This window comes from Arvicola amphibius, chromosome 11, assembly GCF_903992535.2.
Source record: "Arvicola amphibius chromosome 11, mArvAmp1.2, whole genome shotgun sequence".
In the NCBI taxonomy this organism is placed as follows: Eukaryota; Metazoa; Chordata; class Mammalia; order Rodentia; family Cricetidae; genus Arvicola; species Arvicola amphibius.
This window is the reverse complement of record NC_052057.2, coordinates 105,163,751-105,235,839: the sequence shown is the minus strand read 5'-3', so window position 1 is coordinate 105,235,839 and position 72,089 is coordinate 105,163,751.

Sequence of the window (72,089 nt, the reverse complement as noted above, 5' to 3'; positions counted from 1 at the left end):
TCTTCTAATAACACCACTCCCATTGTGGGGCATGTTCTTTCAAACCACCAAAATATGTGTTTCATTTGGAATACTCATAGATACCAGGAAATTAATAAAAAGTGGGGATGAGCTCCTAAAGGAAGAAAGATAGAACATTGTGGTATAATGGGTTTAAGGAAATAATCAAGCAAGGATGGTGAAATGAGGTAGTGAAATGGAGAGAGGAGTAGAGGAAGAAGCAATATGAGGAGGAATAACTAACAGTAGAGACTATTCAAAAAGTCACAGGGAAAACCATTACTGTAGAAGCTTCCAAAATACATACACGCATGTGTCTAAAATATTTAAATGAGTTCTTTTCTTTTTCCACATATATGTAATATGTATGTGTATTTGTGTATGTGTACATGTGTGGGTGAGAATGCAGGAGTGCCATACTTCACAGTAGAGGTCAGATGGCAACTTCAGGTGTCCGTTCTTAACTTCTAGTTTATTTGATGCAGGGTCTCTTGCTGTTCAGCATTGTGTACATCAGGCTATCTGGCCTATTAGTTTCCAGAGATTCTCCAGTTTCTATTTCCCATATTATTTTAGGCATATGGAGATTATTGATAGTCTCTACTTCATCCAGCGTTAGGTAGGCTCTGGCGATACCATGCCCAGTTGGCACACATTCATAATGTCTTAGCTTCTTTTGCTGTTACTGTGATAAAACACTCTGACGAGAGCAACTTGAGGGAAAACGAGTTTATTTTAGCTCACAGTTTGGTATATAGTCCATCACAGCAGGCAAGTCAAGGCAGCAGGAGGTTGAAGTTGCTAGATGCACTAAGTCCACAGTCAGAAAAAGAGAGCAAATTACCCTATCACTCAGCTTGCTTTCTTCACTCTTAACCAGTCCAGCATCCTCTGCTTAGGGAATGGTACTACCCATAGTAGGCAGTCTCATCTCAACTAAGGCAGTCATGATGATCCCCTATAGGCACGGTCAGAGGCCCGTCTCCAAGGTGATCCTAGAGTTTGTCAAGTTGTTTATTAACACCAAACACCACACATGGCAAGCACTTTATCCATGGAACTATTTCCACAACACTCATTCTATTTTATTTTCAATTGATTTTAAATTGAAAGACTTCAGTATAGATTTCTTTTTCTCTCATTCAAAATTTTCTCAATGTTTCTCAAATGGCTGATTCAATTTATTTGAGCCATTTTGAAAAAAAAATATATTTGCATTATCTTTTCAAATTTTGCTTCTAATTCTTTTTTGCCTTTCTCCCTCCCTGAGAGCTAACTAAAATATATTACGTATTTTTATTATGTCTTTGATATTTCTTAGGCTGAATTATATTTTTTTCTAATATTTTGCTTTTCTAAGACAGGGTCATACTTATATAACCCAGGTGGCCTTAAACGGATCCTCTGGACTCAACTTTCTAGATTTTGGGACTATAAGTATCCATTGCCACATCCAGCTCTTGACAGTCTTTCTGAGTATTTTCTAGTCGCCCATTTTCTAACTTAGTAACCCTCTTTTTCTGTCAGGCTAACTTTAAAACTAATTTTTAGTTTTGATTGCTACACTATTTTCATCACCAGACTTACTATAGTATTTTTTTTTTAAATGTAGCTTCTATATATCTGGTGAAATCTTCTACTTTGGCATACATTTGCTTGAGTTAGTTATTATAGTTTTGTACTGGAAAGTCTTGTGATTTGATAAGCCATGGAAGCATTTGCTTGTTAGCTAGTTTCTGCTCTGTATTGTGGTCTATCTGACATTTAAAGAATCCGAATTCTGGATGGACAAGATGGCTCAGAGGGTAAAGTGCTTGCTGTCACAGACATAGGAGGATCTGAGTTCTAATTCCCAGCATATATGTAAAATTAAGTGAAATATCACACATTGGTAAATGCCAGTGTTTCCATAGGAAGACGGGAAGTGGAAAGGAGTGAACCCCTAAAATGCACCTTCCAGCCTGGTAAATGAGACAGTGAACAACAAAGAGAACAGGTCTTCAACATGATGGAAGACAGGACTGACAGTCAAGAATGTTTTCTAAGCTCCACCTCCTCATGGCAAGTCCCATGCCCACACTTATCCAAATGCACACACGCACACTCTCTGTCACTTTTTTTTCCTCATTTTTTTATTAAAAATTTCCATCTCCTTTCTTCCTCCTCCCCCTTCCCTCCCCTCCCTTCCACCCATACCCCCACTCCACCCCTCTCCAAAGACAAAGAGCCATCAGGGTTCCCTTCACTATGTTAAGTCCAAGGTCCTCCCAGCTCCTCCTAAGTCCAGGAAGGTGAGCAACCAAACTGACAAGGCTCACACACAGCCCGTCCATGCTGTAGAGTTCACGTTCATTGCCGTTGTCCTTGGTTTCTCAGGCCTCCTCCGCCGTCAGCCACACTCAGAGAGTCCGATTTGGTCGCATGTTCCATCAGTCCCATTCCAAGTGGACTTGGTGGTCTCCCATGAGTTCTGTCCTGCCGTCTCAGTGGGTGAACGCACCCCTCATGGTTCTGACTTTCTTTCTCATGATCTCTCTCCATCCGCTCCTCATCAGAACTTTGGGAGCTCAGTCCGGTGCTCCAATGTGGGGCTCTGTCTCTATTTCCATCCATCGCCAGGTGAAGGTTAAGGCTCACAGTGAGCCTGTCCATGCTGTAGAGTTCACGTTCATTGCCGTTGTCCTTGGTTTCTCAGTCCTCCTCCGCCGTCAGCCACATTCAGAGAGTCCGGTTTGGTCCCCTGTTCCATCAGTCCCATTCCAACTGGACTTGGTGGTCTCCCGTTAGATCTGCCCCACCGTCTCAATGGGTAAACGCACTCCTCACGGTCCTGACTTCTTTGCTCATGATCTCCCTCCTTTTGCTGGTGGGAATGCAAACTTGTGCAACCGCTTTGGAAAGCAGTGTGGAGGTTTCTCAGGAAATTTGGGATCCACCTACCCCAGGACCCAGCAATCCCACTCTTGGGAATTTACCCAAGAGATGCCCAATCATATTACAAAAGCATCTGTTCAACTATGTTTATAGCAGCATTATTTGTAATAGCCAGAACCTGGAAACAACCTAGATGCCCTTCAGTGGAAGAATGGATGAAGAAAGTGTGGAATATATACATATTAGAGTACTACTCGGCGGTAAAAAACAATGACATCTTGAATTTTGCATGCAAATGGAGGGAAATAGAAAACACCATCCTGAGTGAGGTAACCCAGGCCCAAAAAGATGAACATGGGATGTACTCACTCATAATTGGGTTCTAGCCATAAATAAAGGACATCGAGCCTACAATTCGTAAAAAAAATCCTAGAGAAGCTATATAAGAAGGTGAACCCAAAGAAAAACATATAGTTATCCTCCTGGATACTGGAAGTAGACAAGATTGCCGGACAAAAAATGGGAACATAGGGGTGGGGTGGGATGGGGGGAGGGAGGATGGGGCGAGAAAAGTGTGAAGTGGAGGATGGTAAGAGCTTGGGGGAATAGGATGGTTGGGATATAGGAAGGGTGGATATGGGAACAAGGAATTATATATCTTACTTAAGGGAGCCATTCTAGGGTTGGCAGAGACTTGACTCTAGAGGGGTTCCCAGGTGTCCAGGAAGACGCCCCCAGCTAGTTCCTTGGGCAGCTGAGGAGAGGGTGCCAGAAATGTCCAGATCTTATTGCCATTCTCTGTCACTTTCTAACACACACACATGCAGAGAGAGACCCTTGAAAAACTGAATTTTGGTTATTTTACATAAAAACAGTAGAGGCTTTGAATGACTTTATATTAAGCAGCAATTTTTCCCAATCGGGGCAGCTCTTACTGAGCATGATACCTTAAGTCCATCAGAAAGGGTGTTTTGTGAAACGGGGCCACAAATTCACAAGTTCCATTCTTTCTCTTGTTTGTCCCTATCCCAAGATGTACTTTTCCAGGGTTATCAATGCAAAGTCTAAAATATCTTGGAATGTCTGTCCTGAATTCATTTTTTCACTTACTATTTTTAAAACTTTGATTTTTTTAGGAAGAGATTTTCTACTTAGATTCTCCCAGGCTTAGTTTGGGGAATTAATAGCAGATATTTTGATGCAAAAATTGGCATCACTGTTCAATAGAGCCTTCTTTGATTAAATTGGAACATCCAAACTACATTTTTATATTTATCTTTCAGCCAAGACTCCTTTCTTGAGTTGTTGCCTATTTACTTTTAGAAAAATAATTTATTCTTACTATTACTCTTTTTTTTTTCGAGGAGGAAAGAGTTTATTTGACTTACACTTGCATATTGCTCTCCGTCACTGAAAGAAATCAGGACTCAGGACAGGAACTCAAACAGGGCAGGAGCTGATGTAGAAGCCATGGAGGGGTGCTGCTTCTCAGCTTGCTCCCCATGGCCTGCTCAGCCTGCTTTCTTTTAGAACCCAGGACCACAAGCTCAGGGATGGCAACACCCATCAATTACTAGTAAAGAAAATGCTTTACAGGTTTGCATACAACCCTCTTATAGAAGCATTTTCTTTTTTTTAACTTATTTTTATTCTATTAGCATTGGTGTTTTACCTGTATGTATGTCTGTGTGAGGGTGTCAGATTTTATAGTTACACACAGTTGCAAGTGCCATGTGGGTTCTGGGAGTTGAACCCAGATCCCCTGGAAGAACAGTCATCGCTCTTAACCACTGAGCCATCTCTCCAGCCCTTGGAAACATTTTCTTTTTACTTTTTTTCTTTTTTTTTGTTTTTCGAGATAGGGTTTCTCAGTAGCTATGAAGCCAGTCCTGAAACTAACTATATAAACCAGGCTGGCCTCGAACTCACAGAGATCTGCCTGCCCTGGCCTCTGGAGGGTTGGGATTAGAGGCTTGTGCCACCACCGCCCGGCTGCATTTTTTTGCTCATTTTTTTATTAAAAATTTCATCTCCTCCACTCCTCCTCCCCCTTCCCTCCCCTCCCTTCCACCCATACCCCTATTCCCTCCCTCTCCAGGCCAAAGAGCCATCAGGGTTCCCTTCACTATGTTAAGTCCAAGGTCTTCCCAACTCCCCCTAAGTCCAGGAAGGTGAGCAACCAAACTGACAAGACTCACAGTGAGCCCATCCATGCTGTAGAGTCCAAGCCCATCGCCGTTGTCCTTGGTTTCTCAGTCCTCCTCCACCGTCAGCCACATTCAAAGAGTCCGGTTTGGTCCCCTGTTCCATCAGTCCCATTCCAACTGGCTTGGTGATCTCCCGTTAGTTCTGTCCGACCGTCTCAATGGGTGAACGCACCCCTCACGGTCCTGACTTCCTTGCTCATGATCTCCCTCCTTTTGCTCCTCATCAGGACCTTGGAAGCTCAGTCCGGTGGTCCATTGTGGGGCTCTGTCATTTTCTCCATCCATCGCCAGGTGAAGGTTCTATGGTGATATACTCCTCTCAGTTCCTCTCTCCCTCCTTTTCCATCTGGCTCCACTCCCTTTCTATCTCTCATTAGAAAAGAGAATGCTTCTAAGAATTGACAACAAAGTAAAATGTAATAAGATAAAACAAAACCCATCATATCGAAAGTTGGATTAACCAAGAGAAAAATAAAAGGTCCCCAAGAGAAGGCACAAGAATCATAGAACCACTCGTTTGCGCATTCAGGAGTCCCATAGAAGCACTAAACTGAAAGCTATAGTAAATTTGCAGGGGACCTGGTGCAGACCCATGTGGGCCCATGTTTGCTGCTTTGATCTTTGTGAGTTCACATAAGCTTTGCTCTGTTGATTCAGAGGGTCTTTTTCTTATGGTGTCCTCTGCCCCCCTTGTGTCCCCAACTCCTCTACCTTCTCTTCCATAGGGTTTTCTGAGCTGTGAGGGGAGGGATTTGACGAAGACATCTCATTAAGTGTTGTGAATTTCAAGGTCTCTCTCTATGTGATGTCTGACTGTGGGTCCCTGTATTTGTTTCTATGTGCTTCAGGAAAAGCTTCTCTAATGATGGCTGAATGAAGCACCAATCTGTGAGTATTTTATTTTAGTGGGTTTTTTTGTCAATAGTATTTGTTGTTATCCTAGGACTCTGGGTTATCTAATCTCTGGTTCCTGGTCAACCAAGCACTGTCAGGTATGAGTTCCATCTCATGAAATGAGTCTTAAGTCAAATTAATACTACCTACTCCCACAAGGTTTGTGCCACTACCACCTTAGCATATTTTGAAAGCAGAATAGATGGTAGATCAAAGGTTTTATTGTTGGGTTGGGGTTTATGTTTCTCTTTGGTAGCCTGTAGAATACATTCCCATACCAGAGACACTAGAATGGAAGGGTAAAGGTTCTATGTAGGCACCAACTTGATCATTCCATGTGCAATGAGTTGTGTGGGTGTTGTCTTCAGCAACGGGGTCTTGCTGACAGTTTGTGAACAGAAACTTACTGTCTTCACAATAGCCTGGGCTGTTTGGAGATTTCCAGGGGACCCTTTCAGTCAACAATCCAATTGGATGAGATCCAATCCCTGTAGTAGAAGCTTCATGTGGTGACAAGAGATGACGAGTTGGGGCTACATCTCCCTCATTAATTGGAGACTTCATTAGGATTGCCTCCACATACTATAGGAAGCTTCCATTGCACTAGGATTCCATACCATTCCTCAAATGTTCTTCAATTCTAACTGTCTCTTCCCTTATTCCTTCATTCCCTCCCTCAATCTCTCCTCCCCTCCCCACCTGGTCCTTTCATTCTCTTCCCCTTCCAGTCCACCCCTAAAATCTATTCTATTTCTGCCTTCCCACAAGATACATATGTACCCCCCTCTGTTCCTAACCTTTCTGGATCTATGGACTGTAGCTTGGCTATCATTTGCTTAACATCTAACAGGCTAATATCGATACTCACCAACAGATAGATTATCTAGGCAAAAGTTAACATAGAAATGCTAGCACCAACAAACATTATAAACCAAATGGACCTAACAAATATTTACAGAACATTTCACCCAAATACAAAAGATTATAGTTTCTTTTCTTTACCTCATGGAACTTTCCCCCAAATTGACGTGTTTGTGTATATTTATACACAAAACAAGTCTTTGCAGATACAAGAGAAGAGAAATAACCCCCTGTCTTTTATCATACTACCACAGATTGAAACTGGATATCAACAATAGAAGTAAAAATTGCAACCATGGAAACTGAACAACTCTCTACTGAATGAAACACAGTCAAGATAGAAATTAAGAAAGAAATTGAAGACTATAGAATTCGAATGAAAATGGATACACATCATATTCAGACTTATGGGACACAATGAAAGTGGTTCAAAGAGGAAAGTTCATAGCACTAAGTACCTACCTGAAAAAAAGGAATGGAGAGATATCATACTAGCAACTTAATAGCACACCTAAGAGCTATAGAACAAAAAGAAGAAATTACATTTAAAAGGAGTAGATGACAAGAAATAATGAATGATAGGGAATACATCAATAAAAGAGAAACAAATACAAAAGTACAAAGAGTCAATGAAACAAAGAATTGGTTCTTAGAGAAAAACTAGTAAGATCAACAAGCGCTTATCCAAATTAACTAAAAGTCAGATCTTATCCAAATGACCAAAACTAGAAAGGTAAAGAGGGACATAACTGACACTGAGGAAATCCAGAGAGTCATAGGACTCCCTTTAAACCTGTATTCCAGCCAATTAGAAAATCTAAAAGACAGGGATAATTTTCTCAATTAATACTATTTTAGTTTTTTTTATGCCAGGTTCTGAGAGTTGTCTTCAGATGAAAGGAGACCAGAATGCTGGCCTCCCCTTTATCCATGGCCTTGGCCTTTCCAGTCTCAACTACAGAACTCAGTGGATGCTCTGAAGCCTTCAAACAGGCTCTAAACAGTGTAAAGCACATCTAATTACTCTTGTTGAGACATCTGCTCTCCGAAAAATTGCTTCCCAATACAGAAAAGCAGAAGCCCTACAACCTAAAACTGACGTCCATTTATTTTATTTGGGGTGTGTAGTGTACATCTGTTGACAGAATTTAAAATGTTGTGTTTGTGTGTGTGTGTGTGTGTGTGTGTGTGTGTTTGTGTGTGTGTGTGTTTTGCATTGATGTTAGAATCCTGTTCCTCTTATATAGTAAGTTAGAAAGTCTCACTATTTGTTTTCAAAGTCCTGTGGGTTTTTTTCAGTTACTTTTCCTTTCTCTCTTTCTTTTCTTTTTTCTTTTTTCTTTTTCTTTCTTTCTTTTTCTTTTTTTTTTAGCTGTGAGACTTATGTCTCATTTATTAGATAGTTTGGATTAGATAGTTGGGTTTTGTTATTCCTGTGAAGTCACTTTATTGATAGACTGTTTAAATAACATACTAATAAAATAAACGCAATTTTATTAGTAAGGCACTTTCATTTGCTGCATAAATTTTTTTCATATTTTTAATCATGACATATTCCTTATCTTGATTTTAATTTTTATTTTTTAATTATTCTTTATAAGAATTTTATTTTTTATATTTTATTCCGTAAAAAGGCAATTTTCAAATGTTATTGTTCATATAGTTTTTCATTTAAATTAGTTCCCTTTTCAATTCCTTATGATATGAACTTTCATTTTTTATATTATTGAGCTAAATAGTCAATGAATTTCTGTTGTTTTGTATGTGGTGACAAAAATCAAGACAGTCTTAAGCTTTTTTGGTGACCATTAGCCAGATCCTGTGAACTTTTATATGCAATGCTTTATTTTGGTTGTTTAAAAATCAGGTGTTTTTTTTTAAATCTTTAAAAGTTTTTCTCTTCCACTAAACATTTTTTTTACAAGAGTCTTCTTACCTTGCCATGTAATTGGTATTTTTAATGGTATTTCCTTCTTTGATTCTCAGTTTTATGGCACTCAGGATAGAATTGACTTGGAAATTCCTAAAATTTAATAAATTCTTCATGAAGAAACAAATGAACTTTAGCAAATGTTTCATAAGCCTGTAATATGAGTTAGAGTTTTATTTGTAGAATTTGGGCGTCAGCATGCAGCTATAAGGAAGACTTTAATCTTGTAAATTATGTATTTATTCTCCTATTGCTAAACATATCAATGTGAAAATATTTGTGCTTCATATATTCTCGTATGTTAATACTAATCAGATTCATAGTTTTTATTTATTTACCTTTACGTACTTAATTTATGTTTTTCATCTTTTTAGTTTGGGTTTGTGACTTCCTCATTATATGTTTAGTCATCTTGTTCTTGTGTTCTGGTACTGGATTTCTGGTCTTCTAATTTTGATTTGCAGAAACACATTTTTCTTTATGGATCTAGTTTTCTTGCCATGTCAAAAGTTTTATCACTTGAAAAATGATGTCTCCACAACTAATTTCTTTATTTTTGTCCTTCATTATTTTTATTTATATTTTATTTTTTTATAATTCATGTTCATATTCTATGCATATTTATAGAACATTTTAAATCTATTTTTTTCTCCAATAATTTTTACAATCCATCCCTAAGTGGTTAAGTGTTTTCAGAGATAAACAGAACTAATATGTCGTGTGTGTGTGTGTGTGTGTGTGTGTGTGTGTGTGTACAACTTAGTACCCATTAGTATTCATCCAATTACTAAAAGTGTCCCATAGCAACCAATGATTTATGTCATTATCTTTTCATTTCTTGTCTCTGATGTCATTTGGGGAAAGGAGTTTATTGTGTTAATAACTATTCGCTAGTGACTTAGCTCTTGGATGCTTTTCAGGATCTTTTCTTCAAGTTGCAATGTTTGTCTTATCTGACCGTTTGCTTGGAATCACTTAGAATATGGATCTTATTCACCCTGCAGATTCTGCTCTAAGCTCTCTCCTTGTCTATTCTATTTACCAGTTTCACAGGCAATAACGCAAAACTGACCCCGTGTCTAGCCAACTTACTTTCTTCAATGAAGTCTTATTTTTATTCTTTGAATATTTCTCTGTATACTCAATGAAGTCTTATTTTTATTCTTTGAATATTTATCTGTATACCTTTTACTGTCCATTTATATATTTGAACCATGTTCTCAGGCAGATAGCCTTTGCCTTGAATGTGGTGTATAGCTGAAGAAGACTTTGAACTCCAAACCCCATCTCAGGCTTCCTAGACAGCAGTCATGTTTCTCCATGCCCTGCCATCTGTCCAGTTTTAAGTTCTCTTGCATAGGCGTCCCTTCAACAGCAGATGGTGGAGTCTTCCAGGTCAGGAATTGTTTCTAGTTAACCTTGTGTCCCAACAAGACAAGTTGTTGTAACAGCAACAAGAGTCCTATTTTTAATTTTCTCATTCTGTGTTCTTAGAGAATTTTGCATGATGTTTTTAGTTCAGAGCATGTCTTAGTTACAGTTTCTATTGTTGTGAAGGAACACTGTGGCCATGGCAACTCTTAAAAAGAAAAAACATATGCTGGAGTGGCTTACAGTTTCAGAGGTCTAGTCCATTATCACTATGGTAGGACATGGCAGCATAGAGACAGACATGATTTTAGAGATGAGAGTCCTACATCCTGATCGACAGGCAACAGGAAGTGAACTGAAACACTGGGTGTAGCTTGAGCATATATGAGACCTCAAAGCCCACCTCCACAGTGACACACTTCCTCCAACAAGGCCGCACCTACTCCAACAAAGCTACACCTCCCAACAGTGCCATTTCCTATTATATATGTCAATTATGTTCAAACTACCACAGACCATGTTCACCCAAGTCTCCAATATTTTTCTTACGCATTTTTCTCACATGTACTTTTCTGTATCTAAACATTCATACATATTGTACAGTGCAAAATTTTAATAACATAATATGCTATATGTTATGTACTATACCTCCCATTTTAAGGCAAATAATACCAGCCTATTTCTAGTTGACCTAGCTTAGGTTCATTTAATTTATTTTGTCGTGATTCCTCCAGATTGATATAAGTATATATCTTTCTTTTGAAATATTTACTTGTCCATTATTTTTGTATGTTTGTGTGTGCACTCATGCTCATGCTTGTGGAATTTATGTACACTATGGACATGAAGTAGCTATGGAGGCCAAAGGGTGTTAGGATACCCTGGAATTTGAGTTTCAAGCAGTTGTGAGCTGATGTATAGGTGCTGAGAATTAGAAACACGTTCTCTGCATTTTTAACCACTGAACCCTCTCTGTAACTATCTATCTCCTTAGTTATACTTATAATGACAATAGCTTCTCATTGCTGAGGCATTTGTATTCTGTAAATTCACCAGGAAATCTGAATCAGCAAATAAAGGAATAGTTAGTTTCTTAAAATCCACTTGGCAGCTTCACCAGTCAGTAAAATCTTGTTTTACATGCGTCTCTGTTTAAATTACCTCTTTCTAACATACCCATATATTTATAAGAAGTACATATCTTGTTTATTTCATGACAATGAACCATACATACGCTTCTTTATATTTGAACTTGAGGCCAATAGCTCTGCCTCTGAAGTGTGAGTTCCCTTTATAAAGCTTGTCACAGCCTGCTGCTCTTAGGAACAATAAACAGCGCTTTAACCCTGTGTTTGATGTCATCCTAAACAGAAATTACACAGAAAAGAGCACAGCAAAGGTGAAAGGCAGCACAAAACATACTGTGGGAAGGACAGTGAGGGGTAGACCAAGAAGACAGAAAGGCAACATGGTGTGTGACCTCAGTCAGCAAGAGGTAGGCCATCAATCAAAGACTGACCATGCACCAGCAGACAACAGTGGGTGTGCCACTAAGAATTGATTTTCATGTGACAGACACATTTTGGAGCAGTGACATTTGTAAGGTGCCACTATATCAGAATCAACGAATAATGAGGATACACACATATACACATACACGCATACATACATACATAGTTTGTGCCTGCATGTGTTTTATATGTATGTGCATATGTGTGTGACTGCACATAGTGTGCATGTATATATAAAAGTAAGCTCATGTAAATATATGTATATATGTGCATATATTTGTGTATATGTATATATTTGTAAAGCTTATATATGTATGTGTACTATATATGTATATCTAAGTGCACATATAAATGTATATTTGTGCATGTTCACATACATCAGTGTCTATGTCTGCATATATGTATGTGTAACATGTGTGTACATATATACATATAAGTGTACATGTATGTTTGAATATATGTGTGTATACATATATAACATTAAATTAAGTCCTTCTATTGCATGGTGAATAAGATAAAAATGTATGCCTGTATGAAATTTTCAAAGAATAAGCAAAAACATGATTTAAAAAAGATAAACTTCCTGGCTGTTTTTGAAGACGGGTTGCAGAAGCCTATCTTATCTTATTGCTCTCAGCTCCTCATTCCCCAGTACTGCTTGCTGCTCTTCTCCGTCTTCATACGCTCTTCTTTCCACAATGCCTACTCTTGGGTTTGCGCCCCTTTCTTCCCTCCAGGCACATTTAGGTCTCTCTGCTGTCAGTTGTTCTCGACACAAATAGGTCTTGTTGGCTTGGGGAAAATCTCTTGACCTTGATTCTCTTCCTGCCTCTGCGCAGTATCCGTCCTACCTCAGATCTGCAGTTGGTTTTGCTGGCTGACGGGCATAACTCAGGCTGCTTTTGAGTTGTTGCCAGCTTTTGCCAGTTGTAAGTGCATGCAAATGCTGGGCTTTAAATCGATATACAATCCACTGTAAGTTGAGAAAAATATGCAGGCAATATAATAAAAATAAATTGATTGGGTTCAAAGGAAAGCTCATTTGAGATAAATCTTCCATGCTGTTAAATTCCCCTTATTTTATTTTATTAAATGTTTTTGTTTGTAAAATAAAACAAATGACCATCCAGTCTCAAGCCCCATGGTTTTATTTGAAATTCTACTGAAACATGGAATCTGACTTTAGGCGTCAGGCACTCTAAGTGTTCGTGTTTTTCTCCACTCAACCACCTTCTGCTTTTTTTAAAAAAATAGACCTATATGTCAGATTTTGCCTCAACAGAACTCATACAAACTACTACTTTAATCCTTAAAATGATTCTGCCACTTCAATAGACCCTAATGTTATTCTCATTTTGTAGGAGGAACAACAAAGGCCCGGAGACTCCTTCAAGGACACCCAGGTCTATAGACACAGGATCAGGATTCCACATGCGCAGTCCTACCCCTCAGCCACTCCCCATAAAAACGTGCTAAATGTCCTTCCTCTCTGTGACACCCCTGGACCTGCTGGTCACATCTTGTAGATTTTTCTCCTTCCCAGCCCAGCCTGTGAGCGCTTGGTCTATATGGACCAAATCTCCCAGGATACAACACTTCAACCCCGCCTCTTTGATTCTCCATCACTCTCCATTCTCGGTCTAGTGCACTCTCCCCTGAATGACTAGAAAAGAACAGGATGGGGAGATGAGTTAACACAGACGAAGTAATGGAGGGTGGCTTGACTTAAAACAAAAAAAAATCCAATTAGTCAACAATTAGTTATGCTTGTGTCTGTGTGTGTGGTGTATGTCCTGTGTGTATTTGGGTTGGGACACACAGGGGACAGAGAGGGGCATTATCTGTCTTGGTCTCCAACTCTCTATCTCATTTCCTTGATACACTGTCTCTAACTGAACCCAGAGTGAGGCCTGAGGGCTCTTCCTCCCTCTGCCTCCCATTAGTGGGCTTAGGCGCATGCTCCACCACGCTTGTCTTCTCACGTGAGTTCTCGGGATTTGGATTTGGGTCTTCGTACTCTTACCCACTGACATATCTCCCCGTCCTAAGGCTGTGTCTCCTGATTCTTGACACAGAACCAAGAGCTCTGTCCATCTTCTGTTTTAGGAAGTCCCGAGTCTCTTACTGCAAACAGGATACTGGAGAAGGGCAAAGGATCTTTCTTCTTGTCTCTCTCTCTCCTCTCTCTCTCTCTCTCATCTTCTCTTTCCCTCTCCCCTCCTTTTCCCTTTAAAAAGAAATGCTGGTCTGCAGCATAGGATTAAACTTGGATATCTTTTCCTCAGTTCCTCTGTACCTTTCGTATCTTGATATATTATTTCTCATTTTCAGCCCTTTTTAAATTATGTTGATAAAGCTTCTTTAGTCAACACTTAGCATTTCCCACCAGCCCCTCCCCCACACCTTTCTTTATAGTTTAAGTTCTAAAACTTATCTATCTCTTCTCTTGAGACATCAGTGATGTTCTCTTTGGTAACATCTTTCACTGACTTCATTTTGACTCAGTTCAGTCAAGTTGAAACAGGACACATTTCATATGAGACTGCCATTTGTTATTTACTGTTAAGAAGAACAGGGGGACCCTGAGATACGTTCCTCCCTGATTTCTTCATCACTGGGTCTGGGTCTGCTCAGTACTGCCACGGTTTCCCACTGCTCTGATTCAAGTGGTCCAACTCCCAGCAGTGTTGCCAACGAGTTTCCTGTTTTCTTCAAACCATCTAAGACCTGTTCCCAGTTTTCTGATCCTTTGGATATTCTGGTGGGAACCAAGAGAACATTTCAGAGTACTGTGTTCGAGTATCCGTCTTCCATCCGTCTCTAACATTGTCTTTTGGGCCCTGTACTAGCCACTTTCATTTATTTAATTAGGTATTATTTAAATCAACAAATAAACATTGAAGCTACTTTATAATCCCTGCTTTAAAGTTCAGTACATAGAATATATGAGAGTATATTAACGTGTCTGAGCTTTTATAACCAATTACAAGTGAGGCCTGAGAGCAGAACCCACTTTTGACAGTAAAGCATGCTTCCTTTCTGCTGCTGTGCTCTCTGGATGGTGATCAGGCTCACAGAAACAAGTCCAGCCTTCGGTGGCATGGGGTTTCGTTCCTTTCTTGTTATGTGACACAGGAGACTCAGTTTTTACTTTAGTAAAATGTCAACAGCAGCATAATTTAGTCTCAGAAGTCAACAAGAGAACACACTCAAATGTCTTTAGAGACACAACAGGGGAGTAAGTACTTAGGTGGCGGTGTGTCAGACTGTGAGACACAACCAGTTTTTTTTTTGATATGGGAAGGCTTATTCTGCAGATTTCAGATCTGACTTATTGAATCTTACTTGTATAACTGTATGACCATGATAAGGACTGCAAAATGAAAAAAACCAAAACAGAAATACACAGAAGAAAGGAGTGGGAAATGCCAGATGTTTTCTGTGGCAATATGACTGAAAGTCTCATGAACTGTTTGCTGGTGGCAATACGGGTTGATATAATCACCTTGGAGATAACTCTTTGGCTACTGAAGTCAGGCATACAGTGGCACTGGCGCTTTGGAGTGTGTGCTCAGATGAGCATCTTCATGACAATACTCCTCAGAGTAGCCCCATAGTAGAAGCTGCCAATGAATCCTAAGTTGCCATGGAGATTGCCACAGCATCATAATAAAATGAGAAAATGTATTACATGCTAAGCTAAGGGTTTACTCTGCTCTATAGTCTCATGTTTGCATGAAGAATGAGAAGATACTATGGTTCTACAAGTCTGTTAAGAAAATAGATTCTCAGAGAGTTAAATAATTTGCTCAGTTCCCAAACTACTACAACCATCCATTGGTGTGTAGAGGGGATTGACACCAAAATCTTCAGACGCTTAACAATCCTCATGAAAAGTGTAATAGTAGTTGCATATTATTTATAACTTGTACGCATCCTCCTGTGGACTTTAAATCAGCTCGAGATTGCCTACAAGTAACTGTCTAGGGAATAGTGGCAAGAAAAAAAGATCTGTACATGTTCAATACAGTCATGTTTTGTTTCTGATGAGTTTCAGTTCGTGTTCTACTAAATCCATGCACACAGCACCTACAGATATAGAAGGCTCTCTGTATATGATCCAAATCAGCTCAGCCTTCCAGGTCTTCCTCCAGTAGCAACGGCTGAACTGGAGTCCCTAGGACTCAGCCAGACTTTCAAGGACCTAGCTTGTCTTTGCTCATTATCTGGTACTGCAGCTGTGCATCGTCCCATCCCACGTCACCAATGGCCTCCTCTACTCTAACACTACAGTACCCTTAAAGTCAGCCTTCTCCTTGGTTTTCCGCCGAAAGCACTATGTCTGAAGTCTGTTTTTCGGACATTTATTTCAGTAGTGTTCAGGGCCCGGTATCCCATCACTCACGGCAAACTCTGAGCCAGGGCTAGCAAACAGCTTTCACCTCAAAATTTCTCTCCAATCAATTGATAGTGGCCGCCTGGAGCAGGTTAGAGAGATTGTGAGACCTGAGCACTCACAGGTGGAGCCTGAGGCACTTGTGAAAAGTCAGCTGGAGCAGAGGCTGGAGGAGGGGCGGCACCGGCTAAATCATGCTAAATCATAGCAAGCCGTTGAGGCTCTGTGCTCTGAGCACTGCTCACCTTTCTCCAGGGCCTCGGTTTCCCTTCCAGGAGGAAGAAAGGTGTTTTGATTTTGAGACTGCCTTCTGGTATACGCTCGCGAGGATATCCCATGGGAATGTGGGGTCGCATCTCTGAGAGGTTCACAAAACCAGGCCAGAGCAGAGACAGTCAAGGCTCCTGAAATTGTCTCTGTCCCTCCTTTGACCACTCTCAGTATCTCTCTATCAGCCTGCTTCAGATGATTGTGGTTTGTAAACCAAGAATTTACACACTGGATCTGACAGGAAGAGTTGTTCCCCCTTCAGCTGTGACTATTTTTATATAAGTAGCTTTAGCAAGCTTTTCAAAACAGAATCTCATTTAGTTACACAGTTAATGAGTTGCCATCTCTATTGAAAAGGAGAAAAGAATCAGGTTACTTACCTGAAGTCAAGATGATCTCTGAGCACCAAGAACACATTTTTTTGCCTTAAAAAAAGAAAAAAAAGTGGAAGAACATTGATTCATAAGCATTGACTTAACAGTGGTGGGGGCTCACTGAAACAAGCTTTTCTTTTTCTTGTGTCTCCTAATTGGTTTCTTATGAGTCTCTCTCTCTCTCTCTCTCTCTCTCTCTCTCTCTCTCTCTCTCTCTCTCTCTCTCCCTCCCTCTCTCTCTCTGCGCCATTAAGTCCCCCAATATATTCCTTCTATGTGTCTCTTGACTTCTCTAAAATTTCAATTTCTTTCTATTCTCACTGACGAGTTCTCAGTAAAATTTACAAGTCATACTCCGGAACTTCCGGAAGACTGCTTCATTGTCTCTGAACCGACTGATGCCATTGGACCATGAAGATGTCACTATCCAGTGACCACCACAAGCATCATGTGGTGTTTCATATGGCAACCCCAGGGAAATGAAGGTTTTGACTAATGGATGATGCTTACAGCAAATGGGCGGAAGAAAAGGCATGGGACACTAGACCTGGAAGGAAGCACAGAGATCATCTAATTCACCCTCCTGCTTCAAGTGAATGAGACCCAGAGAGCTGAACAGAATGCTGATGTCACCTCCCTAGTTAGAGAGTCAAACCTAAGTCCCAGAATTGCAGCTCAGGGTGCTTATCAGAGTCAACCAATCTGTTATAGTCTCTGGTTCTACTCACTATAGGACCTATACTCCACAGCTCCATTTCCTGGGAAGTTTATGGATCAAATACTGTTTTCTTGGCATTGGGTTGAGCTACAAAGAACATTAACCAATGATTGAAGGAGCATGGACGCTCATTTCACATGAATTTAAAGGAATCTGGAAGTGGCAGTTGAGCATTAGTTGAATGCCCCATCATCCTAAGGAACCAAGGCTTCCTTCAGCCTATTGCTTTTGTCTTCCACAAGGAGTGGTTCTCAGCCTCTGGTCAAAAACAGTGTTTTAGTTAGGGTTTTATTGTTGTGAGGGGACAACGCCATGACCACAGCAACTCTTATAAAGGAAAACATTTAGTTGGGACTGGCTTACAGTTCAAAGGTTTAATTCATTATAGTCGTGGCAGGAGGCATGGTGGCATGCTGGCAGACATGGTGTTGGAGAGGTGGCTAAGAGTTCTAGAACTGGTACTGCAGGCAGCAGGAAGGGAATGAGACACACTGGGCCTGGCTTGAGTATCCGAGACCTCAAAGCCCACTCCAAGTGACATACTTCCTCCAACAAGGCCTCATCTACTCTAACAAAGGCACATTCCAACAGTGCCACTGGCTATGAGCGTAAGGGGGCATTTTTATTCAAACTACCACAGGTGTGTATTTGGGTCTCTAGCCATCACATGCATATGCTGGGCCAAATACCTCTTAAGGTGATTCCCAGACACTTCTATATATTATTGGTACTTCTATTTATATACTATGGGTAAGAACTTAGTCACAGGACTACAAAAGGCTTCAAGTGAGTCCGGGAAGCAGTCTTGATTCCCTAGGTGACATGGTGCTATGTAACTTTCTTTGAAACTGAAACAGTCTTCCCAGAAAGAGAGGAAGAGCATTATGACCTCAGAAGTGAATGCTACTCACAAAGCCCAGGGGACCCAGAAAAATCCCAAGACTCACAAGCCCCTCCCTGTGGTTATATGAAAATTAAGTAAGTGCTGGAAGAGAGGCTTCTCTTGCATAGAGCTGACTTTAGATAGGATCTCCAAGGGTGCAGTTTTTGTGAGCTACCCATGCTGGGGGGATTTGCGCTGTTGTCAGCTGTCTTTGATTTGCTCATGCTCCTAGAAATAACCCCTCACCCATACTCTCTCAAGTAACCCCAGTAAAAATAGGAGTTCACCAAAATAGACTCAGTTAAATTATTTCTTTGTTCTGCTGTCAGTTCCTGCTCTGGGATAAATAGGTATTTGTTCATATACCTTCGAGAAAAGTCATGTGACACGTGGGATTAGCTGAGCATCAGAAGTTCAACGCAAAGGAAGAGAAGTGGGAGGCCAGTCAGTCAACTGTACCCCCACAGCAAATTGCATTGCTTAAAGGAGACATTTGAGTGTTTGATGCCTATAGGTCACCAACTTACTGAGTTTTTTTTAAAACTAATTATTGTATTTAATATGCAAATCAAGCTCATGACATGTGGGCTCTAATTTGTCTCACTTTATAAATGAAGAGTGTCATTTAGATATTTTTCTAAAGTTGTCTATCAAATAAGTGGGAAAACCTGAATACGATCCTTTTTCTAATTTCAAAGTCCAGTGCTCATTTTGATCGGCAAAGCACAGGCAAGGTACAATTCCACAGGTGAGTTTTCTGGCCACCAGACTGGGGAGTAATGGCAGAGAAGGAACCTGGCATGTCTCCAGTGGCCCTACTGCCTCTGTGGGGTTACTGACCCATTTCCTCAGTCAGATTGTATGCCCCTGTTGTTTATTAGTAATGTTTATTTAAGCACTTTTTAAAATTTATTTTTTATTTTTTGCCACCAAGAAATGAATGCCCTGTGCTCAACTTGAAGGGGCAAAAGAGGAAGAAATAAGAGGGGTCATAATTTTATTTTTTTATTTCAAGAACATAATACAAATAGAATCTTGCAATACCCCGTCTTTTGGAATTGGTTGTTTTCACTGCATATAAATCTCTAGAGATCCATCTAAATTGTTATGTATACTGATAGCTTTTTCCTTTTTATTGCTGAGGTAGTAGTATTCAACTACTACACTTAATCTATTTACTTATTGAAGGCTATCTAGGTTGCTTAGAGTTTGGGACTCTTCTAAATAAAACTACTATACACGGTCTTGAATAAACTTTACTATGAATGTGAGTTCTCTTTTCTTTAAAATAAGGTTCAGAAGCATTAGTTGTATGATAGTCACATTTATTTATCTATCTATTTATTTATCTATCTATCTATTTATTTATTTATTTACTTATTTATTTATTTTCATGATTGTTTGCTTCCTATTTCCTTTTCCAAGGCACGGTCTCAGGTAGTCCACGTTGACTTTGGACTCAGTAAGTGACTAGGGATGATGCTGAACTCCCACTCCCTAGTCTCTCCTTTCCAAGCGCTAGGATTAGGGTTGTGCACTATCATGCTTGGCATGCATGTTCAGTTTTGAAGACATTGAAACGTTCTTCCTCAGGGTTGCAATGCTATTTGTTTTTCTTTTTCTTTTTTTTATTTCTAATTCTTTAAATATGTATTTATTTTTATGTGCATTGGTGTTTTGCCTGTGTAAGGGTGCCAGGTCCCCTGGAACTGTAGTTATAGACAGTTATGAGCTGCCATGTGGGTGCTGGGTATTGAACCCTGGTCCTCTGGAAGAGCAGTCAGTGTTCTTAACTGTTGAGCCATTTCTCCAGCCCCTAGAATTTTTTTTTTTTTTATGGCGAAAGAGTGTATATTTAGAATTAGCCGGCTGGGCTCAGTTTAGATGATTCTAATTTTGTTGGCAACATCCAGAGCATCATAATCAGGAGCCAACCGAACATACAACGCCTTCTCTCCGTTGGGCCTTATGAGGGTGTTGACTTTGGCCACATTGATGTCGTAGAGTTTCTTCACAGCCTGTTTGATCTGGTGCTTGTTGGCCTTGACGTCCACAATGAACACAAGTGTGTTGTTGTCTTCTATCTTCTTCATGGCTGACTCGGTGGTCAGGGGAATTTGATGATGGCATAGTGGTCAAGCTTGTTCCTCCTGGGCGTGCTCTTTGGGGGTATTTAGGCTGCCTTAGTAGCCGCAGGGTCTTGGGCTGCCAAAAGGTGGGCCATGTGCGGATCTTCTTTTTGTGGCTGTGGACGCCTTTCAGCACTGCCTTCTTGGCTTTCAAGGCCTTCGCTTTAGCTTTGGCTTTGGGAGGGGCAGGAGCTTCCTTTTTTGCTTTCGGCGCCATCTTGACAAAAAAGCTTTTCTGCTTCTTCAAGAAACAAAGGCCTGAAGTCTCCAGGATGGCAGTTAACTGAACGCTTCTCTGTGGAGGTCCAAAGAGGCCAAAGGTCGGAGAGTTTGGAACTTGTTTCTAGTTCATTCAAAATTATTGTGCTCTGCCGCAAACCAAGGTCTCACCTAGTTGTAAATCAGAGCGTTCTGCTTAAGGCTGTTGTCAACAGGTGTAGCTAGTTGCTAGACCTCATGCTCCTGAAATAGGGAAGTAGTTGGTTCCTCTGCTATTTGTTTTTCATTGACATCAACAGGGTATGATTGGCTCAGTGTGTTTTTGTTTTTGACAGCATTTGACATTGGCCCTACTTTATATTTCAACTATGATTATCAGTATGTAATGTTACCTATTGTGATTTTAATTTGCATTTTAAAGTCAGATAACATTGGACATCCTCTCATGTACTTATTAACCATCGACATTCTCTTTTATAAGGTGTCTTTTCATATCTCTTGCTCAATTTGTGACTGCATTATTTGCTTTTTGACATTGGGCTGAGAGTTCTCCCTGTGTTCTGAGCAGCAGTCATTCCCTTTGATGGATATGTACTTTGCAAACATTTCCCCCCATTTTCCAGCTTTTTAAAAAAAAAATCACTTTGAGCAGAGCAGAAGTATGATTGTGATGACTGTGAAAGTCTACTCTTCCTTTTGAGGAGCGCACCTTTGATGTTAGAGAGCTCTCCCTCCCATACGTTCCAAATCTTTTATACACAAAATTTTGTAATTTTCTTTTACATGGAAACGCTTTGTTTGAGTTAGAGTTAATCTTATATAATACAGTATATAATTTCAAAGCTGAGGGTGTTTATTTATAAACTTTTATTAATTAATTTTTACCTTTAGAAATAAATTATCCTATCATTTTAGTAAGAAAACCAGGCTCTGGGAGATGGCTCAATAGTAAAATGCTTATTGCACAATTTAAGTACTTGAGTTCAGGTCCCTACCTCTCATGTAAACACTGCATGAAGAGCGCATGCCTATGAACCTAGAGCTGGGCTAACTCAGTAAGCTCCACATCCAATGAGGGACTCTGAAATAAAGTGGAGGGAGATGAAGGAAGATGTCCACTTTTGACTTCTGACTTCCACCTGCTTGTACATATATGAACATGTACACACAGATACACTACACATGAACTCACACACATCAACTCTACACATGCAAATACATATATACTATATATGCACATGTGCACGCACATTGTTATTCTTTTTGTGTTTACTTGCTTTATATCTTTGTGGAAAGAAATCGAGTATTCATTCATCTATCTCTGAGCTCTTTGTCATTCTGTTGACCTGTCTGTCTATCTCTCCTAAAACACCACCCAGTCTTGGTAACAATAGATATGAAATAAATTTTAAAATCAGGTAGATGGTTTCATTGGTTCATTTTTCTCTTATTATTACTGTTCAAAAGTATTTTTGTTTTTCTAGCTCCTTTGACTCTCCAAACACATTTGAGACTAATCTTTTCCATATCTAGCAAATAACTCACTTGGAGTTTGATCTGAGTTGCTCCCGACTGGGAAAACTGACATCTATTTACATTGATTCATTTCATTCAGAAACATGGTGTGTCTCTCCATTTATTTATATGTTCGTTAGTTTAAAAATTAGACATCTGTGTACATTTCTTCTTCTCATCAGGATGACATGGGCAGTGAGGGTGGTGGGACAGGGGCCGGGTCTCATCTCTCCCGGTCTTTGTGTAGCTTCTGACTGAATGGCTGGTTCTGGGGTTGACATCTCCCTCTGGGGGTTTCTTTCACTTTTCCAATCTCTTCTCATTCCAATATTTTGTGTGTGTGTGTGTGTGTGTGTGTGTGTGTGTGTGTGTGTTTGTGTGTGTATGCCACACAACTTTGTTAGGTTTCCTAAGACTCTGTCTCACTGAGCAATGCCATTTAGTTTCAGTGAGGGGCGGTGGCTGACGGAAATTCATTTTCTACTCTTCAAGCTTGATTCATTCAGAGTAACTAACACCCACTTAGACCTCTATTGTACAGTTCATTGCCAATTGGCAGCTCTTTAGTGAGGATGCCCTCTCTGCTGACCAGAGTATTTATTTAGTTCCAGGAAGAGAAGCCTTATCTGGATCACAGCAGTGTGCTCCAGAGGATGAAATCATCTTGTGGAACAGTGGAAAGTCTATTGGGGGATTTCAAAATACAGTATGAAGAAGGTTGAAAGAGCCTAACACAGTGGTTTATGAGTGCAGTTCCAGACACTCAGGAGCCCATGAATTAAAAACTAGTTTGAGCAAGCTAGCCTGACACTGTCACAGTCAACAAACCAAATGAGAATACAAATAGTTATACTGACTGATGGTCCAGAGGCCCCAAGTCTGGTCCAGACTATCTAACACATATCCTATGCAGTTTTTTACCCTCAATTTTTCTCACCTGTACAATGGGTAAATTTGCAATTTATCACTGCAGATACCCTCTGCGTTCAAACTATGTGTTGTGTGGTTATAGATTCCCTACTTTCATTACAAAGTGTGACATAGTTTCCCAACTAACAGTTAGAAAGCTAAAGCTCTGAAGATCATGAGGTTCGTCTAAAAGTATTCGGAGCATCATAATAGAATTTAAGCTTTTACACCTAAATAGTATAATCTTGCAGTCAGATACTTATTTGGAGTATCTCTAGTTCTGATCTAGGAACAGAGAATTCAGAGTGAAGGAGGAGACCTCTACTTTCATGGGCCAATGGTCTGCTGTGAGAAACCGTGACGTAAACAGATACCCTGCAGTGCTATGTGGAAGGATAGTGAGGTGCTTGGGATACAAACCTCCTGGGCAGGTGACAGATGGAGTCTGCATTCTAGAACTTTGTCGTGTTCTTCATTCACTCTTTCTGTTTTTATTAATTTTCTTCTTCTTCTTCTTCTTCTTCTTCTTCTTCTTCTTCTTCTTCTTCTTCTTCTTCTTCTTCTTCTTCTCCTTCTTCCTCTCTCATCTCTCTCTCTGTCTCTCTGTGTGTGTGTGTGTGTGTGTGTGTGTACATGCATGCACTCACATGTGGGCACATGTATAGCAGGCCAGAGGGCATCTCCCCTCAATACTCTCTGCCTGACTTTTTGGAGACAGGTTTTCTCACTGAACTTAACTGATATCCTGCTGGTTCAGTTAGACAGTCTGGTATCAGTACCCAGGATAACTCTTGTCTCTGCCTCCCCCGTGCTGGGACTAATGCTGTGTACTGTCAAATACTGCTGGCACCATCCCATGAGCTTGGGTACTGGACAAAATAAAAAGAGCAGCAGCATACCCTTGCTGTCTGCTTCCTGCGCTTCCCAGACGTGAAGCGTGCCAGCTTGATGCTCTTGTAGCAGTGGACTCTGCCATGCCTTCCCTGCTATGATGGACAACACCCTCCAAGACTGTGAGCCAAAATAATTCCTTCCTGAACGCTGCTTCTTTTCGGTAATTTGTCAGTAATGAGACAACTGGTACAATGGTGAATCTGATTTGTTCCAGAGTTGAGCTCTGACTTAACCTCTCTTTGTCTTCAGCTTTCAACACCCTTCCTTAAATCTGGAATCAGCAAACACAGGAAACATGTGACTTTGTCTGGAGCTGAAACCCTCTGACTGTTTGAACCAACACCTAGAGCCTACCATACATGAGAATAATTAGGAGACTTGATGACCACACTAGACACTTGATGACCACACTAGACACTTGATGACCAGTTTAGACGGGTCTGTTTAGGGGAGCACAACCAATATAATAAACATATATTGCAAAGGGGATTTATTATATTGACCTATATGATGTGGGCTAGAAGTCCAGCAATGGTCATCTGCCTGCTTAAGAGTCTGAGAATTCAGTAACTGATCCATCCACAAAACTAGAGGCCTCAGCAGCCCCTATCTGGCAGTGAAGGCCTATAGGATTCCTGGAGAGTCACAGGTTTCAGTTCACATTAGAAATCTGATGAAACTGGTTTCTACCATCAACAAAGAATAGCAGCAGTGGCAGAAGCAAAGTGGATGCACCCACCATCAGGGACTAAAGGCAGACCGGTCAAAAGCAGCGGCTTCCCCCTCAGAGCACCTTATATCTCAGCTGCTATAGGATAGCGATGTCCACCCTGAGGGAGAGCCATGCCCAATCAGCTAATCCTTCCAGGAAATACCACTCCAGGCTTGTTCAGAGACATATCTCTTAGTTGATCCCAGATACAACCATGTTGATACCAAAATGAAGCACCACAATGACTTAATGCCTGTTTCTGTTTCAGCATCTGTTAACTGAGCCTCAGCTGTGCACTGGGTCCTGTGCTGTGATACCTTATTGTGCTTGCTGGCTTCTCTGCCATCCCCTCAACTCCCCAGGGACCTACTTCCTGGAATGAGTCCTCCAAGGCCTCTGCAGCTGCTTCCTTATGACACCAACTGGAGGTTAGGTCCTATCTTCTCTAATTCGGGAGGGGCCAAGCTTCTGGAAAGATGGTCAACTTCTTCAGGAGCCTCACAAACTTCTTTCATAGTCTGCATTATTTTTTGGGTTAAACAAGGGCCCTCCAAGTATTTCAGGACATCTCTTGGGTTTAGTTCAATATATTTCACCCCACCCTGCCCTAGGTAAGACTGTAAAGATGGGGGGAGGAAGGAAGCTGCAGCTAAAAGAATTGGAGATTTTTTTCTCTCGTTATACTCTTTGTACTTAGTCTGACTTCCAGCATCTCAAATAAACCATACTTCACTCTAAAAGACGACTGTGAGAGGAACCGTGTTCAGATAGAACTTCCGAACCCAGGGCCAGGCAGCCTGGATTCCAGCTCTGCCACTGGAAAAAAAAAAAAAAAAAAAAAAAAAAAAAAAAAAAAAAAACTGGCTTTAAACTGCTCAAGCTTTTTCACCCTCGTTTTCTTCAGCCATCAGCAGTAGTGTTAATAAAGGGTGAAGCCCTAGTAACAGAAGGGGTGCTGAAGGCTACGTGAGTTACAATCTGGAAAACTGATACAGGAACTCCGTGACTTTCACCTACTGCTTCTGTCCTTGGGGTCGCAGCACTAGCAGAAGATCTAGAAGGAACAGTCAAGAGTGAAAGACACATTTACCCCTTAATAATACAACAAAAAAATGTAATTGAAGCAACCTACCTAAGAACAGCCTCTATCGCATGGTGATTTCTTAGTCTAAAAAATAAAAACCTTCTAAACTGCTCACTTTCATGCCCTACAGATAGTTTTCTGAGGACTAATTCAATTTGCTATTTGGAAATGCTGCAAAAGAGAGAAAAGAGGATGTCGCAAGCGATGAACGGGCATTGCCAAGCTACCTGCCCATGACAACAGCCCCAGCATGCCACCAAGTGTCTCTTCTCGTCACAGTTTTGCTAGATGACAGTGTGGACTCCAGACCCTGGAATCTAGAGTGTTATGGTTTTGCAATAACGATGCTTCCCTGGGGTTCAGTGCCAGCCTTGCCTTGGGACCATTGTTCCGTCATGTGCTGTGCCTCTCTATATGTTTGGTGACTATAAACTGCTGAGCTGGACCATCCACAATGACCCAATAGTCTTCTGCAGTAGGCACAACCCAGGGCCAGAGGTTGCAGAAAACCAGAGCTTGGTCTGTCTCCTACAATTTAGTGAAATCGCCAGGTATCAATTAATACACACACCATTCAAGAATTTTTACTCTCTTAAGAATCCTAACAAGACCTTCTGGGAAGAACAGCTTGTCTTCCTTTCATAAATAATACACCAAAAAGAATTAGACAAGCATACAGTTTATGCACGGCATAGCTTCTTTATTCTGGAAACCCTATTTAAATGCCCTCTAAGAAAAAAGTGACAAGACACCCCTGTGCACAGATCTTATGCCTGACACTCTCAAGCTGTTTTAATCTACTGCTAGAAGAGGAGACAGTCATGAAATTTCTCATTCCACAGAGGCAATTTAAAAGAAAGGGAACTAGACAGCACATTCAGAATGAGGGATATTCTGACATCTGCCTTGAGGAGAAGGTCAACTCAAAGTCAAAGACAAGGTAAGAAATTGCTAAAAAGTGGGAGACTATACCTCCTGGACCTAGGCATTATGGCAAAACTCTTGCCTTCCTGAGATGCCCTCAGAAGCATAAGGCTTCTTCAGTAAGCACGAGTAGTGTTCTATCAACAAAGGGCTTGTTTTCTTCACCAGACTCAGCTCCATTAGAGAGCCAGGCTCCATCTGAAAAGGCAGTGAGACCAACAGCCATTGGCGCTGGACTAATTCCTTAATTTCTACTTTTGTCTTTATTACTTATTTCTTAAATGTTTTAAAGCTATATTTTTAGATTTTATGGTTAACCGTGGGCTGTATTTATATTTAGATATCTGACTTTTGGTGGTTATTTTGGTGCTTTCTTTTCAAGTAATCCATCTTTAAGTTTGTGTGTGTGTGTGTGTGTGTGTGTGTGTGTGTGAGAGAGAGAGAGAGAGAGAGAGAGAGAGAGAGAGAGATCGGTTTGAGACAGGGTCTCACTCTATAGCCCAGGCTGTCCTGGAACTCACTCTGTAGTCCAGGTCTGGAACTCATGGTGCTCCTCCTGCCTCAGCCTCTGTCTGAGCTACCATGCCTGCTGTACTTTTAATCTTACCCACAGTGATGGAAATACTTTCTCTGTACCTTTCCCAACTGTTTCTAACCAAGTGTTTTTATCCTATTCTCACTAAAAACCTCGTTTTACTTGTCACTTGAAAAAAATCAAATAAAATCAAATGGGTAGAATTTTAAAACATGACCTGAGAGCATTTCTTGCTGGTAAATTTAACCCGCTCGTTCTGGTTCTGCTCACTAAGGATGTGTTTGTCCTTAAAACCTGTGTTTGACATTTGATTCACTGAGCGTTCCTGTTGTTTTTTCCTCCCTCCTGTGCACACTTTGTTTTTTCAGGTTTTCTTTTTAATACATTTTAGTTGTCTAAAACTAATTTACTTACAGTTTCTAGTAATTATCATTGCTGTTTAACAGCTTTTTTTGACTGCAGGCAGAGTTTTTCGTCAGGACTGTAAACCAGCTCTCAAATAACCACACAGAGATGTGTTATTAATTACAAATGCTTGGCCAATAGCTCATGCTTGTTACTCAATAGCTCCTATAACTTAAATTAACCCATATTTCTTATCTACTTTCTACCACATGGCTCATGGCTTGTTAACTCATTTTCTACCTGTCCTGCTTTCTCTGCATCTGGCTCGAGACTCCTCAGTCTCCACCCATCTTCTTCTCAGCATCCTCATAGTCTGACTCTCCTGCCCAATCTCTCCTGCCCAACTATAGGTCAATCAGCTCTTTGTTAATACATGTTTACAGTGTGCAAAGATTGTTCCACAGAAATTGACAACTAATTTGCACATCATTTCTACTTATTTAAAGTAGAAAGATTGAAGAATTTTTTGTAGTAGACTTACTCCATTACACAATGATCCCCATAATTTAACATCATTATCACTACAGAATTAAAGATAGTGTCCCTAAGCACTCTCTATCAAAATTTCACTATTCTTCTTCCTCCCTCTGCAGGCTCTCCAGTCGCAAATAATCTCTTTTATAGTGAATGTGCCTCATCTAGACATATCATATAAACGGGAACAAACACCAGGACGTCATTTGTCATTGACTTCTTTCATTTAGCAGACTGTTTAAGAAAGTTAGCTGGGCGGTGGTGGCACATGCCTTTAATCCCAGCACTTGGAAGGCAGAGGCAGGTGAATCTCTGTGAGTTTGAGGCCAGCCTGGTCTACAAGAGCTAGTTCCAGGGCAGGCTCCAAAACTACAGCAAAATCCTGTCTTAAAAACCAAAACCAGCTGGAGAGATGGCTCAGAGGTTAAGAGAACTGGCTTCACTTCCAAAGGTCCTGAGTTCAATTCCCAGCAACCACATGGTGGCTCACAACCATCTGTAATGAAATATGCTGCCCTCTTCTGGCCTGCAGGGACATATGCAGGCCAGAATACTGTATACTTAATAAATAAATAGATCTTTAAAAAAAAAAAGGGCGATGGTGGCGCACGCCTTTAATCCCAGCACTCGGGAGGCAGAGGCAGGCGGATCTCTGTGAGTTCGAGACCAGCCTGGTCTACCAGAGCTAGTTCCAGGACAGGCTCCAAAGCCACAGAGAAACCCTGTCTCGAAAAACAAAAACAACAACAACAACAAAAAAAAAAAACAAAACCAAAACAAAACAAAAAAACAAAAAAAGAAAAAAAAAAGAAAGCTATCTTTCTTTTAGCTTATATCAGATCTTCTTTTCTCCCATCAGTGAGCCACACTCTAGCTCATGGATATACTCCATTTTATCCATCAGTTGATAGGCATCTTTGTTGCTTCTGTTTTCTGGCTATTATGAACATGCAAAACTCTTTACAAACACATGTTTATATTCATTTGCGGCAAATACTTGTGAGTTGAGTTACTGGGTCATGCGTAAAACACGTTTAAGCTTTTGAGGAAATATCAACCTTTCTCGAGAACAATTAGACCATCCATATCCAACAACAGTATATGAAAGTTTCAGTACCTTCACATGTCACTAACCCTTGCTAGTATGTCTTTTTAAAATTATAACTATTATGATGTACATGAAGTGCCTTTGGTTTGAGTTTTCTCAATGATGAAGAACATGGAATATCTTTTCATGCTTCTGTTTCAACTGATGTATCCTCTTTGGAGAGATGGCCACTGAAATCTTTTGAGCATTATTTTAATTGTGTCTGGTCTCCCTCTTAGTCCATATACTAAATCTGCAATTAATGCAAGCAATAAGTAGAGTTCATCCGTAAGTTACACTAGTTTCTTGCTCATTGGCTCCCTAAGCATCTCCCTTCTACCTCCCCCGCTTAGCTTTATCCTTCTAGTAGGATAGTCTCTAGTGGTTTTTTTTTTTTTTAGAGGATGTGGGCTGTACCTTTCCTTAGTTCATGCATTTCTATAAAGATCATTTTTCCATCCTCACTTTCTAATAAAATTTTGGTTACAATTCTAGGCTTGAAGTAATTTTCATCCAGAATTTGGATTTTCATGTATCTACTGCAATAGTGTGTGGAAAAGCGACTTCTTCCTTTGTAGATAGGTGGATTTTTTTCTTTTCCTGGATCATTTCCTATTTCTTCTCCAAGTTGGAGTACAGAGATTCCTTTGCATGGTGTTGTTTGGCTGTTGCATATTTATAAGTTTTGACTGCTGCCTTTATTTAGTTCTGGGAATTATTATTTCCAAAAAAATCTATTTTCTCTAAAACAGCTAAGAGCTCGCTGTTAGAGCTACTGAGATGTGTTCTCCACAATTCTTGAGTTTCAAAACTCAATTTCCTTATCTCCTTTGCTGTTTTATTTGAAAATCCCTGTGCCTAAACCTTCTGACCAGTTGTGGTCATTTTACAATTCACATTTTTCTTTTAATTACTGATTGTGTTTTAAAATACCTACTTGATCTTTGCTGGATGTCTTAGTAATAAAACCCCTATTATTTTTGTGGCTTGAAATTTTCTTCTTTTTAAAGCTATGTTCTGCTGTCAGTCACCCCTCTTATTCTTTAGACATGGGTTCTGAATTTGCAGTTTCTCATTCACAGTGATGGCTTTCTTTGAGTCCTCTAGCAGGTGTGAATGCAGATCTGTCTTTGCAGCCAAGTTGCTGTTTGGCTCTGCCCTGTTGGTTGCTCCCACCTGTTGGAATGGAGGAGAGGAGCTTTGTCCTGGAAGGTACTCACCCTTTCCATGGGGGCCCGAGAATGGATAAGAGCTATGTCTGGACAGATTTAAGTGGTGACCTGTGCTCTGGTGTGGATGCCCTCCCACCCCGAACCAGATATTACCAGCCAACCACCTGTGTGCCTTCCTTCCACATTCTTATAATCCAATTTCTTAAAACCGTGCTTCTGCCTAAAGGCAAGTATCTCTGGAGTGGTTGGGTGTTCTTCTTGGGAAGGGAATGAAAGTCAGCATGCTGTTTCCCCAGGACTCTAGGTCAGTCATTCCCTGTCTCCTCTTCTTTGCATCCACCCTTGATTGGCAAGTGAACATTTTCTTGGGTATTTTCTCCATGTTTTTTGGGCTACCCTTCCCGTTTTCATACCAATCCTTTCTGCTTTCTGAGTTTAAAGAATCCATTACCACTTCTGGATGGACCAAGGGCTGGATTTAGTTTAGAACCTCATCTTGGATTTTGTTTTTAAGTATCACTTTCTGTGGTCTTTTCAGATGTACTCTGGGAAAAGGAGCTGCAGCAAAGCCGTGTCTTGTAACACAAATCAGTGGTGCTTTATTGGAAGGCAGAGTCCCGTGGCCATTACCATTCTCCTCGTTCTGTTCAATCCTCCAATTGAGAGGAAGAAACAGTGAGAGAGATGAACTTGGAGAGCCCTTTGAGCTGCAATGCAGGAAGGGGCACCTCTTCAGTAGCTCAGGGCTGTTTATCCTATTTACATGTCCCGTAATGACAGGTGCCACCTGCAGCCCAGGAACAAAGCGGGTCTTTTCAGAAGTGTGGGGCAGAATCAGAAGCTCAGCTATAGACAAACCCCAGCTGGCTTCCTTTCACCCTGTCAATAAAAGGCCCTGTGCTTGCACTGTGGCTCCATTATCCCCTGCAGCTTCAAAGCCAGGACAGGCTCCTCCTATCTCCGATGCTGACAGCAGCTCTTCAGCTGAGCTCTGCTTCCTGGTGCAAACGCAGCTGCGCACACTCCACATGGTCTTTGAGCATCTTCGTCTTGCCTTAGACTCACGGAGGGCCGCAAGACATTTCTTCCAAGAGCACTGCTCCAAAGCAGGCCCAGAGTTTCGCGTTCAGACATGTCCCTTCAGTATTCTTTTATCTCTAGGTTTACTTCTTAGATTTTGTTTTAGATATGCCTCAACAATCATCAATAAATATCCATTGAGTGATGCTGTAAGTCACTTGGACATGATTGGAGATGTTCATATTCTCAGAAAGGTATCCCTGCAGAACGGAGCATTCCCAAGTGAAATGGAGAGCTTCAAACCTTTCCTATGTCCTCAAATCAGCAATCCATATTCCTTTGAAAAACTACCACTTTCCTCTTACAATGTGACTTTGGAGATGTCTGACAGGGATCCAGAGTCCCATGCTTGTCATGTTACCAGGGCAGCTCACTCTCATCCTTCACAGGGAAAAACCAGGTGATGGTCATGCAGTGGGCCTGTGATGTGAGTCCTTCCTTAGGATTGGTGACAATGACAGAACGCTTTGTACTGAGTGATTGTACCCTGCTCATTCGTACCACCAACTCGCACATGTTTGGAGATGTGTCTGATCAGTCCAGGGTCCAGCTTCTCTCTCTCTCTCTCTCTTTCTCTCTCTCTCTCTCTCTCTCTCTCTCTCTCTCTCTCTCTCTCTCTCTCTCTCTCTCTCTCTCTCTCTCTCCCAGGACACGAGAACGTGGCAGCCCACAGTCAGGAAAAAGGGCCTTCCGAGAACTAACCAAACAGGTACCCTGATCTTAGATTTCGGGTCTCTAGAATAGAGAAATTCATTTGTGTCCTTCAAGTCCTCAGCCCATGGTTCTTTGTTGTGGCAACCTGAATGAACCAAGATAAGCAGTGGGGAGAAACTCTTCCTTTAGTTCCTTCCTCTGTGATGATGCAGGAACGATGCCTCCTCAGCCTACCCCCTTCTAACCCACTTCAAGCTCAGGAAGCTCCTGCACAAAGGCGAAATGATGTCAGCATTAGGGAGGGAAAGACAAGAGAAAAGCAAGAGTTGAGGCAGAAAAATAGGAAAGAACACACACACACACATACACACACCACACCGCAAGGTGGGGAGGGGACTAGATCTATGATACTAAGACTCTGAACCCACTGACGTTTCTTATCCATCGTTCTCTTACTTCATCTGATTTCCAAGCATCGTACATTCTATGTTGTCAATAAGTGTTCACATCACCAAAACAAACCACCACCAACAACGACAAAAATCCTCTTTAACTACTTGTCTTTTTTTGTTTCCAGGAAATACCTAGTTTTCTTTCAAGAACTAGCCCCAAGTCTTTAATTCCTCTCCATGCTAAGAGCGTCCCTGGTCCCGTGACACTACCTGGAGCACTTTAGGAGACTTTCAGATAGCCCTTTGAAGGTTATTTGTCTTGACTCCCCCCTCATTATATGGTGAGTTCTTTGAGGGCAAGGGTGTATTTCTGACTCACCTCTCAACTAGGGCTCGATATGGGACAGAAACACTGGTGCAAGTATGGGCTGAGACAGAAGGTAAATTCCCCATTAAGAGAGCTTGCTACTGCCATCAAGCCATGTGTGTACCTCTGCCTCCCAAATCTGTTCTCTGACACAAGTTCTCGAGCCTAACAGCAGCAGGAAAAGATTTAAAGAATGCTTTTTCATAATTCCAATTTTTAAGGATCTATTAGTTATGCATAACAATGGGTTTCACTGTGATATTTTCATGTGTGCATAATATATTTCAACCATATTCATTTTCTTCAATCACCTTCCCTTGACATTCCCTGACTATTGTCCCCTCGCTCTTCCCAACGAGATCCCTTATACTTTCAAGTCACTTTTTGGTGTGTGCGACCCAGTGAGGTTAGGGTTATTTAGAGGAACATGGATGGGCACTTGTTCACAAGAGCATGTACACCTTACCAGTAGACACCACGAAAAACGTTGTCTTTCTTCCCCCATTAACCATTATCTGCTTACGAATCCTCAGAAAGGGTGTGCTAAAATTCTTTAGTGAAAGTCAATATAAACAATGTCAACTCTGCCTCCCAAAGTCCAAACAATAAACCAAGCAAAATTCCACTAAAATTCACTCTGAAGAACCAATACATTTATTGGGCTTCCTTACAGGGGTATAAGTGAGGAGTTCCCTACAGGGGTTTAAGTGCTCATCCCCAAAAGGCAACCCTGAAAAGTCTTTACTTATTAGGAATGATAACTTGCCCATAGCTACACAGACAAAATACTTCTGCCCTAGTCCTTCTACACCTGTATGCATTAGCCTCTTTTAGACAGAGCTGCATACAACCAGTGGTCAGGAACAGCCGGACACTCAGGTGAGGGTCTTGTCACCCTCCCTAACCTCCATGAGGGGACACAAATAATGAACAAGCCCAACTGGGATAATTCTTTTATGAGGGGACATAGCTGAACTGCTCAAGATGGTGGCTGCTTGGCTGGGAGGATAGTCATGAACACAGAACAGTAGGGTTCTATGAGCTCCTCCATCTTTCACGTCCAAGTGTAGATTTGCCCAACCTCGTCATGATCTTCTGCAGGTAATCACAGCTACTGTGAGCTCCACGGCATAACAGTACTCCACATTCATTGTTCCACTCATCCTCAACCCCTTCCTCCAGCTTGTGTTCACCCTCAGCTTCTTCCTTGAGGTCTCCAAGCCTTGGAGGAGGTGTCATAGATGTCTCATTATGGCTAGGCACTCAATTCGTCTTTTATTCTCTGTCAGTTGACCAGTTATGAGTCCCTTTAGTCGCTGCTGACCACTGCTTTAGCAGAGATGCTTTAGCATCTCTGACCCAAGCTTACAGCAGCACTATTCTTTGGACATTTAAAAGGGAATTTGACAGGCACATCATGTCCACTTAACAAAATAACCTCAGTAGCACCAGTGCTAGGCCTATGACCTCCCCAGCTACAAGCTTTTGACCAAGTTTACAGTGCTAGGCATGCATTCCTTCCTGTGGAGCAGGTACAAAAATCTAGCCAGAAAGCATGTGGCTATTTCTATAACAGACTTGTCACTATTGTGCCAGTGGACTCTTCTTGCTTGGCAAGCCAGTATTTTTATTCATAAGGCCCGCATTTGAACAAGATGATTAACAATTCTCCCCTAGCAGGTTGCCTAGCACCTGTCAGCACTAAAAAGTGGCTAGCTGACATGGAGGAAGCTTCCATTTCAGTACCATCTTTGTTTGGCTTCTCCATGTCCCTCCACCAAGGTACGAGACATATTGAGCAATAAGGTCTTAGAAATGATCTCTAGTGGACAGGCAACAGCAGTGACAATTGCCTGAACTGTTTTTGTGGGCCTCAGGTGCCTCCCTGGCCCATAATTCATATGGAACGAGTCCACCACTGGTAATGGGATTTAATACCCTTTGGTTTCTGGGAACAGCTTTGTTCTTATGTCATCTGAGATGATAGAGTTTTGTAGAGAAGGACAGAGGTTCCCAACCTCCTTAGTGCTGTGATACTTTAACAAAGTTCCCCATGTCATGGTGATTCCCAACTGTAGTTGGCAATTTCCTTTGGGCTACCAACCAGCTCCCAAATAAAGACATGGAGATTTATTATTAATCATAAATGTTCTGTCTCAGCTTAGGCTTGTCCCACTAAACTTAAACTTACCTGTTTCTATTTATCTATGTTTTGCCTTGGGGCTTTTTACCTTTATTTCATTCGGTGTGTCCTGCTTTTCTGCTTCCTTCATATCTGTCTGACTGTCCTCTGGCATCTTCCTATCATCTCCTTTACCCCCTCCCTTCCCCAACCTGAATGCCTCCTCCTACTTACTTACTCTGCTTGGAAGTTCTGCCTATACCTCCTTCCTTACTGTTGGGCATTTTGCTTTTTATTAGATCAACCAGGTACCTTAGGCAGGCGGGGTAACACAGCAGCACATCTTTACGTAGTTAAACAAATGCAACACATCTTTGTGTAGTTAAACAAATATTTGGCAGCACCAAATCATAAAATTATTTTGTTGCTTTTCATAATTGTAGTTTTGCTACAATTATAATATAATATAATTATAATATAAATATCGGATATGTAGGATATTTGGTATGCAACACCCAAAAGTGAATTTTTTGTTTGGTTTTTCGAGACAGGATTTCACTGTAGTTTTAGAGCCTGGCCTGGAACTAGCTCTTGTAGACCACGCTGGCCTCGAACTCACAGAGACCCACCTGCCTCTGCCTCCCGAGTGATGGGATTAAAGGCGTGGACCACCACCACCCAGCTTCAAGGATGAATTTTAAGCAAGGACATTTAGAAAGATTGCTAGAGTACAATATTGAGAGAGACTGAACTGGGGATAGATGAGGTTAAGGACAGAAGGAGGAATCAGTGCAGAACTAAAGTTGATGGTTGAAACAAGGGAAGGGTCATAAAGTCTGCGACACTGTTGAAGGGAGGAAAGAGAGAGAAGGACAGTTAGTGGCCTTCTATGATGGTTAGTCTTCATGGTCAACTGCTTGGGATTAACAATCACTGTGGTAATGTACCTCTGGTCACATCTGTGAGTCAGTTTGGGGTTGAATTAGCTGAAGTGGGAACACTTAAACTAAATCTGTCATCAGCTGTGGTTACAAATTGAGTAAAAAGAAGAAAAGGAGCTAATGAGCTCATCACTAACATTTATTGCCTGCTGCTTCCTAATTGTGGCTGTAACATGACCTGCTGCCTCATGTGCCCGCTGCCATGATTTCCCTGCCATGACGGACTAGAACTCAAACTGCAAGGCAGAATAGACCCCTCCCTTCTTTAAGTTACTTTTGCCAGGTATTTTGTTGCTACAGCGCAGTCACTAATATAGCTTCCTTATCCTCTCCCTGTCTTTACCCTAGCGGACAGCTGCAGCCATATTTCTTCTTGCTGGACTTCTGGCCTGACTTCTCATTCTTCTCTGTCTCAGCTACAGGCCCCATAGTGCCTCTAAATCGGGAGAGAGCGATGCTTTCCCTTGGCCCACAGAATCTTTGGAGTTACATCTTTGTCAGCGTTTCTGCTTCCAGCTCCAGTCGGATGAGTTCATGTTTCTTTTATGAAGCAAGGACACCTGATTTCTGTCAGTGTAAGGCTTCAGACCGCCCGATCAGCATTGTGTTCAGGCTGGCCATATCAAATAGACAGAGGGACAGAGCAACCAAACTGCTGATCAGATTCCAAGGTGATCCTGCCAGGACTCCACACTGTTTGAGACAGCGGAGATAGATGAAACCGCAGACTCCCATGGAGCTAGGATGACAGTCACTTGGAGCTGTCTGCTCCGTAGCATGGGAAAGCTGAAAGACCAGCTGCTGGCCATTTGGCAATCTAGATCCATCTTCTCCCTTGAGTGGTGTCATTGTTTCACCTATGAAACATCAATGATCCCTTAAAGTCTCCCCTGAGCTCACCTAATCCAGACTAAGAGACATACAGGTTCTCGTTCTTGTCTAAGCTTGTGGTTCCAAGAGTTAAAGCAGTCCTAACTCTGATTCCTTCCTGAACTAACTCATGTATCAAACTATACTGGCCACTTTCCCATTTATTCATTCATGCATTCAGGCAATATCTACTTGGTCTCTAGTCTCTTCCAGATCCAGAGCTCAGTTTAAAGGGCATGTGTATAAATAGGAGCCATTCTGGATCTTACAAGTTCATCATGTAGAGAAAGATCCAGAACTGTGACTAGGTAATTACCATTATGTGTCAAAGTTTGGGAAGAATACAGCAAAGTCAGGAGTCTAGCTAAACTAACTGCTGAAATAGATTCTGTTTTATTTATCTTGTACCTGGTATATTCCCTGTAGTAAAAGTTAGGTCTCCCATAAAAGGACAAATGTTTCATTAAGCTAACTCTATGAGTTGAATTTCTCTGTAAGGGGAAATAAAGGGGAAATATTATGAAGAAAAGAACTGTATGGGTCAATATCTCTAAGTATAACAGAATTTACCCATCCTTGGACAGAGGGTCCCTAGGAGGCTTCCACTGGGCTGAAAACATGATAAAATCCCATTAGGAGAAGAAGATGGAGACCAGATGGCAGGAGGATTGCACCACACCAGAGAACTTGGGTTATAGCATGACAATGAGGAATCACCGAGAGTCCATCACAACTGTTGAAAGAGTTCCTTGGTGCTGGTGTGAGTGGATTAGGACAGAAGATGCTCCAGGCTGATATTAGGGCTTTTCTCAAAAACAATGCATCCCTTGAATGAAGGCCTGCTGGAAGGAGCAGGGCAGTTTCAAATGTGGGTTCTTCTCTACCACAGCAGAGTAGGATGGGACCAATGACTCCTGATAAGGGAGCAGAATATTTGAGGAACACCCTGACTGACAGACAGTGCCCTGACAGATTGAATACATCAAGAAAACAGCAGATAATCTGGTCAAGCACCACAGTAGACAAGGAAAGAAACAGCTGGGTGAAATTCTGGGCTCATTCCTCCCTACTATCTCCTAACCTAGTTCGATTACACTAATAAATATAACCTTTATTGCTGGGTTCTAATTGCCATAGAGCAACATTTTGGCTCAAAGCAAATCGCTCTCACGGGGAAGCACACATGTCTTCACTCTGTTGATTACGTGGTGCTGAGAACTGAGAAGCAGAGGGGAAGGCCCTGGCTGAGCCCCTTGAGTGAGTTAATGTTAGCGTGTGGATGGGAAGCAGGGTCTCCTGACTGTCAGGTCACCAGGTAGTCCCCCCCAGAGGACCCAAGGACTCTGTCTGTGTCATTGAAGGGGTAGCAAAATTGATTTAGTTGAGTCAGTGCAGGTGTTCCAGCCCTCAGAGAAGAGGAAGCCAGTCTTTCCTGAGGCTCAGTGACCAAGACTTTACCATTAGGCTGACTCATTTCCTATATCAGGCCATTTCCCTGTTTAGAATGTTGTGTGCCCACTGAGGAAGTCCAAACTGCTGTGGCTGGCATCCAAGGCCTTTTTTCTTCACATCCTGCCTCAAGACTCCACACTTCTTTTTCACACTCGTTCCTCCGTACCCTGGTTCTCGACTTCATCCGGAGAGCTTTGAAACTGCGCCTTAAATCTCCCATGATTCCACTGAGTATCTGGAGTGGAGATTTCACTCTTTGACCATAGTTAGTTCCTTTCTGTTAGCCAACTCTGTCCAGCCCTGCCTTCTTTGAGGCTATCGGCATTATTTTCTTCCTCTGTCTCGTTCCTACTTCTCCAGCTGAACTTCTTTTTAAAGGTAGTCCTCGCTCCAAGATGGTCTTTTTTCCCTTTGCATATTTGTACAATTCATCATCGAAACATTTGTACACCTTTGCTCACATATCTTTCTGGATCCCTACACACTGTAGACTCGGAAAGAAAGACATTGTCCTGTTTACCTTTTCTTATAGTAGGTGCTTTGGGAACATCTTGTCTGAACAAATTCTGAAGCTCAGGTGGTCTCTGTTCAGACCACACTTCTAGGGTCGTGAGTTACAGGGTAGAGCTGAGAGATTCCCCAGGGTGATGTCTCCCTGTGATGGGTCATTCCCATGTTTTATCCTCCCAGCAGAGAAAGGATCCATGAAATATTCATGAGCATCTGCACGTGGGAGTGTCCAGTTTCTGCTGTGGAGCTGGGAAACCGTATAACAGAGGAAGGGAAGCAAGAATATTTTGACCAACACACACATTGCTTGGAAGCCTACTGCCCTCGCTAGAGGTATGAAGTGCGCAATGAGGTTCTGAAAGTGTCTGAGCATCTCTGTAACAATCAATATGGGCTTTAGCACACGGCCTGCCACACGGCAAGTTCTCCATAATCGTGACTCCCCTTCCTTCAAGAAGAAATGCTTTCAGAGTCTCAGAGTGCTCCCCCTCTGTGCCTTCTCCTAAGCATGCTCACGCTCCACCTCTTTCCTCTCTCTTTTTCTACTACCCATAGTCCCTCTCATTCCTGTATCTCCTTCTGTCTCCTTAGCACTTTCTTGTTCTCCATCCCAACTGGTTCTCTTAGAACATATCCTGTGAGAAGGAATCAATTCCTTTAATACTCTTTCTTTCCATCTGTGATGACTGGGGACAAGACGGGCATATCTTGCTAGATGCAACAGTCTAGCTCCGGAGCAGCAAGCACCCTGTTTCCTTGTGCCGAGAAGGGGAACAGAGGCCTCCGACATGAATTCTGCACTGTGGGTTTTTATTACCACATAATCCAGGCTTGTGCCACTTGTCCGCATACCGTGGGTAATGGAAACCTCATGTTCTACTGATAGGGCTGTTTCCTGGTTAACTCTTGCAGGGCCAGGATCATTGAAGCCAAAGAAAGTCTTTTCAAAAAGGAAGCTGGGTTATAGGGCAGGAAGGCTTTAGCTCCCCTGTTGAAGGAAGTCACCATGGGGGGTGGGGTTGGCTTAAGGGTAGGAAGGTGACAGTCTGGGACTAGTCTAGACAGGCCTGCAAAGCTGCTCCTGAAGTCAGCCATGACACTGGTATGCATTCACTGGCCAAAAATCAGAGCTACCCTGGATACATGGCGCTGGCCGCTCTTCCTTTGTTGTTCATTCTCTTGGGGCTTGATTCATTTGGGGGAAAGGTCTAAGGAGAGAGGCACAGCATGAACTCATAGCAGAAGGGCATTGCCTTGAGATAGAGTGTGTATGGCTGATTTGTTCAGAGGGTATGGAGCCCCCCAGGTGAAAAATCACTGACTGTGCCTAACGCTGGAGAATGGAATGTTTTATCTTGACAGTTTTGATGAACAAAGATGAAGGCTTGGGCTTTAAATCAGGAAAACCAGGAGAACCTAAGAGTCCTAGGCAGCAAAAGCAATGTGTGCAGGGTCTCCGCTATGTTCTTATACAGAAGAGGAGGTAGTTGAGGTCTGATGGTGGGGTCACACCGCCTCCAAATCCCAGCTTGCTTAATGGCTTTGTGACCCAGTTTTAGAACGTCACGCTTTTGTTTCCTCATCTGTAAGCCGAAGACCTTAATAGCATCTGCCCAGAGCTCACACTGGAGATTAAATAATGAAACACATAAAGCTGCTCCTCCAGTTCCTGGCACTTTAAAGGCCTGGCTAAATGCTGTCTGTCTGTGCTACCAGGGAACAAAGGACACAGTGGAGTGGCCAGAACACATGTTGTTCGGAGACAATGAAAAGACCCAAGGTTAGCCAGGGGACAGATGGTGAAGGAACTAGATGCTGCTTCAAGGATTTGGATGCGATCCTCTGGGTCATGGGAAAGCTTTGGAGGTTAATTCACTCAGATATTGTCCTCCAGTTGGTTTCCCCTCTTGGAAGAACCTTCTCACACAGGCTTTTTTTTATCCTCCACTGGGGATACTAACTATCCCGGTGATGCTTGTCTCTCTCTAAACAGAACTATCAGCCCCATATGGCTGGGCCCACATTCACCACCCTATCCGGCCATTGCCTTCTGCTTAAGTCCTGCACTATAAGATTTAGGAGTCTGCATCCAGGTTTTCCTTCTCGCCACTCCCAGCCCAAATCATTGACAAAAGAAGAAGGAACGGGAGCCCAATCTGGACCTCCCCAAAGTTCTAGACCTCAAGGAAGTTTGTAAAGCCAGCATCGCCTTGTCCCAGTGAGGACAGGTTCCCTGACAAGTAAAAGCCCCTGGAACTTGGCCACAAAGTGGGGACATATCCTGCAAGTAACGCTGAGGGGATGTGAGTGGCCTTTCACCAATGGAGGCTGCAGGTCTGTTTGTGGGGTTATCAGGGTAATGGATGCTGGCATTCCGCTCGCGCTATCTTTACAAACGTCACTTTCACCTTATTGTACATTAACCCCAATCTCTTCACAGGCTCTAAAATAAAACTTTGCAAACAACCAAGGTCCATCTGCCGTGCTGTTAAAAATACCCCTGCAAGAGAATCCCAAAGCATTAGCTAAATCCACAGTAAGAGACGGGAGAGTGGCTCACCTGAAGATGCATAGCATTAGCAGACAGGAGCCTTTCTTTTTTAGAAAGGCCTGATGGAAAGGACAGAAATCAAAATTCCCTAGATGGATCAGATTTCAAGAATTGCCTCTCATGGCCCTTAGGAGCCCATGCATATCTCTCATTACGTACTTTCCGTGGATCTTATCCTCCCAGCTCAGGGCAGAACAATTCTCTAGTTGGGCATGAATGAATGAACTAGGAGATGATTAGTACATAAAGGCTCAATGACGTCACTCAGTAAACACGACTTATTCACTTCTCGCTCTGGTCCTTGATTATTCCTTGCCGAGAAAGAACACTTCTCCACGTTCTCGCCAACAATCTGCAGGTTGGGTCTTAATTCCTCCCCCGAAAAAAAGCCACCCCCAACCATGAGTGTTTAAATTGATCCAATTCTGCTGCCACACTGCACAGCCCATCTATCACAGCAATTTGTACAAATGCCACTCCAGCATCCAGGCCTATGTATCATGTATTTTGAGATTGCACAGTTCCTGAAGCCTTTGTAAAGCAAACCTTTCATGAATAAATCAGGAAATACCCTGATGCATGCTTTATGTAGAGGAAGATATTCTATTTAGGTCACGCAGGGAAGTTCTGCCAAGTTTGCTAAAATGAACAAATCTCCTGAGTGCTGTCTACCTCTCCACATTCTGAAACACCAGCAAGTATCTCCCAGACCCCTGCGGCTATGTTCCACAGACGTGCAGGACTCCAGGTCTAAAGAATAATAGTTTGATCACCCGAGGCACTGGAGACTTTCAAGTCAGGAGCCAGGCAATGCATTTTACTAGTCCACGGAAGGAACTTTGCAAATGGAAAAAGGGTCCAATGCTGAACCCCAGGGCAACAGGACTTCTGCAAGGCAAAGGAGGAAGGAAGGAGAAAAATTACAGTGTGTCTGTTCTCTCAACCTGTATTTTGAATCCACTTAAGAAAGTCCCATACTTTGTTCAAGTTCAAAGCATTGCAATTGACTCTTTTGAGGCCCCCCTCAGAACACAGGATGTGGCCTAGCACCCCTAACTCCCTTCAGCCATGGAAATGCTCCTGATAAGAATAAGGATTTCCAGCCAACCTCAAATTAGAGAGGGTTATCTGGGGTAGAAGAATGCAGAACAAAATGCTGGGAAACTCCCTTTCCTCTAAGAAGGACAGAGCAAGCCCAGCTTTTTCTACCTGGAAACGGAGGATACAATGTACAGAAGCAGATGGAGTCACTGACTCTCCCTGGGTGGTCAGAGCCTGGAGAGGTGGACATGTCATAAGGAAGGAGAGCTCCAGACTTGGACAGGGTCTAAGATTATGAGCCTTCTTTGAATCAAAGACTCACCTTTGCTTTTGGGGTTCTCAAATTTACCTTAGGCAGTGCTATGTGCACAATTGGCCATGTAGGGACCCACTTCTAACAAAACTCACAAGAAACAGAGTCGGGACAAAAAAAACCCATGAATTTGTTCAGGTTGTTCTTGGAACCCCTGGCTTATTGTGATTCTTTGGGAAGTCAAAAATAACCCGAAGGTTACCTGTAAGTATAGAATCCGAACAAAGACACTTTGTTCGTATTGATGTCTCCAACCTGAGCGGGTGCCTCTTCTGCAGCTTTGCCCCTTTGATTGTCCTGAATTGCTAAAGACCACATCCTTTCCTTCTGTATCCAGTAGTCTTCCAAACATCTGCCTTGCTGGAAGCTTTCTTCCTTAGATTTTTCAGGGCTCAGATTTAGACGACAGAACTCTTCTGAGATTTTTTTTTGTTTATTTTTTATATTTAAAAATTTCCATCTTCTCCCCTCTTCTTCCCCCTTCCCTCCCCTCCCTTCCACCCATACCCCCCCCTCCCTCCCTCTTCAGGCCAAGGAGCCATCGGGGTTCCCTACTCTATGTTAAGACCAAGGTTCTCCCAACTTCCCCCAGGTCCAGGAAGGTGATCAACCAAGCTGAGAAGGCTCCCACAGAGCCTGTCCATGCAGAAGAGTCAAAGCTCAGCGCCTTTGTCCTTGGCTTCTCAGTCAGCCTCCACCGTCAGCCACATTCAGAGAGTCTGGTTTGGTCTCATGTTCCATCAGTCCCAATCCAACTGGAGTTGGTGATCTCCCGTTAGTTCTGTCCCACCATCTCCATGGGTGAACGCACCCCTCACGGTCCTGACTTTCTTCTGAGAACTTTTTTTAAGGTACCATTTGGTACCCACTCCCCAAATTTTAACCTCCGTAATCATTTGTTGCCGGGGTGAAGGTTTCAGTTGTGTTGGATTACAGACATTATCAACTTGATTTCTTATTATAGTTGCCCCTTGGTATTCATAAGATTTGGTTCCGGGATACTGTGTGAGTACAAAAATCGGCTGATTCTCAAGTAAGTCCCTTAGGGGAAATTGGGCAGTATTTGCGGCGACTTCCTGTCCCCTGCTGTAGCCATCTCGAGGTAAGTTATAGCAGCTAACACAATGCACACACTGTACTAACAGCTGCTCTGCCCCACTGTTTCGGGAGCAAGGGCAAGAAGAATGGCACACATGCTGCACACAGATGCATTTTAAGAAGTATTTCTGACTCACAGCTGAAGTCCTGCTTGCAGACCCGTAATCACAGAAGGCAGAGTGTATCATCTTCTCAGAATGTCGCTGGTTTTCAGGTTCTCATGAATATGGCTTCCAGGTTGCCATCACACTCACCTGGTTCAGATGTTTGAATCCAACTTCTCAGTTTTCTTCATCTCCCTCTCTCTTATCTCCAAACCCCATCTCCTCTGGTGTATTCTAGGGAGGCTCCTGAATATCTCAGTTCAGCATCATCGTTATGTTGAAAAACCTCTGGCAAGATTCTTCCATCATAAAATGCTAGCCAAAATATTTACTCTCCCGAATCTGGGAAGAAAGAAAAATGTAGAGAATTCATGTTTGAAGCATGATGTGAACTTTGAATTGTTATACGAATGGGAAATAATTTTGCTGAAGGTTCTTCAGATAATGTCTCTACATTTTTCTTGCCTGCCTTACTACTCGCAGCCCTCTCTGGCACATAGACAATCAATAAAAGTTGGTTGCTGATGGTCGTCTGGTAAATGAGAGCCTGAATCTGGGAACCAATTCTCCAAGGAAACAGGAGAGGACTTGAAAGAGCATACACATTTTTTTCTCAGTAGGAAAGTAATTTGAACTCAAATGATAAAAATTTAGAAAATGCATGAGAAGGAAATTTAAATAATACTTCATATTTACAACCTGTTAGCACTTGGTTGTGCTAAATTGAACACTTGACTTGAATTCAGTCTTTCTCGGCCCCTCCCTCCCTTTCCCTCTCTCTGGCACACACACATAGTCCTAATATTTGAAAGCTCAACACTATTCCTTTAAGTGCTGACTACAGTTTAGATCTAAAGATATATTTTTTTCTCAGTAGGCAAAGGGAGAGACGATGAGCTCTCTGTCAAATTTATTAGCTGATTAATTAACAGAAATCTTAGAAATGTCATGGAGGGTCTGGGAAGCCTCCTTCTCGCTTGGTTTTATCTTTAAGTTAATAAAAGTAAGAACAGCTAATATTTATTCAGTCCTTTTTATACACCAGACATTGGTCCCAGCCTTTTATACATATTAACTTATTTTGTCCCCATGTCCCCATGACTGGTGGACACTGCAGACATTTTGATTTCTGCATGACTAGCAGATAACAGTCTCATATCTACAACTCTACAGCCCCAACAGTTCTGGAAATGAGAACGTTTTGGCCAAGTTCAGTGAAATCTTGCCCCCATGTGACATGAAGCTCTTTGTGATCTTTATTCGACTGCTTATGGATGGCTAATTTTCATTCCTCCCCTCCAATTACCATGCTTAACTCGGGGATGTTATCTCAGAATCTTCTAAGGTTTTCTGTAGTAGGCAGCACACACATCTACCTTACATATAATTTAAGAAATTTTCCGTAAGCTAGATATCTATGATTTCAAGGCCAGCTTTGCTTACAGATCAAATTCTAGGCCAGCCAGGGTTACAGTGGGAGCCCTATGCCCCAACAAAGAAACTTTGTACCGTAAAAGACATTCTAATCCAAAGTTTTCAGGCCTTTGATTTTGTGTGTTTATTGTTACATCTACATGAATAAACTAGTTCCTAGATTACCATTTATTTTTGTTTTTATGTGCATGGATGCTTTGAATGCATGTATGTCTGTATATTATATGTGTGTGCTTGGCACTTCTAGAGGCCAGAAGAGACCTTCATATTCCCTGAGACTAGAGTTACAGATGGTTGTGAGCCACCATGTGTGTGCTGGGAATCAAACCTGGGTCTTCCAGAAAGGCAGATAGTTCTCTTAACTGCCAAACATTCTCTTCATCCTCTCTCTCTCTCTCTCTCTCTCTCTATATATATATATATATATATATATATATATATATATGCTCTACAGAGCTGGTTGGCCTCAGGCTCATAGAGATCTGCCTGCCTCTGCCCTCTGCCTCTAGAGTGTTGGAAATAAAGGTGAGGGCCACCATGCCTGGCCCCTTTATCAGTCTTCCATTCACGTCTCATCCAAAAAATGCGTGTATTCGATGTGGGATATCCTCTTGTATATGTGTTGCTTTTGCTGTTAATGAATAAAGCTGCCTTGGCCTATAGCAGCGCAGAATATAGCCAGACTGAAAGAGATATATAGAGAGAGTAGGTAGAGTCAAGGAGATGCCATGTAGCTGCCAAAGTAAACAGATGCCCTGGAACTTTACCGGTAAACTACGAGCCTTGTAGTAAAATACAATATAATAGGAATGAGTTAATTTTAGATGGAAGAGTTAGCTAGAAATATGTATAAGCTAATTGGCCAAGCGGTGTTGTAATTAATATAGTTTCTGTGTGATTATTTTGGTTCTTGGTGGCCGGGAAATGAAAACACTACCTCTGTCTCTATGTATCCCTCTCTCCATACTAGCTTTGAAAGTTCTGCATAGATTTTACAGTGAAGACGAATGAGATTTGTGGTGTCATATGACTTGGTCCAGGTCTTGCCCTAGAATGCTACCGATTTACAATTCCGTGAAAGCTGCTGCTGCTAATTTCATTTTTCCTGGGTGTTCTCTTGGCTGACCTGAGGTGACCTGGAGAGTCACACAACTTAAAGGCTAACACAGAGTTACGTTTTCACCTCTGCCAGCATGGCTTCTCAGGCTGGTTGCGCAAAAATGATTCTCCTTCCTTCCAATTCCTCAGGGACCAAAACTAGATAAACTCAGAGAAGGAGATCTTGGAGCTCTTAAACTGATCTACACACTACAACTTCCTAGCCAAGTCACTGGGCTCAACCGACATGTCTATCAGCCACATAGAGATTAAGGCATGGATTCTGCAGCTACTAAGCCATCTTGTTGGAATAGAAAAATGGTAAGAATGAAAGGGCACCAAAATATGAGACCAGGGATCAGAGGCCAAACTCTCACGTTTCAGCCTTAGAAAAGTCAGTATGGTTCTGAAATGTGTGTAGGTGTCCTACAATGTCACGTAAATATCACATAAACCCAGAAGTTGCAAATGATGAAGCCTAGAGACACAGAGGTATTACCACCCCATTAGACATGAAGTTGAATAGGGCTCCAGACTTACCTCACTCTTGGATAGCTTAATTTTGTAAATACAGAGAAACAGTGCAATTGACAAATGATTGTTCCAGTGCTAAGTCTGGAAGGTAAAAGAAGAAATAGTCTCTCCCCTCTGCAGCTGCATTGCTATCACTGGTCCCCTGCCCCATATACAGAGTAAGGTAGAGATAATATTTTTTATTAGTCTTTTCCCTCTCATGACTGAATGCTTGCTACTAAGTCATTTTCATCCCAGAGGAATGGAACTCAACAACCCTAGATGCTTCAAATCAACAATAGCACACAGTCATACCAGAACAGCCTACTCCCAGTTGGAGATGTGGTCACACTTTAACTTCTCTTCCTGAAGTCGGATTCTGATTTTGTTCTGCTAAGGAAGCCTGGTTGAAAGAAGTCAGCATCATAGAGTTAAAACAGTGAGGAACACACAGAGTTGCTGAGACTTGAACCCTGGGCCTTGGGCACAGAAGACAGTACCCTACGACTGAGCAATGACCCATGATGAGACAACTCTGATCCTGTTGACATTCAGATCCCTAGTCGCAGAAATAGCTTGGGACTCTCCCACCCATCCTGGAAGGATATCCTACAGTGCTTATACTGTCTCCTTGGCTTGCTGCCGTCAGACATGACAGAGATGAGGAGCATTGAAAAAGTTTTGGATAGCACCGTCCAACTCTTAGCAAAACATCATCTCCTACTCTTCTCAGCGTTAGGTTCCATAGCTGCTTAGTCTGCTTCCTGCTCTTGACTGTGCCTTCTCAGAGCAGGAATGTATCCAGTGCCTTAAAAATTGGACTGAGCTCCCAAGGTCCTGATGAGGAGCAGAAGGAGTGAGAACTTGAGGGAGAAAGTCAGGAATGAGAGGGGTGCGTTCACTCATGGAGACGGTGGGACAGAACTAAAGGGAGATCACCAACTCCAGTTGGAATGGGACTGATGGATCATGCGACCAAACCCGTCTCTCTGAATGGGGCCAACAGCGGGGGCTGACTGAGAAGCAAAGGACAATGGCTCTGGGCTCTGATTCTTCTGCATGGACGGGCTCTGTGGGAGCCTTCTCAGCTTGATCGATCACCTTCCTGGACCTGGGGGGAGTTGGGAGGACATTGGTCTTAGCATAGAGTGGGGAACCCTGATGGCTCCTTGGCCTTGAGAAGGAAGGAGGGGAGGTATGGGTGGAGGGGAGGGGAGGGAAGGGGGCGAAGGAGGGGAGGGAAGGGGGAGGAGGAGGGAGGGAGGGGGAGGAGGAGGGAAGGAGATGGAAATTTTTAAATATATATAAAAAAAATAAACCATGAAAAAAAAATTAGATATGAATGGGCAGAAAGTAAGGCAGGAAAGTGAATCACAACAGAGTGGGAGCAGGCAGTCTCTTCTTTTAAGAAACCCCTTCGAGTCAGCAGGGGCAATTTGGCCTCAGGCCAGGTACAGCTGTGTACCCTGTAGGTCTTCTCCATTCCTTCTTGGTGAGGCTTGGAGAGTGACTCATGTGTTCCCAACACTCTTCAGTGCTGTTCTGTGGACTATCGGAAGCTCTAATGGCCATCAACTTGTCCTGCCCAAGGATAGTTGTGAAGACCAGAGATCAGCTTCATGAAGTAAGGGGAGGATGGAGAGGAAGTTTTCTTTACTTCCCTTATGGGTTCTACAACCACCTCCTATCTCTCTCCCAACAGTACACACACTGAACCCTAGCCCAGTGCTTATCTGTTTCTCTCTTTGATTCGAGCTGACTGCACCTTGCAGGCCAGTGCGGCTCCTTTGTCTCACTTCCCAGCACTAAGGTTAGCATGCTGCTCCTGACTCAGAGTAGCTGCTGAATGTCTAAGCTACTTAATCATTCAAGGGACACAACTGGGAACTAAAGGTGCATTGTCAGATTTACGTATTGTGGAAGCCAGGTCTACCAAGTGCTGACAGAGTTCTTTGTGAATTTTCATGTATCAGGAATGCTCTCTCCCCAGACTAAATATAAGATAGCTACTTGTTCTGGGCAATGTGGACCACAGGAAAATACAGAACTCCCTTCTCCCTCCAGAAGTCCAGGCTTCTCATCTTTGGCTGCACATGTAATCTCCTGAGACTTTCAAATGTCACCTCTGGCGCTCACTTCAAATTAATTGAATCTAAATCTGAGCCTGAGGGTTAAGGACAGGCATTTTTTTTAAAGCATCCAGGTGAGACTCTTGTGACTCTTATGCAATGTTGACTGAGAGGCACCATCTAAGTGGCAGTTAAACACTAAAGTTCTTCGAGACCTTGCCCCATCACACTCAGCTCTATGGGTCACGATTTATTCTTCTGAAATGTCTGAATCATCATAGACACCTCTGCAGTTTTGATGATGGCTCCATGAGATGATCCATACAAAGACTAAGCCTGGGCATGCCAATGCTTGCTGCTAGTCATAGTGGCCTCACTATTTTATTTCTATTTGATTTCACTGCCTTCGAATGCTTGGGGACTGAAAGTAAGCGATTTACTTGGTTAATCAATACACATTTCACCTAGAACGTGACAAGGCTTGTAAAAGATCATGCAAAAATGAGTCATGCCCAGCGCCTCTGTAAAGGAAATCGTATGGTCCAAGTCACCTGCTCTGTGTTTAGCTCTTTATGTGCTCTTCCATACAGGACTCTCGTTCAACTCACAGAAGGATCATTATTACTAAAGTTTAGAGACAAAAAAGCTGGGATTTGGAGTGGTCATCTCTAGCCTTTCTGCTCTCAAGTCTGACAAGCTGAATTTGAACTCAGGTGCCCCTGTTTCTGTGTTTGTTCTCCTACTATTCTATCGTCTGTAAATACTAGCTGCATGTGCTAGATGTGACCTCTTCCCTCCTAAGAAGTGTTCTAGTTTGTTTGCTTTCTGTTGCTGTGATTAACAGCCCTTGGGGAAGAAAGGGTTTATTTCATCTTGTAGGTCAAGGCAGGAATTCAAGTCCAGAGATTGAAGCAGAGATCAGGAACCCAAGGCAGGATCTTGAAGCAGGGATTCCAGAAGAACACTGCTATTGACTTGCTCCCAGGCTCACTCTGAATTATGTTTCGTGCACATCCCAGGCCCACCTGCCTAGGGATGGTATATCATTCACTGTAGATCGAGCCCGTCTACATCAATTAATAATGAAGAAAATGTCTGCAGACAGGCCCACAGGCCAATCTGATGGAGGAAGTCCCTCAATTGGAATTCTCTTTCCCTAGGTATGTGCCAAGTTGACAACCAAAATTAGCCGTGATGTGAACTTTCCAGGGAAGCAGAAGGAATGAATTGTGTCAAGTGCAGAACAATCTGCAAAGACTTTTTGAAGGAAGTGAAAACCCATTTGGGTCTTAGAGTAGAAAAAGAATTTCTCATCAAAGAGAGGATAGGGGGTAAGAACATTCTTGGCAGAAGAGACCAACACAGACAAAATCAAAAGGGCAGTGACACAGAGAGATGGATCGTGATATCTGTGCCTTCTCCACTCAGCGTCTTCAGCTTCATTCTCCACCTCCTGCGTTCACCTTTTTACAGAGCCATCTTTCCTCTGAAGGAGCGCTCCTGGAGGGACTGGAATATCATCTTAGTAACATTCTCCCATCCAATGTCATTTTTATCAACAGCTAAAATTTCTCATTGATACTGGCTGCTGGTCTATTGGTGTCTGTGGGAGTTCAATCAAATGTCAAACTTGCAACAGGGAGCACCAACATGGACAAGGGCTCTCTTTCCCTTTATTTTAAACAAAGCAGGTGTGTGTGTGTGTGTGTGTGTGTGTGTGTGTGTGTGTTCATGCAAACAGACACGAGAAAGAGCCTGAAGGATTAAGATGGGCCCAGCTCAAATACTACCTAGGAGACATAGTTCATTTTTCTTTGCTAACCAGACTCCAAGTCCCATCTGCTCCATGCAAAGCCAATGCCAATTTCTCTGTCATCATCCATGTTTGTGGCTGAGCTGTCTGCAGTGGCAGAAAATGAATACTCTGTAGATCTCAGCTCTGGGGTGGCCACTTCCAGTCTGCTTGCAAAATGCGATTGTGCTACCTTACAGCCAAGCAGGATATATATTGCTGTGTTGGTATCCTTTGCATGGGAAAGCCATAGGAGGGCAAAGAAGAACTGCCTTTGGAGGAAACCTGTTCCAGTACCCAAGATTTGTTTGATCCTGGTGAGAGCAGCGGCCAAAGAAATAATATGAACTGTGTTTTCCCCCTGGTGCTCTGCTCGGCTTATGGTCTTATCTTTCAGGTCTCCAGTTCCATAGGAGCAACAACAAGAAAATGTGTGTGCCTCCCATGCTGCCCCAGAGGTCAGATCAAGCTTCTGATTGGAGTCTAAGGTTAATAATGGGTTTGTTACTTGGTGACCTACACAGGCAGACTTGCAATCCAATGCATGAGATACTCTACAAAACCCAGGACAAGAAGGAGTACTATAATCTCATGTAGCCCCGTTGCTTGGATTTCAAGAAGGAGAAACCCCAAGCTCCAGACTGATATCTGAAAAGGATTCAGGGATAGTGGAGAATGGTAGGTACTGAGTGCATAGACTCAATGTCAAAATTTGTGGTTTGAAGGAAAAGGATGCTCTTATAATGTGGGCTCCTAGGCTTGTTGTTGGAGGAGAGAGGATGGAAACCTGGCTTCTCCTCTTTGGGTGCAAACATCCAGCTTCATTTTGAAGGGCCCAGATGGGATACATAGGCACCTATCTCTCCCTAGGCAATGGGTAGGTACAAAACATGGTTCAAAACACCATTAATATTGATACATTTTATAAGCTTCTACAGTAACTACTCTTTCTGATGCTCAGTAGGTTCCATAATTAGCAGCTATTGCCCTCTTCTTTGCTGTCTGAACTGTCTTGGGCAAAGAGGCAGTCCATCTAATAGCCAGCTTGACCAACATCATGGTCACCTACACTAGCTGCACTGGCTGTCTCCAACAGTCCTCGGACACCACAACTATGTAAAAGATTGCAGCTCATTGCCCTGCCTGGAGTTGCACCTTCAGGAACCAGGACTGTTTGATATTATTTATCTCAGATGTTTTACAGTCTCTTTGGTCGGGGGTGGAGGTGGAGGCAACTCCTCTGGTGTAAGGTCTTCCCCGACTGGTAGCAACACTTCCATTGTTCTAAAACATAAGCCTTAATGAATAAGACTTGTCCAAAACGAATAGCTGTCATTGGCTAAATAAATGATACTGATTCTTGGGCTACATGAGCAGGTCACTCAGGAGGCACTCTACCATGCTGCCTCACCTGATATGATCACATAAGGTCCAATAATGACCTTCTCTTAAGAAGTCAGTCATTCCTGGTACCTGGATGCATGGGGAACTGATCTCCTGTGTGTTTTGTGTTTAGGCACTGTGCAAATATAGCACCCATCATTATTTGGTAACCAGCACTGTTTCTGTGCCCTAATTCCATGTCCCTAAACAATCCAGGGCCTCCAGCTTCTGACTGCTAGAGTGTCTTCAACCGCTGGATATCCGAATAGGTCAGGTAGCCTCCGGAAATCCCTTCAGCTGTGCCTCAGTTTACGAGAGTGAACACTAAGCATTCTAATAGCCCCTTTGGAGAAGGGCACCCAGGTCCTGAGCAATGCAACATGGCAAACCCTGCTTGACAGATTGAAGTGGCAGCTTGAAGTCCCCCACCAGCAGCACCCATAGGTCTGGAAACACTATTATTTTAGACTTTTGTTTAGCCTTCTCAGAGACCCCACTTACCTGCAAGATCCTATTCCATAAAGTCCCTGTCACAGTTCTCACCATGAGAGGCAGATGTCTGTGTCTGTGGTTCTGGTTTTGGTTGATACCGGTCCCTGAATGGCTTTTCAGGTATGGCGGCGTGGAAATGCTTTCTCTACAGAAACAAGAACTCCATGCTATTTGACCAGGGGCCACTGGCCAATAAATGTGTACAATGTCACAGTGGCTGGGGAAAAGGGAAAATGGGAAGTAAAAGTATGTATGACAAGAAGGCAGGCCCTGGCCAGCTAAGTTCCAGAGGACTGTCAAATCTCAGGAGCAAGAATCCCAGGCCCGAGGCCAAGAGCTATAATGTAGTACCTGTTAAGGACTAAAAGTCCCAATATATGATGCCTTCATGGGGACGATGATGTGTATAAAGGCCCAAGGTCCTGATATCCAAGTTCCTGGCATCAGAGGTTCCCATTTGATGCTTCCACCTACCTACCATTTCCCAGAGCTGACAGACATAGGGAAATGAAGACTAGTGGAGACCAGTGTGGAAGAACTTCTCATTCATCCCCAATTTCTATGTAGGTGAAAGGAGAGAATCATCATCTAGCTTGGAGGATGAACCATAGAAGCACAACTTTGTAATACAGGGTTAAGAAGCCTAGATCAGAAAGTGAAAAGTTGTGGACATTATCACAGAAGAGATGAAAGTGGACTTTCTAGCTTGTTTACAATGATTTGGTAGGGGGGAGGTAGATGATTTTCCCAATATAAAAGTAGATCCTAAATTCTTTGTGCAGTCTAATAACCATCCCAGGGCAAAGGGTCCAAAATCCCAGCACTGAGCATAATATCAGATTCCTCAATTCCATAGTGATGTGCTCTTGGTTAGTCATATGTCTTCCTCAAACTGTCCCCTCATCTGTGAAATGGAACGAACAGTGAAAGGTACAATGTGTAGGGAACAAATACATTAGATATAAGCTAATAATCATTTCCCAAATCTCTAAATCCAAACTTTCTGTTACAGTCCTGCCCCGTCTACTACCTGATGCTCTTATTTTAATCTTGGCCACAGAGAGACTTTGAGAGTCTTAAAAGCATGTTGAATACAAATTCAACAGAACTTGCATAAGGACAGAATGAGAGAAGGACAGAGGGAAAAGGATGGAGGAGCCAAGAACAATTTCTAGGTTTCTTCCTTGAGCAAGATTGTGATTAATGACATTGATTGAGCTGGGGAATAAACTTGAGAACAGAATTAGTAATTCTGCTTCAGGAATCTTGAGATTTCTATAAGAAATCCAAGAGAAGGGCTAGTGAGATGGGCCAGCAGATAAAGATGCTAGCTAGCCACCAAGCCTGACAACCCAAGTTCCATCTCCAAGACCCACATGGTGGACAAAGAGAATTGATTCCTACAAGGTGTTTTCTGACCTCCAAATGCATGTTATAACACAACACCCCCACACTAATTAAATATAATAAAAATTAAAAATAAAACAGTTACCAGGCAGTGGTGACAAATACCTTTCATCCCAGAACTCTAGAGGCAGAGGCGGGTGAATCTTTTGAGTTCTAGGCCATCGTGATCTATAGAGTGAGTTCCAGGACAGCCAAAGCTACACAGAGAAACCTCATCTTGAAAAATCCCAGAATAATTAATTAATACATTAATAAATAAAAATAAAAAGTCTAAGAGAAGACAGGGATCATTTTTAAGGATATAAATGGATGCCCTTAATTGTCATTCTTTGGGCAATAGTAGTCCCACATCTCCAAAGTTTTAGGACTAAGCTTACTGGATATCTGTTGAGCCAATGTCTCTGTTGAGCCCAAACATTTAGAAGGGAAGTCATGTAAAGAAGACATAACTAGAGTGTGTTCTGGAGAATGACACTATGCAGGCACAGAGAAGCCTGGCTACTGGTCCAGTCACATACCCCCCCTCCCAAAAAAAAAAAAAGCCACAGGGTATGTGCCGTAAAAGAAAAAAGGACTCAGCTCTGGGGCCAACTCTGATGTGTCCCCATGGGAAACTGAGCCTCTTTTCTTAGACAAGTCCTTTGGCCTTCTAGCTTCTTCCCCCCTGGATATTCTGGTTGGCAAGATATGACATGAAATAAAATAATAGAGGAGATTTTTTATTTCTGCCATAGTCTAGATATTAATATCTATTAAAATTAATGAAAAATTAATATACATTAAAATTCTAAGGAAGTAGCCAAATAGATTTTTTAAAAAACAAAACAGTAGTTTCTCTTTCTATGAAAAGGTACTAATTAGTAGCACATATTAAAGAATAATACTCAATTCATCATGAGCCAAAACACATTCCTAAAATAATCTACATGGGAAATGGGTTGGAAGAAAATAAAGAAAAGCTGCAAAACTCTAATGAGAAATATGAATTAAGATGTGAATACATGAAGAGGCAGATTGTGTTCCTATTTGAGAATTACCCTAGGTATTTTAAGGCTGCCAGTTCTTCCAAATTAGCAGATAGGACTAAGAGAATGTCAATCAAAATTATAATGGAGTATATTCTCAGAACTTGGTGAAGTCATTCAGAAGCTTATCTTGAAGACTGTGCATGTGAGAATAATTAGTCAGTGGGTAAAGAAGGGTGAGAGGGTAGAAGTAGAATCTTTAGTTCCAAGTACCTCAGATGGGTCAGGAGGAGATAAAATCCTCTCTACTCCAAGGACACAGCCCTCTCTTAAGGTCCTCACCGGCACCCACCTACTCTTACAGAAGCCCAGGGCGACTTTCGGAACTTCTGTCTTATTGTGTCCCCATCCTCTCCATTATATTGGACACCTTTATTCCAGCAATTAACTCCTATTAAGGTTTTTTTTTAACAATTGTTTTTGCTAACTGGTTGATTATTTTACTAGAACATTTACCATTTATTTCATATTTATCTTCATACTGTTTAGAACAGTATCTAACACAGTAAAATTATGTCACTATATTTTGTGAGCCAATAAGTACGTATTATGGAAAGCCTAGTATCCATTTATTCAGGATTTCAATCATTCTATATTTATTATGTACCAACCAATGTTATGATAGATGCCAGAGAAACCAAACCCCGCCCCATTGACAAGGGCTGTTAAGTATAACACAGATTGTTTTCCTAGTACTTCTGAGTATAAAGCATTCATTCATCTAAACACTTGAATTCCTGAACGACCACTTCAAACAACCTGATACCTCTGGAAGCAAGATGCTCAGTATTCATATCTTGGACAATATTCATGTCTTGGATGTGATGTAACTTAAGAGAGACACTCAAATTTTTCTTTTTTCTTCTTCCTTTCTTTCTTCTTTTCTTCTCTCTTTCTCTTCTTCTTTATTTTTTTTTGAGAAGGCCACACATGTTTGCATTTTTGAAATGATTAAAAATATTCTAAGATTTCTTTGTGACTAGAAAACTGGGGTTACGTCCCTATCAACTTCAGGCTTCTGTTTTGATATAAGGATGAAGAAGCTGTTGGCATTTATTGCAGCTCATTCAAAGGCAGTCAATTTTAAAGTCATAATGGATAGTTATTGATTGATGTTCATTTTCAAAATCATTCTGAAATCCTAGCCCTTCGCCGTCTACCTGCAAACTCCGAAAGCTGTTGAATGAACCTCAATTAACTGAAAGAGTAGCTTTGCTGTCTCTGCTTTGTGTTCCACTCACTGCTGAACTGGTAATTCACAGACGTCTGGAATTGTAATTCTTTAGACAACACGCTCCTTGAACAAAATAACAAATGCAACTAATTGTTCATATTTATGTATCAGACGCTGTATTGAGTCCTGAGATTTCAAATTAAAGAATATTAGAATAGCTCTGTCTCCACAGTCTTCATTACAACAACCAAAGTGGTTGCCTGAACTCTTGGACTCACAGGCCTTACTTGTTAATCTCTTTGTTTTTATCTTTTCATCAACATGACCAATAAATGAATGGATTATTCTCTGCCTCCATGACCCGACTTCCTGGCAGACCCCTCATCTATATCCTCCCAACCACACTAATCTCCTAACCCTTTGCTTCAGCTCTATATGTAACTATGCACTTTATCTGTGGGTGTCTTCTCCATATTCCTATACAACTTGTTTTCTTATATCTTACTTTAAATTTCTCCTTGGTTTTTTCCTGACAAACATTTTAAATACAATCCCAACAGTCAGATTCTAACATTTATTCTTATTTAACTTTATCCAGTGCTGGTAATGGGATAAAATTATGCTCCATACTTTTTGTCTTTCTCAACTCCCCCGTAGTAGAAATTTTATATGAGTTTATTTGACTTGTACATAACTATTCTTCAGTGCTTAGTAAGTTAGGTGCTCAATAAATATTTTGAAATAAATGGATGAATGAACAGATGAATTCTTGATCCTTGTTTCTGGAGAGCTTCTGATATGGAAAGATATGCAGGTAATTATCTTATTTAAAATTAATGTTAAAATTATGTTAGGTGGACATCACTATCCTCAAGAAATTAAGAAATAGGTTCAGGATTCATCAGCCAATAAAATTGTTAAAGCCATAATTCTTTCCATAATTTAAATTCTTAATTCTTCCACTCATGGTAAATGTATCCATTTCTTCTGAATAAAAGATTAATCTTTCAAATAGCATAGTGCAGAATTTACTTTTCCTCATATAAATTTTCCATCTATTTGATTGGCACATAAATTTTAGCAGTTGCTCATACATACACATTTTATATCATATAGCAGATGCAACCTTGTACACACAAAACATAAAAAAATCATCATGTCTTAGGGAAACATATCGAGAGTCATCCTATAACTTGAGATGATAAAAGTTTACAAGCACCCTGAAGTTTCTTAGTAGGAGGGATTGGTATGGTCAACCCTGACATGCTCATTGCAATGGTTTCCAATTTATAATTTGGTAGAACATGCATAGTATAAAATTAAATGCAGTAATTGTGCTTCTGGGCTATGTAAGTATAGCTTATGTCAGATTAAGACTTCCACAGAACTCAACTACTTATAGATTCAAGAAAAAGTATAAAAACCCCACCTGTTTAGGGAAGAACAGCTAAGTCACCCAGACTTGATAGATAGGATTTCAGAGAGAAGTAAAGGCACCGAGGTAAAGGAAAGACATGTGTTACTACTTCTTTCTCTTGGAGCATTTTCTAGTTTGCACTGAGATATAATGGAAGAATAAATATTAAAGTATCAATGGGTAGGAGGAATAAATTGAAGTCTAGGGCTAACAATGCAGCTAGTAATTAAGGTTGAGTCTAGAAACTAGAACACAGAAAGTGCACCAAACATTTGAGCACAATTTCTTCTGGAGCCATTGTCAATGACAAAGTCGAAGTTCAAAATAGTTTGTGAAGGGCTAGAAAGCTAATCAGAGATTGGCTCCTAAGATGAATAAAAAAGAAAGCTAAATTTCAAAGGAGAATGGCTCCTGAAAACCAACAGTCCCACATTTTCTTACTCTCTGGTTGGGCTGAGATAATCTGTCCACAACTCAGAGAAGAAAGGCTGGTCATTTCTGGAAGAAAATGAAACCATCAATTGCCTCTCCATTTTTCCAAACGAACTCCTCAACATTTGGTACCAGTAAGCCGTGTCAAACGATTGAAATAAAAATCCTGGGAAAAGTAAAAAGAAAATGAATCAGTGATAGGCGTTACCAAATGCAGATGTTAAGACACTTATGATTACCACATTCAGATAATAGATTCAAATGGGAAGAATTAAATGCAAATTCAAAGACTGAAAATGAAATAAGATTATTTTAATAAAATGCATAATACAATAGAAGAGAGATGAGTAAACAAACACAAAGATTAAAGAAAACACAGGAAATACCACAAAAATAGGAGGTATTGGAAAAAATTAATACATATGCAAATGCTATCCCAACAGAGAGAAGAGAGAAAATAAGAAACAACATTTGAAGATACGTTATCTGAGAAATTTCCCAATTTCATTGGTGACAAGGTGTCAACAATTCAAAGAGGCTTATTATCCTGAATCGATATAAACACAAAAATATACTCAGTTATATCTAAGAAACAGTTAGAAATCGAGGACAAACACAACATGGAAAGCAAGCAGATGGGGCATATTATCCTCAGAGGGGCAACATGAGTTACAGCTGACTCCTTAATTGAAAGATGAAAGCCAGAAGACATTGGGCAGGCATAGTCCAAGGGCGGAAAGGTAATTACCAAGCCTCAGTGCCGTGACCACTAAAATTCTCCCTCAAATTCTAGGTAAAATAAAGGCACTTTCGGGTTAAGAAAAGAATAAAACTATTTGGCAGAACTCACCGTCAGTCCAACAGAGCTGAAAGAAATACTGCAGAACTCCTGGAGAGAAATTGTTCAGGATGGAGGTAGAAGGTTGAAAGAGACACCACAGAGCTCCTGAAGCAGCAGAGAGGCTGATTGTTCAAGATGGAGGTGGGTGTTCTGGGAAGGGCGAAGGGAAACATGAGCTAAAGATTTGATGAGAGAATCCAAAGGCAGCCAATGAAGCTTGATCTTCACCTGGTACAGGGACTGATAAAAGTTCATTAAAGGTCACGAATGATGCCAGCTGACTAGCAAAAAATGATATAAGAAAAAAGTACATTTTCAAAGGGAATGGAAAGGGGAATAATTGTAAAAGGAAATTATGGTGTCATAAAACAAAACAGGAAGAGAATGAGAAACAAAAACACGAAATGAAGCTGGAAGATGATAGAAGTCATTTCATCAGTAGTTACCCTGAATAGACGTGGAAATGATTTCAATTAAAAGCTTAAGTTAACCAGAGGAAATAAGGAAAGCTAAATACATCAAGTGCTGCTTGTAAGAGCAAGGCCTATACGTAAAGACCCAGAAAGCTGATGTAGCTATGATATAATAAAGGACCGCACTGAAAACAGTAAGTTTTTAGCAGAATTGAGTAAGAAGTGCTGATTCCAGAAGGACGACGAAGTGAAACGCACTGGCTCTACCCCTCAGAGTATATGACCAGAAGAGAGAAGTGTGTAACCAACGAAAAGAAATGGAGGTCTCCCCTCCACAATTGTGAGGATTTTAATCACATACCTATGACTAAATGATAAAACAGACAAACAAAAACTAAGCTGAAGGGAATTTACACATGAATTCTTTTGATTAATTAAGAAAAGTAACAAAGAAGAATTCCAAAGAACAAAGATGAACTTGTTTTTGTGAAGTCAGTGTATTTTTTTTTGTTTTTTTTTTGTTTGTTTGTTTGTTTGTTTTTTTGAGACAGGGTTTCTCTGCAGCTTTAGAGCCTGTCCTGGAACTAGCTCTTGTAGACCAGGCTGGTCTCGAACTCACAGAGATCCGCCTGCCTCTGCCTCCCGAGTGCTGGGATTAAAGGCGTGCGCCACCACCGCCCGGCGTCAGTGTATTTTTTTTATACAAAACTCTGGCAATAATATTGTAATGAAAGAAAACTATAGGCTACCTTCTCTCATAATAACACAAATGAAATCTGGACCATAGAGACATGTGGTAGATGACCACACGTTGATCTCTTTGTGAAGGGTCTTCCAATTTGTCACCATTTGGTGTGGCAATCCCAGGAAGCTAGTGAAACTAGTTAGAAGTTGATTTATAAGAGTTTTACAATTAAACCCCTGTCTAAGCACCCCAATATGCACTAATAGTTAAAGTGAAAACGAGCAGATTAGTTTCAGCAGAGAACTGAGTAAGAATTCTCACATGGCTTGGGCTGGCATTGAGTCGAGAATCAATTAATGGGACTGGAGATTGTAGGTTAAGAGCACCTGCTGCTCTTGCAGAGGACCCTGGTTTCATTCCCATCACTCACATTTGGGCTCACAACTGTCTGTAACTCCAGTTTCAGGGGACCTTATGACCTTGTCTGCCTTCCAAGGACACTGAACAGATGGGGTTATATACGTGCAGACAAAATGCCTATACACATAAAATACTAAAAAATAAATCTTTTTAAAATTAACATAATCTGTTCGTAAAAATACATGCTAGAACTGAAATGTCATTATTTTATGACTTTCCATTCCCAAAAGGCATGTATGATATTCCTTAAAAGGCTTCTAAACAAAACATATGGTTACCTTTCTTCTCTTTCCCTCTTCCTCCCATCCTCCCTTGTCTCCCTCCGTGTGTGTGTGTGTGTGTGTGTGTGTGTGTACTCACGAAAGCTAGGCTGTCACTCTCCACCTTGACAGGGTCTCTCACTAAATCTGTACCTAGGCTGGTGGCCAGCAAGCCCTGCTGGTCCCTTTGTCTCTGCCTCCCACACGGTTACAGGTGCAGGTGCCAATGTAGCCACGTACCCAGCTTTTTACATGCATGCTGGAGATTTAAATCTGTGGCCTCCATGTTTGTGCGTCATTTCCCCGGTCTCTCAAATGACTTAACAACACCAAAATGGTAACCACACAAATGTCCCGAGCAAGTCCCACTGGTAAGTAATTTTGAGTGTGTTTACATGTGGCCTAGCTCAGGAATAATGTGAACTGTATGGGATAAACTATGAAAAGTATCTTACAAGTGTGGCAGCAAAATAAGCAAGATTCTAGATAGCAAAAAATCTATTTGATTCTATTTCTATAAAGTTCAAATTCTGGAAACCTTGATTATCGAAGTGAGAGCAACACTTGATTGGAGGGGTCAGTAAACACCATGGAATACGCAAGGAGGTTTCAGAGCACTGAAAATCTTCCCTTACATTTGTTGAAGGTAGTTATGTGGTAGTCTGAGTTAGAAAAAAAGATTATAAGACTGAGCCTATAATATTCGTCTACTTTTGTGTTTATTCCACTTCACTAAAAGCTTCCAAAGTAAAATACTAGAAATGATTCTTACCACACGTATGCAAAGCACACATAGACAAAAAAAGCTAGGTCGTGATCCTTTGTGGGTTCTGAGAGTGGGCGTGATTTTTCCTTGGTTTCCACATTATTTGCTTTTTCTAGTTTTCCACAATGATTGAACTTTAGTGTTAGGTGAAGGAAAGGGACCCGACAGAGGTTATTAATTCTGGATGTTTTTATCCAGTGTAGGAATCTTTCCTATGCCTTGCAACAATGCAGTAAACCCTTAGGAACTGAGTTCAACAGCAGAGATCATGGTGTAGTACAGGGGATTAATGAGCAAGCATTGTATTGTTGAATAGAAACCAAACCAACCAATCAAACAAACAAAAAACCCAAACACTGGGGACCGGGTTTTGCTACTGCTAACTTTTCTCGATCTCTGGCATTGCCATACTGGCAGTCACCTCAAAGATGTTTAAGGAAGGGCAGCTTTTATTCACTGATGCCTATTCTGCTACTGGGCACTGATGGGCACTGTTCATCTGGAGTCTAACACCATGAGACTTAGTAGAGCTAGTGGATATGGACACTCTCTAGTGCTGCCTTGGGCTTTCAAAGGGCTCCTCTAACCAGCGGCACATGCTGCTAGGACCTCAGCAGCAGCCACAAGAGAAGGTGCACAAAGAAAAGGCACAGGCTTCATTGTTGAAAGGAAGCTAAGGAGGTCCATGAAAAGCCAGATTCACATTTAACAATTGCTCAGTCTGCTGTGCCACCCTCGCCCTCCTCCAAGCATTTTGAGACCTGTTTCTACTCACTTCCACCTGATTTAAGCTAGCAAACATCATTGGACGATATTAAGTATATTGCTTCAGAATGCAGATACAAACAAAACTATGGCGTTACCACATCTCCAGTATAGTCACAGCGTATAAACAGAGAGACGTCACGCCCGCCTCCATGGCTGTTCGTTGGGTGGGTGTTTTGAGAATCAATGGCATCCTGTTAAAATACAACTCAATGATGCAATAAATGTCCATTAGCTTCTTCCTTCTATCTTTTCTCTACTGCTGATTTGTTCTAGGCAATGTGCTTTAAGCCACGACACTACTATGTACTAACAGGCAAAATGTTCGGAAAGCAAGATCTGACTGCCGCTCTACGGATCCACAAGTTACACTACAATAACAAAACCCCTGATACTTGAGTGGATTTACTTTGCAAGAACTCAATATTCTAGTTATTTCATTTAGTAGCTTTTGCAGTGAACTACTAGAAGCATTCATTGTACTCTACTTAGGCGAGCTTGGCAAGGACAACTGGTCTACTCCAGTCAGCATCTCTGGAGGCCGTTATCATAGGGAGGCTGCCTCATGCATGTGTCTGGTGGGTTTTTACTTCCTGAAATTCGGCATTTCAGCTGGGAATGTGGTGAAAACAGAATCAAGTCTCTTTTCATGGATCTCCTTGACTTCTTCTCAACAAGCACTTCAGAGGCCATAGGAAACTACTCAAGAGGGGCAGACAGAGCTGTACTGGGTTTTACAACTTAGATCAGAAGTCATACAGTGTCACCTCAGCCGCAATGACTATCTCAGATTCAAGGAGAGGAAGCACAGAAGGTACCTCTTCCCCCATTACTCCTCAGTGGAAGAGAACACCAAAGACACCTTAGTGTTGCTGCTATCATTAGGACAATCTGTCACAGGTTTTAATCAACAGAAGTTTAATTTTTGTCCTCACCACAAGGCTCCTTGAAATCATTCCTATCATAGCCTGTAGGAATCCATTCTGATGGCGGCTTCATCTCAACAAACATCATTAAAACCAATAAACAAGATATTAGGGTCCAGTGCACCTCAGAAGGCTTCCGCCCCAAGGTGACATGTTATACTGCGTTATTAGCTTTTATATAGTAAAAGTGTTACAAGACTGAGCCTTCAGGTAAAGAATGGCAGCCCTGTCCCCAGAAGAAAGAACCCTGAAGGAGATGAGCAGGTCTCATAACTGGCATATCAACCACCTGGCTTTTCTTTGAGGATTAAGTAACATGAAGAACAGAAGGTTTTTAATAGAATCATAAATGACTGGACATATTCAACACAGTTCAGACATTGCAATTTTATCATTTATAAAAATGATCTGACAGTTTTGTAAGCATTCTAGGCCTTTCTAGACCCCCAGATGAATTCTTGGATTCCTTCCTTCTGCAGAGGTTGAAACCAGAATGGTAGGAAAAAAAATTGCTAGATTCCGTGGGCAGTGGTGGTGCACATCTTGAGTCCCAGCACTTAGGAAGCATGGACAGGTGCATCTCAGTGAGTTCAAAGCCAACCTGATTTACAGAGCGAGTTCTAGGTCACCCAGAGCTACACATATAGATATCTGTATTGAAAACAAACAAACAAACAAACAAACAAAAACAAAAAGAATTGCCAGATTTCTCAAGCTCAAGTACCAACCACAAGCCTTGTCCTATCAATGAGACTCAAAAAAATAACTGCACCATGAAAAGCGAGTCTTGGCATAAAAACCTGGGGAAAAATCAGAATTGTTTTGGTATTAATTCTTTATTTTCCATTGCTTCCGTTGTCTTAGTGCAGACATTGGAAGGCAGTTGGGTATCAAGCATTAGCTATTTAAAGAAATCACCCTGACAGCCTTAACAGGAAGCAGACTTAGCCTTAGAGGAGAGAGCAAGAAACTTCAAAAGGTTCTCACACGCAAAGAATGATGAGCCCATGAACATGTGTCTCCAGGAATGTCATCTTGTCTTTCTTCCTACAAAGTGGACTTTCTGCTCCAGCGACCTCTTTTCCCTGGCTCCTCTGCTCTTCTTTGATGTCCTGGTGACACCCTGGAAAGTTTGCCTGCCCCAAAGCTCCGAGGGTCTTAACACATTACCTAAGCTTTCTGGGAAGAATCTCATCTGGGAAAACACAAGTGGAGCCATCTACAAGATTGTGCAGAAAGACATGTAAATTTTGGAACTTGGATCTGTCAGAGGAGACAGTGAAACGCTGCCTCCTGCCTTCTGTGCCCCCAGCTCCCAGAGTTTCAATGATAAGACCACACTCCCGCTGTCCCTGTGTTTGCTCTCTGCCTCTTCTCTCCCCTCTCCTGACATTTGTTGTTAAGATTTGGAAAGGGTGCACAGGGATCCAGATCATTCATCTTACTTTTTTATGTAAAGGAGCCAAGATTCAAGCTAGTTATTATGTTCACAACCATTCAAAACTTTAAACCATCTCTCCCCACATGAGACAAACTTCTCTTCCTGTTTTAAAACTTAGTTTTCTTTGAAATAACTTACAACAAATGAAAAATATTATTATAACTTTGAAAAAAATTGTAGACTTCATCAGTAAATTCTTTTTGTTGAGGGGACAATTTTATCACATAGTAAAATATTCAATCTCTACTAAGACGTTTCAGTCAACCTTCCCCCTTCTAATCAGGTTGGCATTTTCCCAGACAACTTTTTCTTTTACAAATACTTTCAGAATTTATCAAGATAAAATTTATTTTCAGTATTTTCTTTGCTAAGCCACAATTTCTACGATAAGAAATATGATAAAATAAGACAGATTTTATAGTTTCTCCTTATTGACAGGTTAGATTTCTCAAAGAATTCTACATGTTGTTTTCAAAGACTCCAGGGCTTCCGTTTTTAAGTCCTTAGCACAGGTTCTAAAGTTAGTGTTTTCTTCTATCTTTATCTATCTGCAGCCATTTTCAGTAGTTTGAATTAAAGAACAGCTTTGAGTGTATATATATATATATATATATATATATATATATATATATATATATATATTAAGGAAAAAAAGTCCACTCCGTACTTGGTGTTTCTTTTTAACGAAGGCTTTGGCTGCCCTTCTCCAGTCATTGTTTGGATTTCTAAAATGTCAAAATGGTTTCTACTTTGTTAAACGCATCATGGCCTCAATAATAACTTAAAGCAATGGCAGTTCAATTTCAATCTTAAAGGATTTTTTTTAACGCTTACACTTGAGAAAGCGTTTCTAGTTGTTTGGTATTGTGGACAGAGATGTGGCTTGTGCGAGAGTTGCGGCTGGAGTCTCTATTCTTTTCACCTGTGTTTAGGTCCCATCTAGAGATCATATTTTCCTGTTCCCTTAAGCCTTCATTGCCTTTTGATGTGTTAAATGCTTGAGTAGTGTGTAACTAGTAAGTATGTATCACCTTTAATATTTATACTATTTAAATGATCAATAACCCTTTCTTCTCAATTGCAGATTTTCTTTTTAATTTTAAAAACGAGCAGTTAAAGGTTTCTTAATATGGGCCAGTGAGAGGCTCAGTGGATAAAGGTGCCTGTTGCTAAGCTTGATGACCCAAGTTTGAAGGTCCCGCATGACGGAAAAAGAGACTGATTTCTCCAAGTTGTCATCTGACCTCCACCCCCACTACAACAGATGAACAAATCAATACATGAATGTAAAAAGAAGGTAGACTTTCCTGTTCGTCTTCTTCCTTGCTTGATCTTGTGAAGAGAGCTTTGGATCATCTGTGTGAAACTGCTGTTGCCTTTCTACATTTGTTTTCATTTCTCCTGCTGGCTTCACTATACCGTTTGCTTTGTCTTCATTTTGGCACATTCAATTTGTTCTTTAGTTTTGAAAATTTCAGAGATGTATACACTAAAACAAATGCAAACCTACCCTCTGCTCCCCTTTTGGGACTCCCTAACCTATATACTTCCAACTTTGTTCTCTCTCTCTCTTTCTCTCTCTCTCCCTCCCTCCTTCTCTCTCTCTCTCTCTCTCTCTCTCTCTCTCTCTCTCTCTCTCTCTCTCTCTCTCTCTCTCTCTCTCTCCCTCTTTCTCTTTCTTTTTTTCCTTTGATATCACACTAAGCCCAGCCACCTACAGGAGTGGCATGATGCCATCCATTGGAGCTCCCCCATATGCTGGGATTCTCTGACTTTAATTGAGACAGCCTACCCGATTTATACACAATGCACAATTGAAGTCTCTGTCTCTTTGACTGCCAGATTTTGGCCTTACTGCTCTATATGTTTCTTTGAGGCATATTTTATGTCTCCTAAAGTTGGACTTTGTGTGGTAGACATATTAAGCTCTGGGCACTCAAATGATAGGACAAGCATCTTGAGTCTCTGCTGGGGCGAAGCAACAGATTAGCAGGGAAAATAGAGATTAATCAGATAATTGCATGAATTAAGTCATGATTGTAAATTGATAAATCCTCTAAAAGAAGGTTGAGCAATGCTAGCCTATGACAAAAGAAAAGAAAGAAGGAAAGAAAAAGAAAGAAGGAGAGAGAGAGAGAGATAACATGTCCTGGAAAATTCCCTAAGAAATTAAATATGATCTGAAATATGAAGAATTCATGTTGATCTGGGTGCTGGTGCTGGAGGTGGGGTAATTCTTGCAGAGGGACCAGTAGATGAAATGACTGAGGGTAGGAGGAAGCTTTTTAGAATCTTAAATACAGACCAGCATCATTAAAAAAGAAAAGACAAGCCGGGTGGTGGTGGCGCACGCCTTTAATCCCAGCACTCGGGAGGCAAAGGCAGGCAGATCTCTGAGTTCGAGGCCAGCCTGGTCTACAAGAGCTAGTTCCAGGACAGGCACCAACGCTACAGAGAAACCCTGTCTTGAAAAAAATACCAAAAAGAAAAAAGAAAAGACAAAAAGCAAACCACTATAGCAATAGTTAAGAGAGCTAAGAAGACCTGAATGTGAAATGAAGTTTACTGGGGTTCGATCAACACTGGCCAACACCTGTCTCTTTAAATCCCAAAGTTAGAAATGAAAGTAGAGAGTCTGAGTTCTCCACAGCAAAGCAGTTGAGAGGAAGAATCAAGTCAGAGCTTCCTTCCCACTTCCCACTTCTCAGTCTTAAAATATAATTTGGGCATTGGCACACCAGACTGTGTTTATTATTCGTTTGTGTATCGCATATCTCCCATGTCAAGAATTTTAATTGGCATTTGAATTCAGACTTAAAACAATGATTTCCACAGTCCATCTAGACGAGACTCTGACGCCTTTCATGTTTACCTGGCCTCCTGCTCTTCACTAACTGCCCTTTGCTGAATGTTTCCAAGATGCACACCCCTTCAACCAACTCCCCCAGGAAGTGTGCTTGAGCCCTTGCTTGTATCCCAGGATGTCTCTCTGAATGGGACTCACTTCTGCTAAGCCTCAGTGTGTTTGGTTACACCATTTGGCCCATGGCTGCCTTTTGTATACCCTGTGTAAACTGGGTTCTTTATCTTTTGATGTTGAGAATTACCCAGAAGTCTCTGGGGCTACTCTGTATTCCTCCATGACTTCATTTGTTCTGTTTTGTGTGAAGTTTTGATGCTAATAAAACTCTATTCAAATGTTTAAGTGTTTCTAGAAAGTGTTTAAGACATAGTTGGGTTTCCTGTGTGTCTGTCTGTCTGTCTGTTTTAGTAAATGCTGTCTTGAGGTGATAAGAGAGGCCTGAGAGTTTGCATGTATTCATCTTGATCTGTTCTCTAGATATCAGCCAACTTTGAAATTAAGAGCACCCAGCATGGAGCTGGAGCAACTGGACTTAAGCCAAGCACCATTCTAGCTCCAAGAGAAAGGCAGTTTTGCTTGTTAAAGAAAGTACAGATCTGGAAATACAGTAAATACGCTGTGCCTCGGCTTCTTCTCTGTACAATGGGACTCACACAGTGTCTTCTACATGGGGGAACCTGGGAGGGCTGCGTAGCCACACAGACACAGTGCTGCGAGGAAGCATAGCCCATCCAGAGGCCCGTCCCACTTCACTTTCTCTCCATTTTTGTTGTTTTCTTTTACTTTTAGTTTGCTAGTTTTGATGGTTTCAGCCTCCGTAAAGATTCCTCTGAGCGTTTGCAATTGAGTATGCCGTCATTGCTCTGACTGCATGGAGCCTTAAGAACGAGCGGTGACGCCCCGCTGTTCACCTTGTCTCCATGTTTGGGGCGCTGCTCCCACTAGATGCACTTCTGAGATCACCAGAGGGGCCTCTTTTAACTGGGCTTTTGTTCCGGTCTTCTCTCTGAAGGCAGACCTTCCTTTCACCTCTTTCTACAGTTCATATTTTCTCAGTGGTATTGTGCGAATTTTTCAGAATAGCCTTCGTCCCTTCTGCTAGAGCTGACTAGGTCTCAGTTGCTGTTGTTGGATTCTCTGTTGATTGTTTCCAAGAGGAGTGCTCCAGACTCAACCGGTGGTGACTCTATGTTACCAGGGATTGTGTGTATTTCTTATCTCCTTACAAGCCACCTTTCCTCTGAACAGCTGTAGCCAGAAGTTAAATTAAGGCTTCCAGACTTACTGAGTAGAAATGCAGGATGCCCAGTTCAGTTTGAATTTCATAAAAACAAAAAGGTTTTTTAGTACAAGTTATTTCAATGCATTTATGCTAAAAATTGAACCAGAGTTTCCACCTTTCTCTTCCTCCTCCTCCTCGACCTCCTCCTCCTCCTCCTCCTCCTCGTCCTCCTTCTCCTCCTCCTCCTCGTCCTCCTCCTCCTCCTCTTCTTCTTTCTCCTCTTCCTCCTTCTCCTTCTCCCCCCTCTACATTTCTCTGTATACCAGTCCTAGCTGTCCAGTAACTAACTCTTGTAGAACAACAGGCTGGCCTCAAACTAACAGAGATCCACCTGCCTCCACCTCTCTAGTGCTGGGATTAAAGGCTGTGCACCACCACCACCCAGTCCTGTCTACTCTTGATTGGGTTGGTGTACATCAAGCCAGTCAATGCCTCAGCTCAGCAGACTTTCTTCTGGTTAGCATCTATTGGGTGGGATCCTTTCTTTTCTATGACACCTAGCTCTGTACCATACCAGTGTTTGGTGTTCATCCTCTTTCATCTTGTCCACACAGGTGAGGGGAACTGTATCATATGACAGTAAGCACCATTGCCTTTCCTCCTCCTACTTCCCCTCTATCACCATGAGACACTTCCCAATTCCCTAAGCATTCAAGCTTCCAAAAGTTTGAAGTACAACATAATAAATATGTGTTGTTTGGTGTGTTTCAGACATCAAGCTTAGTGCTGTGTATGGATTAACCCTAAGTTATCTTCTTGGCTACTCTCTGAGGAAGGTACAAAAAATACTTTATTTTGCAGACAGTGCAAACAAGGATTGGGAAAGTCAATAACTTGATCATATGACAGAATGCAAATATGGAGTTCCCTTTGCTGGGCACAAATGTTTAACCCCTATGTGACCTCACCTTTATACCCTTGAGGCAAGAGGCATCTTCTTCAGTGGACACTGTGTCTATCTTTTCCCAGGTCATCCACAGGACAGTATTTTTAAAAATTTAATCCAGATGCAAAAGCTCTTAGATGAAAAAAATTCTACCAGATTCTAAACATAGACTTTCTGTCGATTCAGTTTCCATCATAATTAATTAATTAAATCTGCAGTGCTGTGTAGCCAGCCTTCATATATTATATTCTTGAGAGGTTTTAGTAGAAATTTGGGACAGACTGTGTTAGCACAAGCTGCTTTCCACAGTAGATGGAGTCTTCTCCATCCCAGAGCTACTCTGAAATAATCTCTCAGAGGCTTAATTTAAATTACAAATGCTTGACGGATACCTCGGGCTTGTTACTAGCTAACCCCTGCATTTAAATTAACCAATTCCTATTAATCTATGTATTGCCACGTGGCTCATGGCTTTTCCTGTCCTCTGACATGTCTTGTTTCCTGGCAACTGACTGTCATCTCTTCTGACTCCGCCCTTCTCCTTCCTGCCATTCTGTTTGGCTTTCACACCTAACTGCCTGTCCCACCACCAACCTGTCAGCTTTTGGTTAACAAATAAGAGTAATACACTCTCATAGTGTAGAAAAGGATGTTTCCACAGCATTCCACTTTTTTTAGAGGGTTCAATTTATTTATTTATTTATTTGTTTGTTTGTTTGTTTGTTTGTTTATGTTTTTCGAGACAGGGTTTCTCTATAGCTTTGGAGCCTATTCTGGAACTGCTCTTGTAGTCCAGGTTGGTCTTGAACTCACAGAGATTCACCTGCCTCTGCCTCCCAAGTGCTGGGAATAAAGGTGTGCGCCACCACCACCACCCAGTTTTACTTATTTTTTTTACCCTCGTGGATCTTAGATGTCAAGTTGTCCTTGCTAAGCTTTCCCCCAAAGCCGTTGTAAAGCCTTGGCGCTATGAGCTGCCCCAGTGTCCCTATGCCCTGCTCTTCATCAAATCCACTTTCATGCTGTCAGGCCGTCTTCTTGCTCCCAGTTAAGGCTGAGGTCACTCTGTTGATTCCCTTCCCTTTGAGATGATGTTGCCAAAGAAACATACACATAACTGCAACACTCCGGATGCTTTATCCTGAAGGTTTTCAAAAGACACAAGGAACATTCTGACACGCACAAGCCTGGGCCAGCTTGTACTTCTTGCGAAGAACACCCTCAGCTTCCTCCTTCTGGCGCTTGGTTCTCAGGATAATATCCCCCGGTCCCACTTGCTTGTCTCTCACAGCGCTGTATTTTAGACTCTAAATGAGTTTTCAGTTTAACACCATTCAGACATCCTGCATGATCTAATTTCTCCCATTTGTTTTTATTTCTTTTTAGCAAATGGAGCTGACTTGCAATTGCCATTTTTCAGCCTGAGCCTCATCCCACCAAGTCACTCCAATGCTCGAAACACCTTACTCGACAAATCTGTGCTTTGTTTTCTCACCGAGCCTGTCCTGAGGGTTGGTTTATATATACTGGGTGAGGGGAGTGAGACTTGCTAGCAAATGAGACACGACTTACAAGTCCCCACAGTACTTTACCTGGTGCTGATCTTTCTCTCTCAGTCCTGATATTCCTCAAATCATTTGCATTTGCAGTTTTATCTGGGGTTTCCTTCCCTCTCCCTAAAACTCGGTGGCTCAGGCCCGGAATTCTCTCGCCAAGCACATTCTTTCTGTCCCTGTGAAATTCCTCCAGGCCCATAGGAATCTTCCTTCAGCCCACTGAAAACTTGGAAAACAAACTGCTGGACAAGCTCCTTGGTGCTCCGAGGTGAGATCATAGGCAAAGTTCTCCTGTTACTCATGACCTTGATCTTACCCCGAAACACTTGCCACCAGCCTCTAAGTGAAGGAGCCCCCTGTATACAGCAGTTTGCTTTGGAATAAAGACGGAAGCAGCTGCCTTACACCACTGAAACCAGACTGAAATAAAAGCAAGATCCAAAGGCAGGGAGAACTGCATTCTAACGTGACCTGTACTTCTGGATTCCTCAACAAAACCAACTCTTTCATCTTTTGTCTTCAACACCGTTACTGTATAGTTTCTGTTAAACTTAGATAAAATTTGTTATTGTATGTTCATATTCCCACACTTTTTATGAAATTTCAAAGCAAGTTCGCCTCAAATTCAATAAATAAGTGTGACTTAAATATCTGTCTTGCACGTTTACCAGAGACTGAACTTTTCTACATTTCATTCTCTTGATGGACGCAACTGTCTTTCCTTGGTGTTTGTTTCCTGAGAAGCTTCTTCAGATATCAAATTACACCAACATTGGTGTTTGTTAAAAGTATTCCCAATTTACCTTTATGATTCTGTTGAATAATTTTATCCCATTACCCACATCTCTGACACACAGCATTCAGTTAACGAACACACATTTGATGGTTGTTTGGTCCTTCGTCAGA